Source organism: Durio zibethinus, chromosome 16 (assembly GCF_047325235.1).
Source record: "Durio zibethinus cultivar Kanyao isolate XHJ-2024 chromosome 16, ASM4732523v1, whole genome shotgun sequence".
Taxonomy (NCBI): domain Eukaryota; kingdom Viridiplantae; phylum Streptophyta; class Magnoliopsida; order Malvales; family Malvaceae; genus Durio; species Durio zibethinus.
This window is the reverse complement of record NC_143177.1, coordinates 25,409,339-25,481,427: the sequence shown is the minus strand read 5'-3', so window position 1 is coordinate 25,481,427 and position 72,089 is coordinate 25,409,339. Positions and strand designations below refer to the sequence as shown.

The 72,089-nt window shown below is 33.1% G+C and overlaps 3 protein-coding genes and 2 pseudogenes across 16 annotated transcripts; 1 reads left to right on the top strand and 4 right to left on the bottom strand.

Moving 5' to 3' along the window:
- Nucleotides 1–2,985: 2,985 nt before the first annotated feature.
- LOC111298444 (protein TOM THREE HOMOLOG 1-like) lies at nucleotides 2,986–5,158 on the bottom strand (annotated as a pseudogene).
- An 8,484-nt stretch (nucleotides 5,159–13,642) lies between these two features.
- LOC149514481 (protein FAR-RED IMPAIRED RESPONSE 1-like) lies at nucleotides 13,643–19,606 on the bottom strand (annotated as a pseudogene). Its single transcript, XR_016328462.1, has 13 exons — nucleotides 19,589–19,606; nucleotides 19,460–19,492; nucleotides 19,328–19,392; nucleotides 19,121–19,274; nucleotides 18,338–18,425; nucleotides 18,186–18,209; nucleotides 17,931–18,026; nucleotides 17,600–17,823; nucleotides 17,449–17,519; nucleotides 15,489–17,365; nucleotides 14,697–14,765; nucleotides 14,303–14,377; nucleotides 13,643–13,971 (listed from the first exon to the last, which is right to left on the bottom strand). The product of XR_016328462.1 is annotated as a protein FAR-RED IMPAIRED RESPONSE 1-like (transcript).
- A 587-nt stretch (nucleotides 19,607–20,193) lies between these two features.
- On the bottom strand, nucleotides 20,194–35,044 carry LOC111298232 (protein CHROMATIN REMODELING 4-like). 8 transcript variants are annotated; one of them, XM_022893025.2, is made up of 12 exons: nucleotides 34,341–35,043; nucleotides 32,880–33,219; nucleotides 32,065–32,166; nucleotides 31,145–31,939; nucleotides 29,886–29,987; nucleotides 29,749–29,779; nucleotides 27,023–29,670; nucleotides 25,697–25,854; nucleotides 24,079–24,193; nucleotides 23,784–23,869; nucleotides 22,772–23,432; nucleotides 20,194–22,652 (listed from the first exon to the last, which is right to left on the bottom strand). In XM_022893025.2, exons 2-12 carry the CDS (start codon nucleotides 33,093–33,095, stop codon nucleotides 20,619–20,621), a joined length of 6,948 nt encoding a protein of 2,315 aa, XP_022748760.2. In that variant the 5' UTR covers nucleotides 33,096–33,219; nucleotides 34,341–35,043; the 3' UTR covers nucleotides 20,194–20,618. The 8 variants fall into 8 exon arrangements, with proteins under 8 accessions (XP_022748760.2, XP_022748759.2, XP_022748756.2 ...); XM_022893024.2 differs by having other exon boundaries at nucleotides 27,023–29,779; nucleotides 29,886–29,984; nucleotides 34,341–35,044; XM_022893021.2 differs by having other exon boundaries at nucleotides 27,023–29,779.
- Nucleotides 35,045–37,539: 2,495 nt separating this feature from the next.
- On the top strand, nucleotides 37,540–45,143 carry LOC111298229 (RAF-like serine/threonine-protein kinase 24). Of its 3 annotated transcripts, XM_022893014.2 has the most exons (10): nucleotides 37,540–37,667; nucleotides 38,850–39,191; nucleotides 39,327–41,989; nucleotides 42,084–42,164; nucleotides 42,686–42,838; nucleotides 43,146–43,309; nucleotides 43,415–43,562; nucleotides 43,709–43,831; nucleotides 44,235–44,322; nucleotides 44,682–45,143. In XM_022893014.2, the coding sequence occupies exons 2-10, from the start codon at nucleotides 38,978–38,980 to the stop codon at nucleotides 44,882–44,884; spliced, it is 3,837 nt and encodes a 1,278-aa protein (XP_022748749.2). In that variant the 5' UTR covers nucleotides 37,540–37,667; nucleotides 38,850–38,977; the 3' UTR covers nucleotides 44,885–45,143. The 3 variants fall into 3 exon arrangements, with proteins under 3 accessions (XP_022748749.2, XP_022748746.2, XP_022748750.2); XM_022893011.2 differs by having other exon boundaries at nucleotides 38,850–41,989; XM_022893015.2 differs by having other exon boundaries at nucleotides 38,850–41,989; nucleotides 44,596–44,733.
- Nucleotides 45,144–45,418: 275 nt separating this feature from the next.
- LOC111298230 (potassium transporter 11-like) lies at nucleotides 45,419–51,187 on the bottom strand. 4 transcript variants are annotated; one of them, XM_022893016.2, is made up of 9 exons: nucleotides 50,907–51,187; nucleotides 50,099–50,562; nucleotides 49,429–49,654; nucleotides 48,929–49,174; nucleotides 47,829–47,879; nucleotides 47,444–47,704; nucleotides 47,159–47,326; nucleotides 46,702–46,956; nucleotides 45,419–46,526 (listed from the first exon to the last, which is right to left on the bottom strand). In XM_022893016.2, exons 2-9 carry the CDS (start codon nucleotides 50,225–50,227, stop codon nucleotides 45,469–45,471), a joined length of 2,394 nt encoding a protein of 797 aa, XP_022748751.1. In that variant the 5' UTR covers nucleotides 50,228–50,562; nucleotides 50,907–51,187; the 3' UTR covers nucleotides 45,419–45,468. The 4 variants fall into 4 exon arrangements, with proteins under 4 accessions (XP_022748751.1, XP_089601803.1, XP_089601804.1 ...); XM_089745677.1 differs by having other exon boundaries at nucleotides 50,099–50,430; nucleotides 50,907–51,021; XM_089745678.1 differs by lacking the exon at nucleotides 50,907–51,187 and having other exon boundaries at nucleotides 48,929–49,202; nucleotides 49,397–49,654; nucleotides 50,099–50,602.
- Nucleotides 51,188–72,089: the final 20,902 nt, after the last annotated feature.

Sequence of the window (72,089 nt, the reverse complement as noted above, 5' to 3'; positions counted from 1 at the left end):
AAATCCAAAAAAATGGCAATGGCGTTCATCAGGGTTTAGAGAAAAAATAGAGAAAAAAAAAGGAGAGAGAAAAGAAAGGAAAAATCTGAGAAAAAAATAAGGTTTTTTGCCTTTTGTACCTTACTGAAAGAACGTCATTTTGCCATTAATCTCAGCCCAGGATCCACGCATTTTACCACCTAGAGGTCCGACCCATAGTGTTGATCGCCGCATTCTAGCCAAATCTTTTAGTCAAGCCGAGCCACACTGAATCACCGAGCCGTGTATTTGGAATCGCCATTTGTGTGTGCAGCCAATCTGTTTCAGCCGCTGAGCTAAGTCGATCTTGTTTGGTATATTTTATTTTATTTTATTAGTTATTTTGATTATTTTCAAAGTATTTTTGCATGATTAAATTTTAAAAAATATATAAAATATAAAATAAAATAAAAATATATATTTTTAGAATAAATACTAATATTCAATGATGAAATTTTTAAAAATTTCAAATGGTAAATTTTTATAAAATTCTTAGGTGAGAATTTTTTTAAAATTTATTCTAAATGGTAGAATAATTTAAAAAAAGTTTTAATAACAATAATTAATATTTTTTTTCAATTTAAAAAGATAAAAAATTTTTGTTGAAAATAGTTGACAATTATTGATGATGAGATTCATAGAAATTTCAAATAGTAAATTTTTTAAGAAATCTTTAGGTGAGAAATTTCTTTAAACTTGTCCCCAAATGGTAGAAGAATTTAAATGAAACTTAAAAAAAAAATTGTCATATTATTTTCTTTTCAAAGATAAAAAACAACAAAAATATTTAAATAGACTCAAATTGTGGAAAATTTAGAAATCAAAACGAAAATTTCTAAATTGGGCTAAATGGTAGAAAATTTAAAATAAAACTTGTAAAATAAAAATAAATTTCGATGATGAAATTTTTAGTAATCACAAATAGTTAATTATCTAAGAAATTTTTAGGTGAAAAGATATTTCTAATTTGGCCCAAATTATGAAATAATTAGATATATTTTTAATAAAAAAACCAAAATAAAAAAGAATGATTAAACTTTTTTCGACAACAGAGCTTCTTCAAGAAATCAAATAAAATTCTTAAATACTCTTGAAGTAAAAAAATATTTTTAATAATTTTATCATATTGATGGAGAAATCTTAAAAGTTATTTTCAATTTTTAAATATTAAAATTTAAAATCATTAGAATCAAGGCCTTAGGATAATTTAAAATAAAATAGTACCATCTTTTGGATGAACATGTGGGGGTGCTATAACATTTTTCATATATAACCAAACTTTTGAACCATGTTCTTATTAGTAGATCAGAACTTATTCTTTTAAAAACTCTTAGTCAAACTTAAGAACTCCTTAAAATGATAGATTCATTAGATGACCAACCACACCTAGTAAAAAAATATTAGTGACGACTACATTTGTTAATGACTAGTAAAAAAAATAGATTTACAAATCCATATTTTATGACATGTACTTTTGCTAACGACTCTTTGCTTATCAGGTGTGCTCACAAATGTTTACTTTGGATTTCCTAAACCAAGTGGCAAATGGCCTTGAGAAAGACAACATGTTAGTAATGTTATTCCCTCCCTTCAAGGTACAATTTTGATCTTTATGTTTTAAACTTAAGCATTGCATCATCAATTACTGCTATTATTGGGATAATCATAATCTATTAGTAAAATGTATATTCATTTATTGCATGATGCATTTCCTCTTTCTTTTTGAACTGAAAACAAACTGATCAAAGAGTGCTTTCTTTTAGCTATATTTCAAGCTGATAGCCATATTTTGATCACAGAAATTTGTTGAAATGATAGGTTTTCTTGACATTCTTGAGAAAGAAAATGAGGCTGACCTCACAAGGTCCATTAGGATGGAGGGTTCATGGGTGCATTAAGTAATAAAATTTAATTGAGCTATCTTTTCTATCTTTGAAGAGTATTTGACATCAGTTGTAATATTCTTCGTGCCTCTATAGATCGGACATGTCATTGCTTGTTATTGCCTTCCTACTTAACCCTTAAAATGATGTTATTACCAACATTTCTCTTGACTTCAATAACCATTTGACGGAGAAAAAAAAATCCCTCTATTCATAGTTAAACAATGGGTTTGAAACTAGAGAAGTTCATATTTGATGCATTTACATATGCTTCTTCAATTGCTCTGTTTGAGGTGATCATTTTCCCTCCCTTCTTTTCCTTGTTTTGATTGATTTTTTTTTTTGTCATAAATAGTATCATAACATATAGATTCATAAATTTATAGCTAGATTTAACAAAATGGATGCCATCAATATTTTTTAACTAAGTGTGATTTGCCACCTAAGGAATCTATTTAGAAATTATCTTTATTTATTATTTTATGTTGGATTTCTAAATTTTTCACCATTTGGATCAATTTAAAAACATATTTTTGGAATTTTTAAATTTTTCACCATTTAGACCTATTTAGAAATTTTTTTTATTTTTTTTTATGAAATGAAAATAATATGACAACTATTTTTTTTTGAAATTTCATTTAAATTATTTCACCATTTATGACAAATTTAAAGAAAATTTTTCATCTAGAGATTTCTTAAAAATTTACCATTTGAAATTTCTAAAAATCTCATCCTTAGATAATTATCAAATATTTTCAACCCAAATTTTTATTTTTTTTATTATTTTATGTTTTTTCTTTGGTTTGAGAATAAATATTAATTATTGTTATTGAAACTTTATCTAAACTATTCCACTATTTGGGATAAATTTAGACAAAATTTCTCACCTAAAAATTTTATAAAAAATTTACCATTTGAAATTTCTATAAATTTTATCATTTGATAATTAATATTTATTTTCAAATTTTATTTTATTTTTTATCTTTTTTTTATTTTATTGTTATTTTTTTTCTAAAATTTAATCATAAAAAAATTTATAAATAAATAAATAAAATAATACCAAACAAGATTGGCTCCGCTTCAGCAACCACAGCGTGGCTTGGCTTCAGAGACGTGGCTCGGAAGCTCGAAAAGATGACCCTCTACATGGTCATTATGGTTCTCAAGAATAACATCATCATTTGCATGCTTCTGAAGCTGTTTTTGAGACTCTTCCCTGGCTCCTTCTACAAGTTCCAAGGAATCCCCTGTTTCTCGTAATCTAAGTTTGCTAAGCTTCAATGAGTGGCTAAAATATGTTGAAGGGCCAACCAAGGAATACGAGCGGCTACAGACGACAACTGGATCATCGAAAAGCAATTCATTTGACTCAATTGCAACAATCAGATTTTAGGATTTTTGGTGCTGATTTCCATCGAGGCTAGAATTAAAAAAAACTTTGACACCATAGATGGATCTCTGAATAATCCAAGATGCGATTAAATGAAGCAAGGCAACGTACAATGGCTCTAAACAGCTGGAAGTTAACGTATGCAGCAGGGGTTCCCAGAAAACTTGTAAGCGAGCAAGCCATAATCCAGAAGAAACAGTCGCTCTTGCTTCCCGATTTGTAGGAAACAGGTAATATATGAAGTTTAAGACTGGATGATTCAAAACATCAAGGTCAGCAGCTTTGTCAACTGCATTAAAGCACATCATAATGCATTGAACTAGGAAACATAAGAAGCACATGGTGGTCACATAACCAACTTCTTGCAGCTTCTTACGCCACCCTTTGGACTCTACAGGGAACGCTGCAACATTAAGAAAAGCCTTCCACCGTATAATAAAAACCCAAGGGCTGCAAACAATGATACACCTGCAAAGAACATCTTTGATAAGATGACTAAAACTGGGATATACTTCCACCATAATACCAGCCACATTGCAATCTGAATGGTATAAACCACCGCATTAATTGTAAAGAAACTTGGCCTCAGTCCATCAGTTGATACAGCCTTGGTAGTAGATCTCAGCCCAAAACAAAACCAAAAGTGCATATGACGTGAAGAAAGCTAGACTTGGCATGTCAAGCAACATATGTTGAACAATCTCCGGACGTAAGTTCAGCACATTCTTGCAGAAAACAAAAACTAGCGCGCGAACCCCTTTCACCAGGAAATTTAGAAAATGGAAGTCCCTTTTGCGTGGTCCAACCATACTCGGAAACTCTGAATTGTATCCGAATCAATTCAACGAGAGCAACGGCAGCGACGATGCCGTAAAGAGCGGCAAGAATATGAAAAATGCCATCCTGCCAGTGCGGTGAATCGTTAATGTCATGCCACCAATTGGATGCATCCTTCAGCTTATACGCGATCACCGCCTCATCCACGCTGTAATTTCCCCTCCCCCTCTCTCTGGTTCAACGCTTATATTTATAGGATTTCAAATCCGAAAACCTTAAACCAGATGAGATTTCAATCCCTTATGAGTCTTAACTCCAAATCTCAATTAAATTTAAACTCTTCACACAATTTCACACAAATTAAGTCACTTTTTTTTTTTTTTTTTTTATTTTATATTAACAAAATTAAAAATAGACATTCGGACAGTTTGGATGTCTACAAGTGGCAAATGGAATGGAACAAGGGATAATTACTCGTCTAATTCTACATGTTTCCAAATATGAAAGTATTACGAGATGAAAAGTTTTGCACTAGTGAAAAATGCCAATGGTTCAAATTATGACACTCCAGATAGCGCGAGGCTGCTTGTTCTGCGACTTCATACTCGATGGGTAGTGGCTAGCTGCAGGTGGCTTCTTAACGCCATTATGTAATTGGTAATTTCATGGTTGATTTTGCAATTTGCATACTCTCTTGTACTAAGCTCTATTAACGTTAATTTCATTGTTGTTTTTGGGATCATTAGCAGTCCATGCTTGTATCATATGCCTTAATGATCATATTTTTCTTAATCCTAGACACGTTTGATGATGAATCCAGGAATGGAGGTATCATATGCCGGAGAAAACCTAGAATCAATATGCAGTGGAAGAACATTTCATGCACCTTGTGAAATCGCCTTTTAGTTTGACTTGCATCCACATATTCTTGATTGTGCGGCATCTGATGATGGATAAGGAATGTAGGAAACTACGAATTAAAAGTTTTTGCAATATTTGTGCCGTTCATTTATCATTGAGTAGTGGGTTTGGTGCACATTACTTGAAGCATTTGTGATTTGCACGTCTGTTTTATCATTTTATTATCCATCTAGATTCCTCCTAAGAACTCAAACAGGGGATTAACCTGTGTGGATTACTTATTTCTCTAAAGATTTAAACTTTTAATTTGATTCGTCTCCGCAGGGAAAATGTAAAAGTAAAAAACAAAGAAAAAAACCCAAAATATCAATCATTTTCTTCAAAATGGTAAATCTATCCCAACCTTCAAACCATGCTGCAGGAACCTATTTGCTGACTCAGCTGTTGTAGAAGCTATCCGAACAACAACACCCATTCCCTGAAAAACATGATGGCACAAACATTTTCCTTTTCTTTACTATCAAGCTAATTTATTTATATTAAGGGGACAGGGTTTCTTAAAATTGGAAGGAACTTAAAAGATGGAACTTCCACGTGCATCAAAAAAAAAATTTTTTTGATTGAGAAGATAAAAAATGAGTAAATAAACATTTCATTGGACTATGCTGACATCAAAGTCAAATCTCTCTTCCTGCTCATAGAGCAAAATTTCTTCTGTTTTCAAGTTTGTGCATAACGGCATTGTTTACAGCTTTGAGGGTTACATAATTTAATAATACTGACACCGGAATAAGAAACAAATGCTTGTGCCCTTTTTTCAACTGAATATGAAAATGCTGTCAAAGCAGACTGCTAACTACGAAAGAAAGAGTAATGCTAACTCAACTAGCTGTTCCCAGTTCCAATAAAAACTCACTGAAAACAATGCATGTAATGTTTGCCAGAGAGAGAGAGAGAGAGAGAGGGTGATATAACGAGTAAGCTTGAATTCAATCAATAACAGAACTGGTATTGTGGCAGCTAGATCTGAATGATGAAAGTACCTTTGGACCAAAGACACTGCAGTATGCAAAAAACACTGGCCCGGTCAAACAATTAACTGAATTTGTTTTAGAATGGCGCCCCAAGCTTGTGGAAGGAATGCGTAATAGCTGGTACATCATCCTCTTCACATTTTCTTGAACTGGGTCCTGTACAAGCTTCAGCTTTGGGCTACAAATAAGTTCCTTATGTCAGCAAAACTCCTTTCAGCATAAATGACTTTAATAAATTTATGGTTATACATGTCACGTCCCGAGATCAAGACGCAACACGACCGTATTACCTTGAAAAAAAATCTCAAAGTAATATGAAGCATTCTTTCTTAATCATTCAAAAATTCTTTAATAAAATAATCTACCAAGTAAAATTCATATTTTTAATCCAACTGATGATACATCTTTATATATCCAAATACAAACCATATAAAATACAAAACTGCCTCTTAAAATCTCATTGACCAACATATTCTCTGACGATTAAGTAATCATACCCATTTCATCTTCTAGCTTCACATAAGACTAACCAAACTTATCACTTAGTCATCTGTAAAGAAAAGTAAAAGGGAATGAGCAAACCACAGCTCAGTAAGTATAGCCTCACACATCTTACCAGATCAAGTATCGTTTTCTTACTCATCATATATATCATTCAAAACATTCATCAAATCATAAAATCAAAACATTTCAAGATCATCGTTTTGTCAAATATTTCATAAATTCATAAATCAATGTCAAAATATGTCATTTCATAAATCATTTCAAAATATGCTATCATTCAAATATCATAATTAAACCAAATCATGGATCAATTATTAAAAATCATCGTAAATCATCATTATCATAAATCATCATTATCATTCAAATCGTTAGCTACGGTCACTGCTATAACCCGTGACATTGGTCGTATCGACAGTTTCATTCTCATGATCATTGCTAACTATTATAACCCGTTAGCCAAGGCTTACGCTAACTACTATTACCCGTTAGCAGGGTCGTATGATCATGTCTTTGCTAACTACTATTACCCGTTAGCCAGGATCGTAGAACTAGTCCTCATGATCATTGCTAACTATTATAACCCGTTAGCCAGGGCTTACGCTAACTACTATTACCCGTTAGCCAGGGTCGTATGATCATGTCTTTGCTAATTACTATTACCCGTTAGCCAGGGTCGTAGAACTAGTTCTGGTGTCGATGATCCCACTTCCCAGGGATGTAAAAACGTAGCTATCACAAAATCATTCTTTAAACATAAATCATTTTCTCATTTCATTCATAAGCATGATCCATCATTTACATAGAGAAACACAAAATAATCATATGCTTGATCCTATTTTCATACACTGAAAATAATGAAATAAAACATTCTTTCATTTAGAAACATATATATATATACATAGATTCGAAAACAAGCAAAGTGTGTGAGATTCTACTTACCTCCATTCGATTCTACCACTTAGTTTTTCTCCCAAAATAATTAATGGCCTATCCAAGATCATTTCAACATATCAGAATTTAATTAACTCTTTTTGAGACCATTTATAAAAAAATCAACTAAGTTACACAAAGGGTTAACTTAACTAATTAATACTGGCAGCCTGGCCTCTTTTCATTAAAATAGTCATATCTCAATATATCCAAATCAGAATTATGATCTCTTTAATGCGTTAGAAACTAGACTTGATAAGCTTTCTAACCATATATAGCACACCTTGTAATTCCTTGTAGATTAATTATAACAATTTTTGAAATCCACGTCATATACTGCTGCCAAACAGACTGTATACCTTCTAATAAAAATTATATATTTATTCACAGGAAACTCCAAATTCAATTCCGCTTGTTTCATTGGAAAGTAGACTCAATAAGCTTTCCAAACATATATGGCTTAATCTGTAAATCCTTGTATACAAATTAAGAAGAATTTCGTAATTCAACCCTGATGTTGTTGTCTTACAGCCTGCATATCTTTAAGTTAAAATTAAACAACTCTTCATAGAAAACTCGGATTTGACTTTCGTTTGTTTCATTAGAAACTAGATTCAACATGCTTTCCAATGATATATAATAATCACAGCAATAATCTATCCATTAATACAAAATTCTATTTTAATTCATTATTACAGATCACAACATCTCATCCAAAAATAGAATTTCTCCTTCTTTCTTTAAAAACTCAAATCTTTACTTTCAGCCTTCAAACTCTATTCAATAATCATCAATAACTCTTAAGAATATGAAATAAACAAAGCCCAGTAATTTACTCATATAGATCATCAAGATTAATGAAGGATTTCATGATTTTTCTTGATTTTTCTCTCAAAACTTCAACTCCAAATAATAGCAATCAACTTGATATTTCTTTTCAAATAAAAAGAGGGCATGTACTCACCATTAAGGGATTAACTTGATTGTAGCCTCTGATTGTAAATCTCCAACTTGATTTTTCATATTCTCTAACCCTAAAGAAGAAGAAGAAGAAGAACTCTATTTCTTTTCTGTTTCACAATAGGTAGGTTTTCTTTCATCTAATACTTCAGCCCTTTTCTTTTACAAAAAAAATATCTTAATAAATTGATGGGCTTTAGCATTAGTCTAGCCCAATTATTATTTAGGCTGGGGTATTACATTCTCCCCTCCCTATAAGAAGTTTCGTCCTCGAAACTTGATTTACATCCACATCTCATTCCTTCAGTTTTGCAATCATATCTCTTACCGTATGATTGTTTCATTGAACTTTGAAAAAAAGTAATCATCTTGCCTCAAAACTTGTTCTTTCTAATCAACCATTCGAAAAAAAAAATATTTCAATATGTTAAAACTCATATCATCTTGAATTTCTAAATACTCATATCCAATCACATAGCTTTTACTAAGATATTCTCCTAACATAGATTCATCATATACATTAAACATCAGAAGTGACAATATTCTTTATTTATTAAAGATTTATCACTTTCTCAACTAATAATAGCACAACAATTTAGAACTTAAAATCAATTCAAGCTTCCACTGCGCACTCTGATATTTCTTTTCAATAAAATTCAAACAAATTAACTTTCATAACATCGTTTTGTAACAAGTAAAGCATGTGTCCACAAAATTCCTTGTAATATGCTTCAAACCATGTGTTCATAACCATAACAACCTTGAATAACAATATCAAAAAATCATTTTGTCACCAAAAAGATATCACATAATACTTTAATTTTCTTTTCTTTTCCACCGAAAACATAAAATTTTCTATCAATTAACCACTAGAATACATATGACATCAATGCAATAGATCAGATTCATAAATTTACACCGTGTAAATTCAAACATAAATCTCTAATTATCAAAGTTGTCTTCAATTACGAATATTATTCTTTCTTATATACCAATTATCATATAACAATTGATTCTTCATAATCCCCACAAACATAATAATGTCTCAAATTCTCTTTTTACCAAATATATTGCTATCATCTTCATGTCAAAGTTAAAAACTATGCATCATAATCCATAAAAAAATTCTTTTATAAAGTTTGAACCAATAAGAACTCCAAACACTTGAATTCACACTAAAAGTATAATTATGAACAATAGCCAAATGCATCACATTATTTCAGAAGTTCTATCAAACTTCTCTAAAATTGAATAGATGTTCAGCATCACCAAGTACACAGAATCATTACTTGTAAGATTTCAACCAATCTTTTGCCTTTATAAAATTCAAACAATCATTTGCACTTGTAAGATTTCAAACAATCATTCTTAACCAAACCATGCATATTTTTCTATAAATCGATTACTCTTTAAAACCAACTTCCTTACTAAATCATCTAGATAACCACAATTTTAATTCCTTGCTAAGTATACAACCCTATACCACAATAGGCCATGTTCTCCATAAATATAAAATTCGAAGGAATCCAATAGTATACTTCAATTAAAAACTATAACCACAAATTAATCACTTTAGCCATTAAAAAATATCAGTACACCTCAAATAGGAATTTAATGATCAAACCTTAAATTAACTATACAAACATCCAACTCGCATAATCAAACCTTAAATACTTTCTCAATAAAAATGTAGAACCAAATCAAGTGAACATCTTTCTTTACATATATAAAGCTATTTACCACAATTATAACATTTTGGACTAAATCCATCAAAATAAATTCTCCAACATTATAATCTATAAATAATTGCATCCAAAATTTCAACATATCATTTCATTCCAACTCCAATATTCTATACTTTTAATTCCAACAATGTACACTTTTATTCTAATCTTCATCCTTGATCAAGGATTCACTTACCACTTTTCAAATAGTTTCAAAATCTCTTCAAGTCAAAAGTCTTTTCTCAAACCCATAAGATATCCAACGACCAAATTGTTCTCTTAAATAATCCTTTAACTTATAAAATATATCTCATTACAAGTGGCATCAAAAAATCTCTTCAACTTATAAAATCACACTAGATCAAAGTAATTATACTTTCTCTTAACTACAAGATCTAAAAGCAATATATAAATATCAACAAAATAACTACACCAAGAATCCATTGAATCATTGATTCCTCAAAATTCATTGAAACTTTAACTACTCCAAAATTCATCGAATCATTTACTTTTACTCACCTCTATAGTCTACGGATCAAAATTATGTCCTTGAAAAATTATCACATTATCCAGATGTCATCATCTAATTCTTAAAAATCTTCACATAATATATAGATTGTAACCATACTCATAGAATATCTCTTTCAATCCAAGGATCATAAACTATATTCTTTAAAAAAATCATTGATAATCTACTTATCATAAATTAACTCCTTAAAAATCTTCAAAGATCATGATCGTAGTTCTTAGAAAATCCTCAAAATCATATTATAAACTCCTTAACATCTCACATAGTTTAAGGATCATAACCTGAACTCTTAGAAAATCTCCAAGAAACATAACTTAAACTTTTAAAGAAAATCTTAACACGATCTATAAATCATAATCTACCTTTTAAAATTCTCCAAAGATCGTAACCTAAGCTCTGATACCAATTTTGTCACGCCCCGAGATCAAGACGCAATACGACCGTATTACCTTGAAAAAAAATCTCAAAGTAATACGAAGCCTTCTTTCTTTTACAAAAAAAATATCTTAATAAACTGATGGGCTTTAGCATTAGTCTAGCCCAATTATTATTTGGGCTGGGGTATTACAATACATCATTCTGCATTTGCATCTTAGGTAAGCAAAAAGGAAGTATGGTTCCTCCAGGACTTGTACAAAACACCTTAGAACCCAAAGATTTGTAGACCTGTAACAGAACAAAAATGATGCCATTTTACGAAATCAATTGTCATGACCTAATTTGTAGTGCAATTAACAACCATCTAAAGACTAAGAGATAAACATCAAACCTTTTGTAGGGGCTTGAGTAGTGAGGACAGCAGCGCAACTGTAACGCTCCAATTCTATATCAGAATAATTTGAAGTTTCGTTATAATATATAAGTTAAAATTTAATCTCAAATTTATGAAATATTTTTTGTGAAAAAAAATTATAAAATTTTTAGGTTAAAACAAATAATATCTCATAAGTTAGGTGCAAATTTTTATAAATGGTATCAAAGCGAGTTACCAGTCGAACGGAAGTTAAGTGTTATACCGTGAAAGCTGTACTTTGTGTTGGGTTTGCTCAACATTTAGTGTAATTCGGTGAATTTATATGCTTTGTATTGTATTTGACGAGAACATCAAGTTTTAATGGAAGAAATTTGCAATGCCTTAATCCCACATCAAAATAATCTAAAGTTTTACTATGATATATAAGTGATCTATGCGTTCTTTTATGTTAGACTTGTCCAACGTTTGATGTAATTCGATAAATTTATATATTTTATATTGGACTTAATAAAGATGTGAAGTTTTAAAGGAGAAAGTTTGAATCCCACAATCTCACATTGAGATAACCTGAAATTTTGCTATAATATGAAGTTTTGATATACAAGTTAAGGAATCATTCCTCCATTACATGCCTGCCTCCACATCTGTCCATTTACCTGCTAACATTCTCTGATATTGACACTTAGCCATGCAAGCATTGCTCTTGACATGTTTAACACTTAGCCATGCAAATTCTGCATCACGAAGCTTACTATCTATCTTGTTGCTTCTTCTCAGATACTACATGGAACCGGGTATCTTTGGGGGGGGGGGGGGGGGGGGGGGTAAAGTCATTTGAATCCAGAGCTAACTAACCACCACCGACTTGTCGAAGTGAGAGCTTTCCTTTCTCATTCTTCTTTGCCTCACGGATCCTCAATTTCTTTGATTTTCCACAGAGGATCTCAAGCCCCTTCTGTGTATACTTGGGAGCCACAACAATCTCATAAAACATCCAAGAGTTTCACCATCTGCTGGGCTTCGGAACTCTCGAATTTCCTTAGCAAGAGCCTAAAAGCCAAACAAAGTAAGCAATAAAAACGTCTAAAAGGGTCTATCATTCTATCTTGATGTTGAAGGCAGTCCACCCTCAATTTCTTGTGAGCAGCGACACAATGGCAGCACAACTCCATATGAGGATTCTAAGAAGCTTATTAACTCCCTATAGTTTCCAAGAAGTAAGTTCAAACCAAATAGTCTTCGAAACTGCTTCTTCCAAATAAAAAAGTTCTCTTGAACAGAATTGAATATGTAAATGATGCCATCGTCATGCCAGTTTCTCCACGTATCATGTTGATTGTATCATGGGGTTACTTTCTCATTTCTTCTAGCGTTCTTCAATAGTCAATATGCATAGATACGTACATATATACATGTGTGTGTGTGAAAGATGAACAAAGAGCAAGCAACCCATGGTAAAAGATGCATAAAATGATGAAAATATCCAAAAGGGTGTCACTTATTTAAGCTAATTCTTGAAGGCCATTGCCAAGAAAGGCCAGATCCTTTTTGTCTGACAAAGATATCGGGGCTTGCTTATTGCCTGACAGGGAGCAGAAAAGCTTCAAAAGCCATCTCTTTATTTTTTCAAAAGAGAGAGAGAGAGACTACATTGTAGAAAACTATTAGAATAGGGAAAAGGGAAGGCAAGAAGAGTACCGTGTGCAGACCATTGAGGGTCGTGTTTGAGAGTCAGACATGGCTTTGGTTGAAAGAGCATTGCAGGAGCTAGCGTAGCTCGAGAAAACGAAAGCGACCGCAGACAATCTAGTACTAGGAAGGAGAAGTGAAAGTGTTCCTTTGAAAGGATCGGGGTATGGTGTTGAGGTTCTTCGCCGCGTGGCCAGTGTTAGCAGTGGTGGCAGCATAGTAGAAGAAGAAGCAGCAGTCCGCAATATATCTATGTTTCGTCCCACACACATTTTCATTCTCCAGTCTCCACTTAGCAGTTGCTAAGTGTTTAGGTTCAAAGATTCAACTCGTCTCAGTTTTATCGCATCCGTACTCCCCTTTTATGTTCACTCCTTGTCAAATTTTTTTATTTTTTAATTTTTGATTTCTCACATTGCCTTTACAAATCTTTATTTTTCATCTCTGCAGCTGAGCATATGTATATATACACTCTTACTCCTATTCCTATTTATTACATAGAAAAATCAAATTAAGCACTTTGTTTTTTTTCTTGTTTTTTTTTTCTCCCAAAGGCCTTTGTTTGACTGATAAAATAAACAAGTAAAACTAACAAAAAAATCATAAATTACAGTACGATTTTAACTGTCATCCTCAGAGACATTAAATGGGTATGGCAAAAGAATACACTAGTGTATAGTATAATTTGCAAATGGCTAAGCTCCTACAAGAGAAAACCAGCATGGCTAGAAAACATCCCCACAAGCTTAACCCTTAAACAACATTTACAAAGTTGCTGTTGCTGAAACACCACAACAAAGAAATATGTATTTATAGTAAAAGAAATAAAAAAATAAAAAAAGAATTTGTTAGCACCTTCAAGCCGGTATGTCACGCAGCAGATGTGCAGTGAATGAATTCTTTAATGCCCGTCACTTCCTGCAAATACATAAACCTCAACACTCAACCCTACATCCAAAATAACAAATAATTCAATAAAACTTTCCGGTTAAAACTTTGTTTCCTTTGGATTTGAAAATTTAGGACTCTAAATTGCTTTCCGGACCTCGTTCAGCTGGTTTTAACTTTGAACCAAAATTTTTACATACAAATGTCTTGCAGCCTTAATTAATTTAAATGCTTGAAAAAAAAAAATCACTAACAAATATCAAATAACTGTGGTTGCTTATTGACCCTAAGTTTATTGATGACAACAATCAATTACTAAGTCAAATACTTCAAACCTTTGTTTGACAAGTTCTGTAATCACCTAAGGACAGAAGTGTTTGAAATGCTCTTTTGATGCCATGCTATGCAACTGCAAGGATTCTACATTGGTTTGGTCCTGAAATGAGCAAAATCCTGATGTAAGAAACCACAGAAACAAAATACCACAAAATTCCGAACAGCATCTTGAATATCATGTCTTGCAAAACCATCCTGAATATCATATCAACTGGGAATAGTTTGTGGTTGGAACTGTAACTGTTCCTGTAAAGGAACAATAGGCACTATCATTTAACTAGCTCAATTAGCTTATACAAACACAACAGATAATTTGAGGAGAGCTCAATACAAGGGAACCATACTTCTTGTGGTATGGCCCAGGAGCATGAAAAATCATTACCCTATAAAAGGAGCAATCACATAATAGAAAGCCATACCATCCCTTGCATTCTTTGTTGAGTGATGTAATGAGCATCATGTGGTGGGGCAATAGGGTTCAATCGTCCCTGCAACAAGATGAAATCACACTGATAAGGAGTTGTGCCAAAGATAGAACATAAACCAACAAGCTTGTTAAACGATGTGATTTATTTTCTATGTTGATTATTAGAAGTATATAAGAACCAAATAAGATTCAGATTTAATGGGTTGAACTATTTGTGAATAAGCTTATAGGTGAAATCCTTAAATAATCATATAAGGACATTCTTCTAGGGGCAGGGGAAAATCTCATACCATTCCCTGCACAAGTTATTGAGTGCCAAAATAGATATTAAGAGCAGGAGTTCTTGAATTCAATTGTTCCTGTAAAAACAATCCAAGAATTTTAGAAAAATTACTCATGGTAAAAAGGTACAAGTTTTCTTTTCCATATTATGGTCACTGCAAGACTATACCATACCATCCTACAAATGCTCTCTTGTGACTCATAAGAACATTCAAGACTCAGCACTTGTATATTTGATTGTCCCTTCAGCAATTATGGAATTCACATCAAGATATTGCTTTATAATAAAATTGACAAGCAAAATTTCTTTGAGGAATAGAAGTATGTTAAAACAAGGATACAACCACCAATAACCATTTATTGCCAGCTGTCAGGCATCCCAGAGTTTGAGATCTCTGTTTCTCGATATCCCTAAATGATACAGAACAGATATCATGAAAATCAAAGAACTTGGTAAAAAATTACAATTTAATAATAATTTAAAAAAAAAAAACTCCTTGACCTGTCCTTTATGGGATGTATTAATCTTTTTTACTGCCTTAGTAGTGCTGTTACTTTGGTTCACTTCTTCAAAGTGATGAGGGCCTTGAGTTTGTGGTAACATTGGTCCTGTTACACTCTGAATTGAGTAATTGACACTCTCACATTTCCTCAATGCTTCATCCAGAGCATCGAGTACAATATTTAACGCTCTTGAGAAAGAGACCCTTCATCACCCAATATAAAGGCTCGTTGGCAAAGATCATTATAATGTTGCAGTCTACTCTCAAGGACATCTGACCGTTTTCCTGTTGTTTGTCTCTTATTTGCATCCTTTGTCCAATATTTCAATATATGTTGTGAAGGGATACTTTGCACCCCAGACAACTGTAGAATAATCAGTATATGTCGAACAAGGAAAACCATTAAATTCAACATAAACAAGATATATTTGATGTTGTATCATTCCACACCAAAATGAAATGTTGATCTTTTTCTACGTCTTGAACCTTGAAAGTTTGAGTGCCTCCCTCTTCACTTTCTTTTCTTGGATGACAAGCAATCCCTCCCAAAACCTCAACCTGGAATTTTTTAAATATTGCATGTGTTTACAAAGGTGCCGTTTGTTTTTCAAAAAGGGATAGAGATTTCAATCCAAGTGGTTTATGTCAAGTTTGCAAATCAGCTTTAGCTTCCTCTTCAGACTTCTCTTGCAAAATTGTTTTATACTGATCTAAGAACTCTTTTAACATAGTTTTCCTTTGCAGATATTTTTCAAAGAGAGAGCTAACACTGTCAGACTGTTGCACTGTAGATATCCCTGCAAGAAAAATGACTCATGTAGGTTGGTACCAATTGTTGACGATCTTCATATAATGATTGAAACCAGATGTCATTTCTTAAATTCAATCCATCAACCAATTGCCACCATTTCTTTTCAAACTGTTCATCTGTATAAGATTTAAAGACGCATTCATCAAATTGGGTCATGAAACTTTCCTGTTGGCCCGTCATATAAATAAGCCTCTCAGGTATCTTCGCTCACAATATGCACAAGCAAAAACAATGTCGGGAATCAGGAAGGACCTCTACTACAGCTTCTTTCAACGCTTTGTCATGATCAGTTGGTATTACTTTTGGAGCATGTCCACCCATTGCTCTAAGCCATGCCCGCATGAGCCAGACATATGTTAATTTAGTATCATCAGCAACTAATGCACACCCAAGTAACAAAAACTGAAAGAGATGATCGACACCAATAAAGGTAACAAATGATAATTTATATTAATTCTTGATATATGCAGTGTCAAAAAAAAAAACCACATCATCAAAATAGCCATAATCAAGCCTTCCCTTGGCATCAACCCAAAACCTGTTTCTCTGGTGCTCCTCGTCATTGAGATCTATAGCATAAAAGAAGTTGGGATTTCATATTGCATATAGAGAAAATGATCAAGCAAAATTTTAACATCCCCCTCCTCTAAACCCAAGATCTGACAGCCACGTAATTGATTTGTGTCACCACCCTTATGATTCTCAAGTTTCTTGTGCCCACCTGATTGTCCTTGTCTAGACATGGAAACATACATTTTTTTGGTTCTTCCAGGGAGAGCATGTAATGTATAAACATTAATGTCACCTAGACCTAAATTTCTATGACTTCTGGAATAATATGCCTGGTCTGCGAATATATCATGGTTATGCTCCTTTATGAAACCATGAACAATCCACCTTCCATCTTGCCTTCTCTTAACATGCATGCCAACTTTGCAGTCCGTTTTTGACCATGATCGACTAACTCAGCCTCTTTTCTTCTTGACAGGAATGGTTGTTGCAATAGCAGCACTTGGAACAGGTGCTGGAGTCTCCACTCCCCCAGACTCTTGGTCATTTCCATATCTGGAACATACAAATTTTGCATCAATAAACTTTCCAGATATTCCTGATCAATGGCTAACTTTTATTATAATGGTGAAGCCTACAGATTTGGCATATTCTTTGCAGAATGAAAATGCTTCCTCCTTTTATTCAAATTCCATTCCATCACAAGGCTCTAAACTTTTTACAGAATTCAAGTTTATTTCTTCTCCAGCACCTAATACTGCTGCACCAACATGCGGTCCCGCATTTTACCTTATCAGTCCCGGCAGTTTTAATAGAATTCATACAGAGACTGGTTCTGTCTCTGTCGTGTCTTCCATCACCACTATCCATCATGTTAATGTTAGCATTAGGAGTGTTGTGTTCCTTATGATAGTCTTTGGAAGGGCGTTCAAGATCAATCCCCGTGGGAAGCATTAATGAACCTTTTCTTAAAGCAAAGTACAAAAGAGAGACAACCCACACGTTAGAATCCGCTTCAAGAGGGAGACATACATACAATCAAGTACTGAAAGTAAACTTCACAAATCAATATAAAATACTTCAAATTCAACTCAAGTGAGGAAGATAATGCAAATCCAACATATCTTAGCACAGTTAAATTCAATAAATACATGAAAGGTTGAAACTTTGACAACCATATCAGTAATTGGGTCGTTAGCAGACATTATTAGTAATTCTTTAAAAAAAAAGACAAATTGAGAGAAAATTTCAATCAAGAAGAAATAAAGTAACGCAAGAAGGAAAATAAAACAAAATTATTGAATACTGTACAAATTGAAAGTTAAGTAAGTAACTAAAAAAAAAATTAAAGAAAGGGCGAGAGTGAGAAGTTTACCTGAGTTGAATAAGGAGGATTTACCTATAATTTTAAACAGAGAAATTGTTGATGAATTGAGTAAGAGACAATTTTTTTTTTTTTTTTTTTTGGGTACTAGGTTGTGATTTTGGGTAGGGCACTGGCAGCATAAGATAAGAGGACCGGAGAACGCCGTACTCGTAATGTTCGGCTTTTTCCATACTCGCTGGTGTAGGCAGCCCGGCCCACATTAATCCAAGTAGTTGAGGTTGGAGTGGGCTGTCCCAAATTTATCAGCCCAAATGTAAGGAAAACGGGACAAATATAATAATATCCAAAATTTGAAGGCTGACTTTAATATATATATACATATATATATATATATATATATATATTCTTCAATCCATGACATTTGAGTTTTATATCAAGAAGTTAAAAAAGGGTTTGTGTGGATGTATCCTATATATAAACACACTAACAACCTAGTCAATAATTGCTATAAAATACTTAAAACTAATTTCTTTTCTTTTTTTTTTTTTCAATTGAGTTGCATGGTGTCTAATCCCCAACTCATTCTGTAAACCTCTCTCTCTCTCATCTTATGCCTTCAAAAAAACTTAATTCTCATTATGATTGCTTTTAATTAAATATATGAAAAATAATCATTAATTTATGAGAGTAGCAACAATTATTGATGATGATTAAATAAGAAAATTAAACTAATTTTTCTGATTATTTTCTTGTTTAACTTATTTATATAAATATTTAAAAAAAAAAAAAAGGGATTCTATCCTTGCTGAATAAGATGAGGCGAGAGAGACAGTGAGAAAGTTGTGTGCGTGTGTCACACCCCGCATGAGCTCCATCAAAGCCAAGGGTTGAGCACCAACACCAGGAAGTCAGACCCTCGTTTAAGCACCAGGCCGAACAAGTTCATGTCAGAGTTTGGCTGATGCTGAGCCTAAAATCCTTACGCAAAAAATTTCTAGAAAGCCCCGGAATGATAATGCTGGCATTTCATAAGTGAAGACTCTAGATAAATTAGGTACAGGGCCAATAGTGCAGGCATAGAACCTCTGCAAATGGGTAGATATACTGTAGCACCCAGACATGAGAGCCTGAAACTTTCTGAACCCAATGCACCACAGAGTGCCTGATACCAGTTCCCTTCTAAAGATTACCCAAACGACTGACTAGGGACCTTGGAACCCTCTAGAATGTAAATAAGAGTCACACACTTAGCTCCCTAACGACCACATAGACCAAGGGAGTTCATGTATAAATAGAGGTGTCCCCTCCCCTTAAGAACATACATGAGAGTTAGTAATTTTGTAAACCACCCAAAGCTACTCAAGCACAATTGTATAAAGCTATATTTTTTCAGCAATAAAGAATCTTGTATTCTTTCACCAAGTGACCTCTTAGTATGCACACCCACTAACTTTGTTAGAGGCTGACATAGATATACTTGAATGACAATTTCCTGCCTAAGGCCGGACGATTGCTAAGCTTAAAACAAAAGCTTGTGACACGTATGTGTATGTAAAACCCTACCCTCAGCTCGCAGGACTTAATCAATCAACCCCCGATCTTTTGTGTCTGTCTTCTTCACACTACAAATCTTACCGTACTGTTAAGTACTAGCATTTGTTCTTCAGAATTCAACAAAAATGGGTGTTTTTTCTTCACAGAAAAAGAAAAAGTGAGTCAGATATATGTCTACTACTACTATTAGTAGTATTTATCATTAATTACCTACACGACTATATTTTTGCTCTATTTGTATAATAACTTCACAAAAGTAATTGTACATAATCCTTCCAAAGTTTTACTAACATATCCCTGAATGGAATGGAGTTCATGCAATTTCTAATCAGCCTTTACCAGCACATAGTAGGAGAAACTATCTTCGCCTCGGAGAAAATTAGTAATATATGGGACATTTTTGCTCAAGTTTCCATTCTTCCGCTGCAGCAAAAAGTAACTAAATCATGTGTTTTATACCCACGATCCATGCCACACCAATCATTACTTTAATGCCACAATGTAAAAACTAGAATGATTTTTCGCATTCAGGAAGATAAATTTTACAATAATGTGAAACAAAAAATGGCACAGCTCAATCAGTTTGGAGAGAATATAGGTGGCAGAAGCTTACCGCAACATGAAAGAAACTTCCCTCCAAATTCTATCTCTTGGTTAGATCAGCCGAATGAAGCTCACTATGCAGATGAAAATTTCATTGTTTGCTCCACAAATCATAGCGAGCTCTCAAACTGGAGGCAAGACGATAAAAGAAACAATTGCAAAGCAGGCAACACTATATATTTCATTTCCTCTTACAGAAACTTTACACTAAAGATATCCTAAATGATCCTATATATGCTAGTTAATCACTCATTGCATCACGCCTACAAAAATTCGAGCAAGTCAAAGAATAATTATTTGTCACTGTTTACTCCTGTATAACAGCTATGTTTCATGGTCACTCACAGGATGATCTGACACAGTGCCTTCTGATGATATTTCCTCTACATCAAACCGTTCAGGATGAGAAGGATCAGACTGAGTCTTGCTAGCATCCCCACTATCAGGCTTATCTTGACTCTCTGAAGGCTGATCCTGTGCGTCAACGGACTGGCTCTGTTTAGCTTTCCCTTTGTTAGACACACCTTGTGAATCTGGATATCCAACTTCATTAACAGATTGTGGCAATGGAAGCTTGCTATCGAGTAAGCTAGAATTTGCCATGCCAGAAGTTGATAACAAGTGCGGGCCTGGGGCAACACAAGATGCTACCAGTTGAAGCACTTCAGGGGAGGGGGATAATCCCATGTTTGATTTTTTGGGTGGAATTAGATAAGCTGATGAAGACGAGGGATTCACCACACTTAAGTTAAGAGGAGGCATGTTGAGATCAGATTCAATATTAGGAAGCCCCACAGGTCCAGTTATTGATTGTGGAAGCAGTTGAAATGATTGGGCCAATGGAATTGAGCACGTTGGAGGGAGGCTACTACTTCCAGCTGCATCCGGTAGGGCCTGCCTCAACACATGGGACTTCCGTTTCTTTTTCTTCTTTAGACCACATCTCGGATCCTTGGGTTGAGAAGGAGGGGGCCCTGGTACCACAAATGGGGGAATGGTTGACTTATCTTCTCCATACAGTATGCGAACTGACTGAGCAATTGCTGACACAGTGGGCGGCAAATCAGGATCTGGTGTTTTGGCAGGAGCACTAACAGCTTCCAGAAGCCAGTGAGGTAACTTGTTCTTAGAAGAATTATCTCCAACTACTTCTTTTCCTTTCGAATGGGAAAGATTCAGCCCTTTAGTTGGATCAGGGAGAAACCCGGAGCTGGCAGATTCACCAGTTCCCCCATTATTGTGGGAATCAGGCAAAATATGTAGTGATCTATCGAGAAGACTAGGCAACTTTCCATACTTCATTGAACCATAATCATCCTCCTTCCTGTGTAAATCAAAGCTACTGGAGCAATACAAACTTGAACCCAAGTTGCTGGCTCCAAAAGAGTTGAGAAGAAAAGGTTTCTCACTAGGTACATTGGATGATGAGCCTGGCCTATCAGAGGGTCCAGCAATCGAATCTCCAGAAAAGTTTGCATGAAATTTGCCAGGATTCCAAGATGGAATATGAGGAAAATGATCATTTTGTAAACCAAGTTGCTCTGATGGCTCAAAATGAGGCAGGCAGGGAGCTAGATCACTGAAACCCAATTTCATATCAGTCAGGTGAGTTTGAAATTTTGATGGTGCAACAAATCTACTACCTTGCAATGCCCGCGTCATCATTCCATCAGGAATGCTCGGAAACAAGGAAGAAGGTTTTGTAGTTTTTGCTGGCTTGGTGAATTTTGGTACTGAAAAAGATGATCCATCCAAAATTTTCAGTTGTTCCTCCTCCCACCTAGTTGCTAAATCTTCTGAAGTTTTATACTTCGAAAATTTTAGCCTGGGGTCTCTAAGCATGGCATCCCAATTCCCTCGTCCATGTCTACGAACACCAATCCAGAGAAAATCAAGTTCATCCTCTGACCAGCCCTCTACCTTTGATTTCCTTTTATACAAGTTCCCAGATCCAGATCCAGTTCTCATCATAATATTTTCAAGCACCCTCCTATGCTTTTCAGGAAAAGCAGAAATGGATGGCAACTGACCCAAACCCAATGTAGGAGGCATTTCCCTCTCTTGATGATTATACCTAGGCACATCATGTGGAGGGAATTTCAAATTGGGCAGCAATGGCATTGTTGGAAAGTCTTGCATGGACTCATTTACAGCATCAAGCCTACTCCCTAAGGATAAGCTAGGCAATAGGTCATGATGTGATGTGGTCATGCTTTTGGTAGGAAAGGGAAAGCGGAGCAGCAATTTCTCATCAAATGGTAAATTAGGCAGTGACATTTTTTCCTTAAAATCAGAAAAACTACCACCAGAACTTTCTAATCGATCAAAAACTTTTCCTTGTGGAACAGCAGGAGCATACTGCAAAGAAACAAGTCTTGTCATCATACGTTTACATGGACCACAAGGTTTTGCATTTGAAAACTTAAAAAAAAAATAAAAAGAAAACACAAACAAATTGGAGAGGAAGAGAGAGTTACCAGGCTAAATGGGAGCCAACTATCTTGGTTTCCATTTTTAAGACGCATAACTTCTGATGATGCATCTTGCAATTTAAAATTGTCCAGGGTAGTCTCTTGACCTTTTGCTTCTTTCTCAGTTAAGGGTCCGGTAGTTGGAGCCAAACTGAATGGAAACTCTGGTCCAGTTTCTGGCCTGCTTTGCTTGCCATTTGATCTCAAGATGTTTCTATGATACGAGTCTGACTGATTAGCACTGGGGGCAAAAAGCCCAAGAACTGGCAACAAGTTGTTGCTTGGTAATGAATTTGTATAGCTTCTGCACTGATGATTGTTACTTGTAAGGATTATCTCAGGAGAAGACTGATGAAGAGAATTAACAGAAAGATCCAATTGACCGCCTATTTTATGTTTTGACAGCCTCTCAAACCTTAAAATTGAATCGGCCTTGCTTTTTGGTTCATCTGATGACTGAGCAAGTTTGTCATCCTCCAAGTCAATTACCAAACACTTTTCTCTATGAGGCTGTCGAACTGATTGATTAACATGATCCCCTTCTCTGTCATTCATGGATGGACACCGAGCTACTGACTGAAGTCCAGGAAATTCCTCACTTGGAGGAAATTCTTCAATTGCATTCCTCCTAGCAAGCCGTTGTTTTTGTCGAGCACGGAGTTTAGTACTGTCCAAAAAGGATTATAAAGTAAATTAATGCATCCACGATGTCAAATATTGAAAATCTATCCTATTAATTTACTTGAGAAAGTTAACCCAAATTGTATCTCTGAAAGTAAAAGATTGAGCATATAAATGACTGCCAACTAATTCAACGAGTTCCCATTAGGAGATCGTGTACATTCTTCTGCTGACGTACAACTGTTTAACCACAATAAATTCATTACCTGATTTAACAATCTATCAGAAAACAATGCATTCAAATTATTGCCAGCAAAGTAATTTTGACAATAGTATTTTGCAGGCATCTCAACAGAAAATTAAACAAGTGAAATTCTCGGAAAGAATGTGAACTTACTACTTTGCTTTAAGAGCTCGTCCCGCTGGTGTATATTCCCGCTCTGGCTCTGCTTCTGGCTCCTTTCCTTCTTCACCACCACTCTGCTTTTTAACAGAATAACAAGTTGCAAACGCCATGAATCAGCAGTACAAAAACTAATGTAGCATACTTACAGATTACAGGCTACTGAGCAAGCATGCATGTAGAATAATATAAGTATGTCCATATATTTGAAAATGTTTACATATTATTAAGGATCAATGAGAAAAGCAAGTTTTACATATAATCCATTGCAGAAAGCAAAGTGATGTACCTCACTCATTGTTTCATTGTGATGGGAAGCATATGCTTCTCTATAAGAGACGGCTTTCCTTTGTCGCTTCCCTCTACCAAGGGCGGCTTCCTCCTCACTTTGATACTTCTCCCACCTGTTACCCAGTAAATCAAGCAAGAAAGTTCAACACAAGGAGTCCAAAACATAAACTCAACTGCCAAGAGGGAACTGAAGTTTTTGACATTCATTATGATGACTAGTTTTGTTATTACTTCCTCTAACAAAAGGTCAATCTCATTTAATGTTTAAATCATTTCAAGTGGATTTAGTTTATTCTTATTTCCTATGAGAAAAGTTCATTTGAATTTAGTGTTCGAATTATGCATGACTTACTATAATTTATTCAAAAGTAGATACATCATAAGCTAATTAGATGGCTAAATTGCGGGAATGCTTCAAATTTAGCACACAAGATTTTTATAGATTAAATATTAAATGCATTGATTGTTTCCCAAAGAAACGAATTGCATTTAAAATAATGAGGTGTAAGAGTTGCTATTCTCACACCAAACATAAGTTAATATCTACTCGTTATTCTATTTTGACCACTCATTCTGTGGAATAGCATTTATTATTTCTGAACAGCCCCCCACAATAATTCATTTATCATGCAAGTTTTGTTTCATTCAAAAACAATGGCCAGTTGTGAATTGTGAATCATGCTATATCAAGCAGGGAAGTAAAAATTTTGGACTATATACAGCTATAAATTTCATCTCCTGTTGAAGCTCCATTGGACCTGTAGAATTACTACTATGTACAAAACCAAAAACCAAGATAGTGGAACAAAGAGCAGGAAATATGAAAGATCATAATTTCACATTAAAAAATCAGATTTGGAGGCAAAATTTACTTATCTCCAGGTACAATGCTGTAAAGATTTAGTAGCACCAAATAATGCCAAAGAAACTACCAAGACATTCTAAAAACTCAATATACAATCGGAAATTTCAATCACCCAAAACCTGAAATCTCAATAGTAAAAAAGCTCAATATCCAAATCTACTAGAAACTGGAATAACATAGCTATTTATAGCCTACATAAATAAAAAATGCCAAATTTAACCCCAAACTCCCTAATAATTCATTAGATACTAAAAATTATGTTTGAACACAAAATATATATATATATATCAATAAAACAGTCTCTTTATAGTTTAATCCATCTATAAGCATGTTCTTGTACTGCATCAGGCAGTCTAAACCTGCTACTGGCTCAGCTCCAGAACAGTGCAAGCAAAGAGAGCCATCCCTATCTAACTTAACATTTTCAGACAAAAGTTAAGGGTTGCATCTTACATAGCTTAGTGAGTTAACAACAATGTCTTTCCTAACATAAAATGAACAAAAGAAGGAAATTTTCCCTGGTGGAATGCTGGGAGATCCTCATAACTTCAACAAACTCAAATTCCTCACTGTTGACCTCATTCCATCACGCTAGTCAGTGCATAAATTTAATCATATTCTTAACTATTCTAATGGGTTTTTCTGTGCATCAAAAACTTAGATCTTCCTGTGCATTTTAAAGTAAGGAACCTTTAGTTCAACAGTTTTTTTCACAAAGAAGACATGGAGCGGAAAGAAAAAAGATCTTCACCTCACACGCAAAAGTCTGTCCCATTCATTTTGTTCAGTACCATTTAATACATTATCTTCTTTCTTCTCAGAATTCTGCACAGAAATATCATCAGCAAAAGCTGGAGGTGATTCAGCTCCGCCTGGTTCATCTGCTGTTTCATCATTCCATTCCACCAACTGCACATGAAGAAAATGACAAAATGTTCGATAAAACAAATAACAAAATTCTACTGCTTTCTTTGAAGTTAAAGTAAGTGCAAATGATAAAAACAGGAAAGATCTTATGCAACCAGAAATAAAGATAAATGACAAAATGTTCGATAAAACAAATAACAAAATTCTACTGCTTTCTTTGAAGTTAGAGTGACTGCAAATGATAAAAACAGGAAAGATCTTATGCAACCAGAAATAAAGATCAAAGACTAAGGACATTATTAACAACCACAAGAATTTTTGCAGAACAATAAGGTCTCATCAGAAGCCAGCTTTAAGATCCTACAAAATGGGGGAGGGGGGGGGATATAGATGGATTATGAAATAGAAATACATAGAATAAGCTATCAATTTCAACAATAAAAAATTCTCTCATATAAGCATGAATTCTAATGTAGGCCTATCTGTGCACCAATTAGGAGAAATGAGCTTTTGGATTTGGGAGAGACCAAAACTTCTAGAGGTAGACCAAGAAAGACGTTGATGCAAGTAATAAGAAATTATATAAAGATTAAGGAAGTAGATGAAAAAGTTGTTTTTGACAGAAATGAGTAGTGCAAGAAGATTCAAAACTACAAGCTAACATTATTCTTTTTTTTAACAATTCATACAACCAACCCTAGAGTTATGGGATACAAGGCTTAGTTTTTGTTGTTGTTGTATAAGCATGAATTCTCCAGGCAACCAAGTTTAAAAGTTAAACAGATGCAGTAACCTCAACAACAGACTCTAATAGTTGGCACTAACATGCAAGCTTTTATGCAAAAAAAAAAAAAAAATGCTTATAAAATGTAGACAATCAGTTTTACAACCTAAAGCTACAAAAAGGCTTTAGCCTTGCCAATGCAGTTCTAAACATTTGTAAGCAGGTACAGTTCGCAACAACTAAGGGGTAGACCCAGCAGCTTCTAGATTGACCAACCAAACCTAGTATTTTAAGCTCAACTTTAAAAAAAAATTAAAAAAAAAGCTTCAATTAAGTAGGACACTTCTATTGCAAACAGAAAACGTAGAAGCAATAAAACAGTAGCTTCAAGGGTTTTATGAAACAAATGCATCAGTTTGTATCAACTGATGAATGTATTAACATTAAAACCACACATCTCAACATGATATGAGTATAATACTTCACCTTTACTGCACCAAGCATATCATTCTCCAAATCACCCTCAAGAACATCAGTTGATACACACTGAAGGTTTGAACGATCAAGCAATTTTGAAATTGCATTTTCATCCCACACAATCTTGTTGTTGCCATCCATACATTTGTCCTGGTACACATCTCCCAAACCACCACCCCTCTTCCGGTGCTTATGTTCTTTTTCCATTAACACATCTTCTTTGCTGCCATTACCTTCACCTGAATCTTTCCCGCTAGAAGAATCATTGAATAGTTCTTCAGTTCCCCACCGCAGAATGTCTTCCACTTCCTTTTGAGATCCAGACTTGTTGACAAACAGCTGATCAAGCATTAGCTTCTTTTTAGCAAGCTGCAAGATGCGCTCTTCTACACTGGCACGAACTACAAGCCTGTACACTAAAAGTCTGTTTGATTGTCCAATTCGATGTGCCCGATTCATAGCTTGGATGTCAGCATGTGGGTTGAAATCAGAATCATAAATTATAACAGTGTCAGCTGTGGCCAAATTGATCCCAAGGCCACAAGAACGTGTTGATAACAAGAAGACAAATCGGCTTTTATCTTGGTTGAACCTTGTTATGGCTGTTTGGCGATCAGCAACTGAAACAGAACCATCCACTCTCTCATATGTTTTAGGGCCAAATTCTATGGTCAAATAATCCTCAAGTATATCAAGAAGCTTAGTCATTTGTGAAAAAATAAGAACTCTATGGCCATCTCTATATAAGACTTTAAGCATGGAATGCAACAAAGTCAACTTGGCTGAAGCTTTTATACGCATTTCATGAAGAAACTCCACTGATCCAGACTCAGGCTCAGTACCTGGAATGAGATATGGATGATTACAAACCTTTCTCAGTTGCATCACAATGTTTAACATCGACTGCTGTGCAACCCCTTTTCCAATATTTCGTAATATCTGGTAGTTCTTAGTTAGCATTGCACGGTAGTATTCAGCTTGAATGGATGACAGCTCAACAGGCACCATTCGTTCAGTTTTAGGGGGAATATTTTGCATGGCATCCCTTTTAAGCCTTCTAAGCATATGTGGAGCGACAAGTTTCTTCAACTCCTCCACCTTTTCCGCAGTTGTAAGATCATTGAACTTCTCCTCAAATGAAGATAAAGAAGGGAAGGAAGCTGGCTGCAAGAAATTAAGCAAGTTATACATCTCACCAATGTTATTCTGGAGTGGGGTTCCAGTCAAAAGAACACGATGTTGGAAAGAGAATGTGTTGAGCAAGCTAAACAGCTTACTTCCCGAATTTTTCAAACGATGACCCTCATCAACTACAAGAACTTCCCAAGGAAAACCACGCAAATGAGAGGAGTCGGCAAGAATCATTTCATAAGTAGTTAAAAGAACATTAAATTTGTAAGAAGCTGTTCTCTTATTCAGTTCATTTGAATCACTGGCATGCCATTCATGCTGGCGAATGACAGCTCTTGCTTTTGCACAACCATGATACTCCACAACATTTAAATCAGGAGCCCATAGTGAAAACTCAGCAAGCCAGTTAGGCATGGTAGAAAGCGGAACCAGCACTAAACAAGGTAGAGTAGCTTTAAACTCGAAATAAAGTGACAAAATAAAGGCAACAGCTGATACAGTTTTTCCAAGCCCCATCTCATCAGCAAGTATAACATTTTTGGACTTATGCCAGCATTTACGCAACCAATTGAGTGCTTCAAGCTGATGGGGAAATAGTGAGCCTCCCTTCAGTTCTTTAGGTTGCTCTGTCAAAGTAACAATATCATGCTGCTGATCCCACTTTCCCCCAGATTCATCCTTTGCAGCATCTTTTTCCAATGTTTGGCGTTCAAACTGATCAAACAGATCAATCAGATGAGAAGATTGTTGAACAACAGGTTCATCTAATCTTTCCCAAGTGCATTCATCGTATGGAAGACCAGTCCACTTCACAAAAGCTTCCCTCATACCATCGTTTGAAATGCGTAGAGAAATAAACCGCTGAGGCTTCCTCCACTTTTCCTCACAGAAATTTATCACGGCTGTACCATACTTGGCCTTGTAACATTCTAGTTTTCTCTTTGCCAGAACTTTCAACTGGGATTCAGAAACCCAACTATTATGAATATGGGACTTCCCCACCCATTTAACAAAAAATTCATATGATATTGTCTCCCCATTAGAACATGCAGATTCAGTCGCAACTGCCTCCTGAACTTTATTTTCGGCACTGCTACTTATTTTCATTTCTACATCCATCTCTTTTGTTGTTGAAGGCATTTCACAATCTTTTGGAACTTCAGCAGTACCATGAGCTTTCACACTAACATCAGCATCCACCTCTTCTACAGCCATTTTTTCATTTCTTTTTCTTGAATTAGCTACAGTTACAACAGATTCATCTTGATCCTTACCATTTGTGATTGCACAATCTGAATCCTTGGCATCTTTGCTCAATAAGTCCATGGAATTCCCTCCCTTGCATTTTTTAGTTACAGACCTTCTATATACATATGTTTTATCCACTCTGACATCATTCTTAGTGCTTTCTTCTTTATCAGAACTTTTCAAAGAATTAGGACAAACCTCAGCAAGATTTTCAGCAGCTGCTATATCTGAATCAATATCACAAACAGAATTATCTTCTGAAAGTCTGTTTTGATTTTCTGCAATTAGCAAATCATCAGAATGCACATCTTCTGCAAGTGCTACAGACGCATGATGCAAAACACTAGCATTGTCACCTTGAACCCGACAGCCTAGAACTCGATCAACCTGTGAAGCAGATAAGTATGGATTGTGGGGACCACAAAGTAAAGAGTCTATATTCAAGACAGAAACAATGATCTTTGATACAGCCATATAAAAGAAGTCAACTTACCTGCTGAAGTTCAGCACGAACACTGTCTTCACATATCAGTGAGGCATCCATAACCGCTTTATCTGACTCATCTGACTGATGTGTTGCTTCCTCAGAAAGCTTCTGATCAAGAAAATAGCAAGTATTAAACAATCAACAAAAAGAATTCCAAGAGTAGTCAGAATGAAGCGATGCATCAACAATGAAAAAGATTGACATACGAAAATAACAATGATATTTATGTACAAAATCATATATTGGTGCATTTGTGTGTATGTTTGTGTGCATGTATCTACAAGGCATTAACTTCAGGAAGCCACACTTAAATGTCCAACATAAACAGGGACTTGGTAATAAATCGTTTTGGCAAAAAAAAAATTTTAGATGCAACTGAACAATAAGAAAGAAGATACATCCTAAGGTCAAGGTCTAAATTTATGCATAAAAAGGGAAATTATAATATCAGACAGCAGGATTTAAGGACATTTATCGCACTGATATAGACAAAAAAATTGAACACAAATATAAAATCATCAGAAACTTCTTCCACACATTCTAGTCGGAATATGCAGAACATCTGAAGTTTAGAAAACAAGAAAAAAAAAATTAAGAAAGACAACATGTACAAAAAAAAAAAAGGCTTACATTTAACTCTAAACTATTGCAAATAATGCAGGAAGCAAACCCTCTAACTCTATGGCATAAAATCTTGAAATTGACATCTAATAGTTCAAGAAATAAGCTACCCATCTTAAATTTGAATTTGTATGCAACATAGCAAAACAAGTAGACAACTGAAAACAAGTAGCATATTAAAGAATGTAGTGAAATTTGGAGGGGGGAGAATCTCAGCAAAGTAGACGTAATTGATAGATATGAAAAAGTAAAAAACAAGTGAATGTGCCAAGCACCTTTCTGGAATAAAAAATTACAGACCCTAGATGTGAGCTCTGCTCTTACATCTGGGTACATATGCGAATTGGTAAAACATATAAGACAAAGCAACTAATTATCTTGCTATTATCTCCCAAAAGAATACTTCTGACAACTATATGGTCACATATGCAATAGTTCAGTTCAGAAGAGAAGGGGAAAATGGAGCAAATTCATTGAAGCAAAAGAACTTCTAAAGGGTTAAAATATCTACAAAGCATCTTTTAAAGATAATCATTATCATTCTCTATGTCATTCACTCCAAAAACCACCTGAGCATATACAATAAAATAAAAACCCTCCAACCACCCAGTATAACAAAAATAATCTAGAAGGTAATAACATACCTCATCTTTTTTCTGAGTATCAAAACTCTTGTTTCCATCATCAACCTTGGACAAAGATGCAGAAACCCCATGATTAACAGGTTTCTGTTTGTGATGAGATTTACTAGATCCAGGACCAATATTATTTGCTTTGGACCCTTTTTTTTTCGAAGTACTAACAGTATGCTTTCCCTTATCTCTCTTACACTTCTTCTGACTTGCCTCATTACTGACTTTCTGCTTTCTTTTTCTATCTTTCCTCGTGGCTACACCAATTGCAAGAACAATTTTATTTCTGGAAGACTCATTATTGCATGGCAATTCATGCTTCGCTTCAGATGCTTCATCATTTTGCTGTGACTTTGTGCTTTTAGAATGCGACAAAACCACTTTAGCAGGAGGAGTTAACTTCCTTTCTGTAGATGAATCTGTTAGAGATGCATCAGGCTTCTTCCCATCATCAACATTCACACACAATGAACCACCTTTCTCAGCACCACCAAGGGATGTGAGAATTGGCTTGGGGATACAAAGTGAATCTATATGCGAGGTTTCTGCTTCCTTTTTCAAAGTATCAACTCCCCGAGCTAAATCAGATTTTCCTTTGCTAGAGGAGGATCTTTTCTTTGCAATAATGGACGTTCCAAAAATTCGGGACACTTTTTCAGTAGCAGGTGACTTTATTCCAGTTTGAGCTTTTGTCTTGATAATTTTTGATCTTGCTCGCTTTGAAATTGAATCCAGATGGGCAATGGGCTTGAGTGGATTGGTCTTCTTACAGCATTTTGGGCATTGCCACTTTCCCATTGGAATGCGCTTCAATGATGAATAACACAAGAATAAAGAAAAGAAAAGAGATATAAAGGAGTCAAAAAATAAAATAGCTAATACAGCCACAAAATAAAGAAGGGGATAATCTCAAGTTAGCTATCATATTATACCTTAAGAGGTGGATCAAGGCATTGAAGATGATAGGTCCTAGGACAACTATCACAACACAACAAGTTGCCACCAACATCACAAATCACACATTCATAGTAATACTGGAGACCAAAAAAAATAGCAAGGAAAATATGTCAGAAGCAGTTTACAAATGCCTATAAAACACAGTCAAGACACAAGAACGCAAGCAGATGTATATTCCATTGGATTTTTTTTTTGAGCTCCATCAATTATTTTTCTCTTCACATTAGCATGCAGTATGATACTATAATGATGTTCTTTGTGTTTCCAACAGCAGACTTGTGCATGTTTCTCAAGCAGAACATGGCAAGAGGGAGACAAGTAAAACAATGAAATTCTTTTGAAAACACAATCTCTAATTATGGTCAAAGGTTCTAGAGGTCACATGAATTTGATGCATACAAGAAAAGAACCAAGCATATCACTGTAAAAAAAAAAAAAAAAAACTGATGAAAACCCAATTCCACTAATAGCTATTATTCTGAGCAAATTACTCTTAACTTGGGTGAAAAGTGATATTCAATTGCAGCATGCATGATTCAAAATTTAACTTCTGGCATGTGGATTATGATAATTGAGAAACACCTAGCTAAATTCACAACACAATCAAATTATAAGCAAAATTTAAACATATTGACAAGAACATTTCCCAAAAAAAGGGGAAATGAGGAGATTCTGTAGCTACATCGACCACGCACAAACATAATTAAAAGCCATATCAAATAAGAAAAAGAAACTAAATTGCAATGAGGGAAAAAAAAATATGATAGAACAAGAATAAAAGACAACATACCCCATCATTTCCTTTCTTTTTAGATGACAACTGATCAGAGCTCGTTTCAACTTTTAGCCTACATTTAGCTGAAGTACTTCTTGAAGATTCTGACGCTACTAAGTTCTCTTCTTTACCATTGGCAAGGGATGGTCCACACAGAAGCTTTCTTCGTTTGCGCTTCAAGACCCAGTTTCGGTTAATCATTTTCCTATTTGATGAACTGGTATCCTTCATCCTTTGTTAATCATGGTCTTACATTGTGGTTATGAACAACAGAAAGCATGTCATGAGTCACTTCTGGAGCAATAAAGATACAAACCTGCAATCTTAGCCACTGCAAAGACTAAATGTGCAGTTCCTACATTTTCAGCAATATCACTCATTAGAAACAAAAGCAATTAGAAGGCAACAATAGTTTTATTGCGCTGAAGAAGGGTGAAGCACGCGCATAAAGCCACAAACACATTGAAACAAAAGAAAGCTTTATTTATAAAAGAAAAAAGGGGGGAGAGAGATTGGAATCATACTGAGTTCATTAAAACATGAACTCATAAAATTGAATTTGTCATTGATTCCATTTTAAAACAGGGTCTCAAACTCAAATTTGGATTGCAATTCTGATTGGCAACCAACTTCAAGTTGCTGCTAATCAACTATTCAACATCTAAGTTCACATTATTCTCGGTGTTTATATTTGGTTTCTAAAATGTCAAAGTTGATGTACCAAGATCAACAAGTTAATTAAACTAGAGTCCACAGAATTAATCCATGTCCATGCCACAGCAAACCAACAAGGTTTTGCTCAAAAGTGAACACAACAGTCAAACCAAAGTCGAACTCCATATTCTACATAAAGCAGAAGCAGAAATGGAATTTCATAGTAAAATAGATAGGACTAGCATCGTTAATCGAGACACTATCAATGTGATGAAAAATTAAGAAACGAAAGTAAGAAACAACATTGACAGTGGCTTAACACTTTCTAAACACTCAATTCAATCAGCAACAATGACTGAATGCAAGCGTAAATCCCAGTGGTAAATTGAAACAGCTTTGGAAATGCAACAACTAAGACCTCTTATCTAATCTAGTCTAGTCTAGTCCAGGAATGAAATGAAGCATCTAAACTAAACAATTGATCATCAAATGCAATGCAAATTAACACAAAAATGACCAAAATTGAACAATCACAAAAACTCAATCCATGCATAACACATTCAGCTTACATTGAACACAAAATCCCATTTCAACAAAACTCAACTTCATGTACAAAGTCACTCAAGAAACCCAATTCCCAAATCACTTCAAAAAACACCAAATTTCAATCAAATTATGAACGCAACCTCACAACAAGAAACAACGCAGCACATTCAACAAAACATCAGAATAGACAAAATAAACAGCTTAAAGTACCTTTATTAGAAAACCCCAACCCAAAAATTAGAAATAAACAATACCCAGATAGAAAAAGAAGCTTACCAATCTTCTTTATGGAACAACAATCAAGCCCAAGCGGAATAGCATCAAGACTACAGATTAAGAGATGCAAAAGATAGGGACGAAGAGAGAGGGGAATTTGGGTATAGCAAGCATAGAAAAGGGAGAAAAGAGAGAGAAACAGAGAAGACACAAGAAAAATGAATAAATATAGAGAGAGAATTGAAAAAAATAAAATAAAATAGAATAAGAGATATAGATGCAAGTGTTTTTGTAGGGAGAGAGAAAGAGAGCATATGGAACGGATTCGCCGGGGTCATAGGAGACGGGTTACCACTCTGACATGGCAGCGCATGAGAGAAAGAAAGGGCAAGGGTAAGCTAGCTCCCCTTCCTCTCTTTCTCTTCATCTCTCCTACCTAACCACTGATGCCACGCCACGTGGATTTATGAGACGCCGCCTTCCGGTTTATTTCTTTTTTTTTTCTTTCTTTCGCTCTATTTTAATTTCCTTTCTCTTCTCCCCGACCAAGCTAAGCCAAGGAGAGAAACTTGCTTTCCTTTCTCTCTTGAATCCTCATAATCGCCGCCATCCATTGCTTGCTTGGATGGATGGAGTCCTCTTGTTATTTCTTCTATCTTTAATCTTTTCACTTTGCAGCCTTTTTCCCTTCACTCTTTTCCTTTTTTTTTTTTTTTGAGTTCTTGCATGTTTGTTGTTTTTTTTTTTTTTTCTTTTAAGTTTTTCAATCAACTTTTGATTTCATTATAAAGGTTTGCATTTGTTTTTGAATAGTTTTAAATTTCTCAGAATGATTTTAATTACTTTTATTAGTTCAACTTCCCGCGCAATTAATCAACGCTTTTTATCCATAATCATAATTTTTTAATCAATTTTCCGTTAACTGTAGAAAGATATTCATTAACTATGATTTTTTATCAAACAGTTAAAAAGTGTGACGTGTAACATGTTTTCTTATGACGGTTAACTTATTGAAAGATTGACAATATATAAATTAAGTATATGTGTTTTTAAAAATTTTTTTATTAAAATTGATTATTTTTTAAATTTATTAATAAGTCATTGAAATTGATATTTAAATATTATAAGTTAACAAAATTTATAATTCTAATAAATATATAATAGAGGTTTAAAAGTAAGTTAAAAATAAAAAATAAAAAATTCAGCTCGGGGTTTAAGGGTTAAAAAAATTGAATGAAAAATTTTGCTGGCATTAGGCATCTTTCTCAATGAACTTAACTACGGAAGCCTAATGTTAAAAATTAATTTTAAAATATTAAAATTATATGAATAAGTAAAGAGCTAATTAAAAAGAAATTATATTAAGTTATAAAATAATTTTAAGATATGATTTAAAAATCAATCAAATGATTTTAGAATTTTAAAAAATCTAATTAAGAAGATTTTTCATGTAAATAATTAAGAAGATATAATAAATAATCGATTGTTTTAACAAATAAAAGTGAGATATAATTTTTGTATAAAATAATAACTGATTGTTAACTTATAATTAAAAATTAATCCAATCAATTACTGATTCTAATATAATCTATTGTTATTGATAAAATGCTATTTTGAGAACTGATTTAGGCCATAATAGTTGATTGCTATTGAAAATAAGCTAACTACCCTAATGGTGGCCATTAGTAGAACCATTTTAAAATTTGATAAAAATCAAATGCTATATAAAACAATCAATTACTCATGTAAAGGTTGCGTTTTATAAATTAAAAGGAGCCGATTACTCCAAAGAATAGTTTATTGTTATGTTTTAGATAGTATTTTAAAATTTGAAATTACAAAAAGGATAATCAACTATCTACTGTCTATTGTTATATATAAAAAGTTAAAATTGTTAGAAATGTGAACATGATTTTTTTTTATATTAAAAATTTGACAATTTAATGAATTAATTCATTCTTAATTACTTTGAATAATATATTTCTAATAAAAAAATCAATTGCTATGTTTCAGATATCATTTTAAAAATTGAAATTACAAAAAAAATAACCGACTACTCACAATCTATTACTATATATGAAAAGTTAAAATTGTTAGAAATGTGAAAATGATTGATTTTAGAAATAAAAATTTGAGAATTTAATGAATCAATTCATCCATAATTATTGAAAATAACATATTTAAAATAAAAAATAATATTTAATTCAAACATTACGATAAAAAAGTCACAACTTTTGTTAAAGATAAAATATTTTTACCTCTCGTCGAGATGCTTTTAGTAATTTGCTTTTTATAGTGTAGGGTGATTCAAATATTCGTTTCATTGTATTTTTTAGACTATTTAATTCAACATATTTTACATACTATTACTAATAAGAATAAAATAAAATCTTGAGGATAGTAACGTAAATAATATAACTTGAAACTATTTCCATTATACATTTAATGTTTCAATTATTCAAAGTGCAAAGAAACAAGTTACCAAAATCACAAGTTTAACATAGAAATTTACATTGTTTCTAATCTTTAAGCTTTGTAATTTTCTAACACACAATTTTATGGATTTGTGAATTAATTAGTTGTTACTTTTGTAACTCAAACTTGAATGTAGAATTCCCAGACTTAGAGGCAAAAAGGCAATTATTTTTTTGTCCAAGTTTGGATAAAGAATTTAACCTTGCCACAGCAAAATGATATGAGAGGGAATGGGACGATGTATGAGATGACTACATCATTCTAACTTTAAAAAAAAAAAAAATGTTAAGATCCAAGGCTCGCATAAAAATGTTATTGATATTTTCAAAATAAATTTACGTTTCATGCATTTTGCTTCCCAAAATCTTAAAACAATTATAGGCTCTTTTTTTCTCTTACACGATTAATTGACTATGCAATTTGTTGACGTTGTCGCTATGCTATGCATGCAAAATGGTTGCGAAGAAGGGCGAATGCATTAGACCAATGACTCTAGCCTCTTTCCCACCGACCCACAAACGTCGTCTCAAGCGCCGGACCCACACCGCCTGGGAGAACACGCACAATGACTGCTCCGTGCTCTATACGCGCTCACAGCTTGCTAAATTTCAAGCATACCAAAACAAGAAGCAAGGAAAATATTGCGATTACGTAACCCTTACCATCTCCAAAACAGGCCAAAATTTCAGTTCTAGAAAGAGAAATTGAAATTACTTACATTAGTTTTTAATAAAATCTAAACCTAAAATATATATATATATATTAAAAAAAAATTCCAGAGAGTGCAAGAGAGACTGCAACTCGCTATTTTTGTCTGAAAATGAGCGGATTTGTAGAGAGAGGAAGTCAATAATCTTCTGCTTTGCTGCTCAGCAAAACCTCACTGCTCTTTGCGTTCTTTTCTCTTTTCAGGTAATACTATCCTTCTTTCTTTTTTTTTTAATTAATCATTGTTTGGTTAAAGTTGTGATTACTACCTTTAATCTGTTTATGGGTATCGTTCCGATTCTAATTTTAATTTTGATTTTTTTTATATTTCCTTTGAATTTGGGGGTTTATTAATACCGACGTTTAGTGTCTCACTCTCTCTTTTTCAGTGTGTTTGATCAGTGGTTTTGGAGTGATTGGAGATAGATTTTGAGCTCCATTTTTTGTAATATTAAATGGGTTTTTCCTTGTGGGTTTGACGAAGCTGCGTACTCTCACGGCACTGAGATTGTTGCTATTGAATTTCCATATTACCAGTTAATCTTATAAGTTATAACTAATTTTTTTTATCATGCATTTAAGTAAAAGGGTATTCGAATTGGATTTGTCTTGCTTTGGGATTGTGCTTTGTGGGATTGATTTTAGCACTTTTCGGGGTTTTTTTTTTGGTGTACACCATTACCTTTTGACCTTTTCATGTTTGTTTTGGAATTTCGAGTGTCATTTTGGTTCATATTTAGGCTTCTAGATTTGCATTATATATACTGCTTTGGATATTCATTTCTTTGTGTATCTTTGGCCTAGAAAGCCCAAAATGTATCCATTCAATGAAATATATATTACAGCTTCAATTCCGTATTCTAGTTGCATTAAAGCTTTACTGAAATGGGTTAAAGTACTAAAAAAAAAAACTTTACAAAATTCTCTTATGTGGTTGTAGCTTTAATTTATGGTGTTTATGCGGAATATACGGGATGATTCGGGTACCAGAATTACTCTCTCACAAAAAATGAGTCCAATAATTCTTTTATCATCGCAAATCTTGGTGCTGTTTCTAGGCAGAGGATTTGCACTTAACTTCATTTATGTACATGAATAAAAATGCTTTGGTTGATTGACCATTCCTTGTGAGGTTATCGTGCTTTAAACAAATTGATTCCACAGTTTCTTTAACTAGCTGGTATTTTTTACCATAGATAGCATCATCATCATCAATAATATTATATCCTGTGATGGAAATGGGAGAGCTATTTCTTCTGTATGAAATGGAGGAAGTTTTTTTTTCCCTGCATGATGTTGTTAAATTTCTAAAGATTGCATTGAGTTGTGTACTTTTCTCATGATAGCTTAGTTTAACTAATGGTGAATGCCCATACAATCTTTCAGGTTCAGATTAAGGTCTTTGGAAAGCGAACTTTGCTGTTGGCTGTGGCAGAATGCATGTGCTGATATTGCACTGGTGTGATAATCAGGGCATGTTGCCTTGGTTTATTTTCCTGGAAAAATTTATCTAAATGGAGAGAAATCTAGGAGAAGGCATAATGGATCAACAGAAGAACTATGAACAAGTTCAATACAATAATATGGAAGCAAGAAATGAGACTCTTGTATCAGCAAATCAAAGATTTTTCCAAGATCCATCTAGTAATATTAATACTAACATCCGACCTCCTGATTATAATACGTCTGTGGGAGCTAGGCCAGTGCTGAATTACTCCATTCAGACAGGTGAGGAATTTTCTCTGGAATTTATGCGGGAAAGGGTAAATCACAGGCAGCTTTTTTTTCAGAATGCTTATGGTGATCCTAACAGTGGACCTGTCTATATGGATCTAAAGGGCATTCTGGGAATTTCTCATACAGGTTCTGAAAGTGGCTCTGATATCTCTATGCTTAACACGGTAGAAAAGTCCTGTCCCCAGGAGTTTGAGAGAAAGACCCCTTCTGTACATGAAGACAAAAGCTATTATGATTCCATGCGATCTGTAGCTAAATCCTCTTCAAGAAATGACAGTAGTCGGGGGCATAAAGGTTATGAGTCTTCAAGTGCTTCTCTCAGCTCATCAACTAAGGTAAAGTTCCTCTGCAGCTATGGTGGTACAGTTTTACCACGTCCCAGTGATGGGAAACTTAGATATGTTGGGGGAGAAACACGTATCATCCGATTAAGCTGGGATATTTCCTGGCAAGAGCTTGTTGAGCTAACCTTAGCAATTTACAACCAAGCCCATACAATAAAGTATCAGTTGCCTGGAGAGGATCTAGATGCTTTGGTTTCTGTATCTTGTGATGAGGATCTGCAAAACATGATGGAGGAATGTAATGTGCTAGAAGATGGAGGATCCCAGAAACCCAGGATATTCCTTTTCTCTAGCAGTGATCTAGAGGATTCTCAGTATGGTTTGGGAAGCGTAGAGGATGGTTCTGAGATACAATATGTTGTAGCCTTGAATGGCATGGACTTAGGATCAAGAAAAAACTCAATTGCGGCAAGTGTGCCAGAGAACAATTCAGATGACTTACTTGGTTTGAATGTTGTAAGGGAGGCTGATCGGACTGTGACTGAAGCAGCTGCTACTAGTGCCGCTTCTTTGACAGATAATGCACCGTCACCAATGGTCCAATCTTTTCATGCACCTTCACCAATGGTCCAATCTTCTCATGCACCTTCACCAACCCTTCAATCTTCTCAACCAGTATTGGCAAGTCCATCTAGCACTTATGAATCTAGTTCACAGCCATACTTGGAACAAAAAGTGCGTCATGGAGAAGCTAGCCAGCAGCTGTCCTCTGCTCCCCAGGTAAATAGGAAGAGTAATGTTCCTTTGACTGGGCCATTGCAATATGGTTATGGTTCCCAACCCTCTACCCATGTAATGCCCGGAGAAAATTTAGTATCAACGCCATTCCAAGGGCATGTTACACCCCAGGCAGGTGTAGCCGAAGAGAAGATGTATATGGGCTTTCAAGTGCAAGGTTCAGAAGTATCTATAAAAGAGGTGAAACTAAAAAGAGATAGCTCAGCCCCAAAAATAACTGAACCTGAAAAAATTCGATCCCTAGACAAAGCTCTGCCAACAAAGGAGCCAAAAATGAAAAGAGATACATCTCTCCCAAAGATCAATGAAACTGAAAAAACTCGGATGTCAGAGAGAGAGTACAGTGTCCCTTCAAATGCATATGACAGTTCTGTTCCAAATCATATTTCTAAAAAGGAAGTATCTGTTACCATTTCAGTGCCAGACATTGGCTCACCTTTTTTGCCTGCAAAAAATTTCAAAAAGACTCAGGAAGCTGTGCAGCATTTGGTGGCCTCTGAAGTCGTAAATGAAGGGAGAAAGAACGTTGAAGATGGGCAGTTTTACACAGCTGGTGGGCCCTTTACATCTGGAGGTGATGGTTCTGAGGCTGATCCAAATGACTTCGGCCACCTTGAGCCATCTGTAATTCCTCAACGAGTTTTTCATTCAGAGAGAATCCCTAGGGAGCAGGCAGAAATGAACCGTTTATCAAAGTCCGATGATTCTTTTGGGTCTCAGTTTCTAATGACTCAAGCAAGTTCTGATTCTTCCCAACCAATTTCAGAATCAGTTGACAAAATTCATGATGGGAATTTGCCCCCCCAAGCTGATCAGTCTGTCACTTCTGCAAATCCACTGTCTAAAAATCCTCAGACTGTTATGGATGGGCTTGCACAATTTGAAAAGTACAAAGACTTTGCCAATAAAATCACCTCCAATATTCCTGAGAAGGGGCTTGAGTCAACTAAGCAGAAATCTGAATTTAAACAAGTCACAGTTGAGAGCGGTGTTGGTGAAGAAGCACCTGGGTTAAATCATCCCTCAGTAAGTCAAACAACTTCTGTTAAGCACCTTGAAGTTCCTTCTTTGAAGCCATCTGATTTTGAACGAATTGAGAAGGATGAAGGAAATCATGTTAAGGGGCGTGAACAACATTTGGTATGGGCAGAGAACCCAATTAAAGCTACTTCCAATGTAGAGCCCGCAGCTTCCATTGGCGCCTCACGGCATGGAGACATACTTATTGATATTAACGATCGGTTTCCTCGTGATCTTTTGTCTGATATATTCTCAAAAGTAAGAATATCCCAGAACCTCTATGGTATCAGTCCATTCCCTGGTGATGGAGCTGGATTGAGCTTAAACATGGAGAATCATGAGCCTAAGCGTTGGTCATACTTTCGTAATTTGGCTCAAGACGAGTTTGTTAGAAAGGATGTTTCCCTCATGGATCAGGACCATCTGGGTTTCTCATCTCCGCTTACAAATATTGGAGGTGGGGCTCCAATCGATTACAGCTATCCACCTTTGAAATCTGCTGGTGCAATTACCTTAGGTCATATTAAGCCAGAGGTCTATTTTGGTGAGGAGATCAGGCAGGAGTCAATTACTGTTACTGCTGCTAGCAACTTGGGTTTAGGTTCAGATTACAAGAAGTCTCCACACAAGGGTGATGAAAGTGGACGAGATGGGGCAAACCACAAAGTACCTGAATCAGAGTATGAGGTACTAGTGCCAGTTGATTTTGATTAAAATTCCTCGGCTTGTGAAGATAATGCTTGCATTTTACCTTGTTTTCTAATTTTTCTATATTTTCAAGGATGGGAAATTGGATATTTTGAATACTTGTCTACCTCTTTTGGATCTTTCCCTTGGAGATTTTGATATCAGTACATTGCAGGTATTTCTTGCATCCTCTGTTATCTACAGATATCTCCATACACAAAGAGTTGATGAATGTGCATTTGCCTTTTTTTTTCCTAAAATTTCCTACTGTAATGAAGATTAGCCAGATTTTATTCATATATGCTTATGCTTATGTCTTCAATAGAAGCTTTTGTTTGGTCAGTAGCATACATTCCAACTACAGTCAGCTATCACCACCATTTTCTGGAACCTCATTTCCAGTGGCACCAATGCAGCCAGTCATGATTGCTCCCTACTTCCTAGTTGAAACACTGATTATAGGCATGTCATTTAGGATAAAAAACATTGTACATCACCTCAGACAGTACTCACCTCTTTGATATCTGCTTCTATCACCTCCTCATCTCAATTTATGCTGGTCAATTTAATAGAGGTCCAGTGAAAAATGTTGTTCACCATGCTGTCGTTTTTTGCCTCTTGTCCCAAGATTGTTCAACTAATGTAGTCACTATTTTAAACTCCCATGTTGGTTGATTTCATCAAATGCCATGGCAGATCATTAAAAATGAAGATCTGGAAGAGCTTGGGGAGCTGGGTTCTGGTACATTTGGGACTGTCTACAATGGAAAATGGAGGGGAACAGATGTTGCCATCAAGCGGATAAAAAAGAGCTGTTTCACTGGTCGTTCATCCGAGCAAGAAAGATTGGTGAGTTCTCCATCCAAGATATTTGATGAGGAAGCATATAGAGAGTCAGATGGACTTGCAATCTTGCAATCCCAAACCTGGGGTTTTTAGCTGACGTGATTTTCCTGAAGATTAATGACCATCAAGGCTTGCATTTTCTCAATTCCTGATTGCAGGGATGTGTCTATTGCTAGGCTGGATGGTTTCCTTCCTTGGTGCATTGCTTTGCCTGTTGTTTCTTGGCATTTTGTGCATTATCAATGGAGATTGATATTTTCTATACTTCATCTCATGCCATCAATAACAACCAGCACTAAATATTTTTCAGACTGTGGAGTTCTGGCGTGAAGCTGACATTCTTTCAAAGCTTCACCATCCCAATGTTGTGGCATTTTATGGCGTGGTGCATGATGGACCTGGAGGAACACTAGCCACTGTCACAGAATACATGGTGAATGGCTCTCTTAGACATGTTTTGCTTAACAAAGATGGGTAATATTTTTATTTACCATTATTCGTAGAATGTACTTCTTTCATCACCCATAGAATTTCCTCTTTTATTCATTTCTTGACCTTATAAGTTTTTTAACTGCCCAGGCTACTTGATTGTCATAAGCGGCTTATTATTGCCATGGATGCAGCATTTGGGATGGAATATTTACATTCAAAGAACATTGTGCATTTTGATTTAAAATGTGACAACTTGCTTGTCAACTTGAAAGACTCCGTACGACCAATTTGCAAGGTAATTTGCTTGAATTTTTTTTTTATATATATAAATTTGTAAGTTTATGGTTTCTGTGGCTTTTCCAATTACCCATCCCTTTGTTCTTGTTTGGTAGTTAGATGTTGATTTCCAAAGTTTAAATAAAGATGATCTTGTCTGTGAAGGTTGGGGACTTTGGGTTGTCAAAGATAAAAAGGAATACCTTGGTTACTGGTGGTGTGAGGGGAACTCTTCCATGGATGGCCCCAGAGCTGTTGAATGGTAGCAGTAGTAGGGTTTCTGAAAAGGTAAGACGATTATGTTTTTAACTTGGATGAAGTTTGTTTAGATCTTAGTTCATATCTAGCTTTACGGCAATCCAGCACATGCTGGAAACATATTAATATGCTTAAGAGTAGGGATCACCTCTCAGTAATTCTGTTTCTCACATTTTTTTGGAGGTTTTTATGCATAAGTTTGTTTTAAGCAAGTTATCTACTCTTCATTGTCTATATAGTGAAGTGGGAATTTACTGGCTCAAGTTACGTGTTTGTAGCGAAATGGGATGTTATGACTTGTTGGTTTTTTCAAACTTATAGAAGTACAAGATAGCTCTGTGGCTCAATCTAGGTTTCTTCCCCATGACCACCTAAGCAAAGCACAAATGGCCTTTATGAAAGTATTGGTTACCTGGGATTTTGTCATTTGCAGGTTGATGTGTTCTCATTTGGCATTGTCCTATGGGAGATTCTAACTGGTGAGGAACCCTATGCTAATATGCATTACGGAGGAATAATAGGTATGAAATCTCTCACTTGCTCTTTCTTTTATGTTAAATGTGCTTGTACTTTGTGAGATGGGCAGTGTGCCAGACTGCTTGTCCCATTAGTTTTCCATATTAAGTTCTGCTGAAGGGTCTCTTACCTTACCATTGTTTTCCGGATATAGTTGCTTGTTTGAATTTTTATATTTTTTTTCATGAAATTCTTGCCTGTTAAAATTCAAATATTTCTCATACTGATAGAGTTCCTACTTTGTTCACTTCACATCCATTTACTATGTCTGTTTTCAGTTTTATGTAAACTATAGCATTAGCAGTTTATCTGAATGCATGTTCCTGCCCATCCATGGTGAATTGAATACCTCATCACCATGCAGGGGGCATTGTTAGCAATACATTGAGGCCACCTGTTCCAAGCTACTGTGACCCTGAATGGAAGTTACTAATGGAGCAGTGCTGGGCTCCTGATCCTGTGCTTCGACCATCATTCACAGAGATTGCTAGACGCTTACGTATCATGTCCTCAGCATGCCAGACAAAACCACATGGTCATCAGCCGCAGAACCAAGTACCCAAGTGATGGCTCTCAATGAGTCCCTTATTTTGATGCCCTCGTCAATGATATATGGTAGTTTATTTTCTTTTACTCCATAAACGATGTGTGTGTTATATGGGCAAGGGAGGAGGAGCTCCGATTGAGAGGGTGAGATAATGATTGTTTTTTGTAAGACTCAAAAAATCTGTTTTATATGTAAAGCTATTATATGTGTCAATAGTGGATACAAACTCTGTTTTGGTGCTTGTGACCCAAGTTAATACAGAGTGTTTTTGGTTTGTCAGTGGTGCTTGCTTGCTTGCTTGCACACAGTAGATAGATATTCTGGTAAGTTTAAGGCACCTCCAAATACAATTAGCTGAAAAAAGGTTTCTACAAGTTTTATTTTATGCAATATTATTATAAAAACCTGCTTCCCCAAATTAAGTTAATAATGTCGTGTGATTTGGTGTAAGAATTTGGTTTGGTGCCACTGCCGGCCCTGCTGTTGAGGATTTCCACCATACATAACATTACAATTACCCCTGCGCTGCTAAAAAGTGGCAACAATAATAATAATAAAACAAAAAGTAATTTACTCTTTTTATTTTATAATATGAGCAATATCCTTACACATAAAAAATCTGTCCTACGTTCAAAAGACTCTCATGAGGAACATTAAAAATCACACTATTTTCCCTACATATCTTCCTAAGAAATGCGTATACATAATCAATAGCTATTTTCTTGTAAAATCTAGCATCCCTTCTTGCCCTCACCACAGTGTTTCCCAGAATGTGCACCACCCCAGCATCCCTAGAGCTATTCAAAAATTCCAACTCATGAGTCTCCGTCTGGCTGCTTACTTGCCCAGATGATCTGACTGTAAAATTTGCATGCATCGGAGACCTCACAGGCACAATTGAATCCACAGTTGAAAAATTTGTGCTATCAATGTTTGACGAAGTCGTGTTGCCAGTACTATTATTACTATTCAACAGACATTCTCTTGACCGCTCACTTTGCTGGCCAAACAAGCAGCTATATTCATCTGAATCTGAACACCCTTCCATCATTGACTCAAGCCGGACAAACAAGAACAAGCTGTCAAACAGCTTTTTCTCAAAATCATCATCTTTCTTATGAAGGTCTTTGTACCCATACCTAGCAACGCAACGAAACATGTGAAAACTCTTTGGTCCAATCCGCTTTACAAGGAACCTTTCTTCTTCTGGAACAGTGTAAACGGGAAGGTACTTCACACACACAAAAACAACAACAGAATGGATGGCAGGTAGGTTAGTGATGAAGTGGGAAAATATGTGGGGCACGCCACTTGCTAGCTCAGTGTACACTAGTCCAATTCCAGGAACCCGGACTAGTCCTAAACTAGGGCCAAGCCCAAGAATCCATGCCATTGAAACCTTACTATGCATCTCAAACTCATATCGCTTCACTGTACCATAATGCCAAACATACATGATGAGCAGAAAGGCTGCTGCAATAACAAGGGGAACCCACCCACCTTGATCAACCTTGAAGAGTACAGCAGAAAAGTATGTGCACTCTACAACCAAGGACAAGCCAGTGAAGAGGAGGACAAGAATCCAATGACAGCGCCAGACCAAAATCATGATTAAAGTCATAAGTAACGTGGTTACCAACATGACGATCACCACAGCCGTCCCTGCAGCAACATAACTTTTTACTCAGCTACAATGAACAGACACACGCACGTGAAGAAAATTTTCTACTCCAAATCTTGTTGAATTATACATATTTTGGAATGCAGTGTTTCTCAGTGGACAATAGAAGAAGATGCATTAAGAAACTTTGATAAAATTATGAATGTACATACTTACCATAAGCATTTCCAATTTGGTTTTGGTTCTTGAATCCAGCAGTAACAGCAATGCAAAGGACCATAAGGATCCAATTAATATCTGGAACATATATCTGGCCGAGGAACTTCTTTGATGTATGCACAACCTTCACTCGGGGAAAACAACCAAGTGCAAGGGCTTGCTTGATAATTGAAAAGGTTGCTGATATGGTGGCCTGACTTGCAACTATAGCAGCAGCAGTAGCAATAACAAAAACAGGCCAATATATGCTATCTGCATGATAACAAATAATTAGAATCTGGAACTATACACTTGCCACATTAAATGGGACAATCAAGTACCAACAGCATTTGAGAGAAAAAGACAGAGAAGATATACAAGGAGAAGCTTGCACTTGAACAGGAGTAAGGCTACAATGACATCATTGCATAACAGACAGGATTATAATGACCATAAAATAGATATAAGAACAAACCCGGGATAGAGCGATAAAATGCATCAACCACATGGTCCCTGTTATTCATGAGGTAGGCAGCTTGTCCAGAATAAGCTAGGAGAAGGCAAGGAAATACAACTACAGTAAAAGCAATCTGCACGGATGAAACTGGAAAATGGCCTAGATCTGCAAAAAGTGCCTCAGTACCTGTGAAGATTCATCAGTCACCAAAATCATGACAACAGTTTCAGTGCAAGTTTAGTAAACCTTAAATTTGGTAACTTAAAGAAAATAGTTGGGATATCAAATTGATATTAAGTTTACCTGTGATACTAAGCATAATACCCCCAAGGGAGGTCCATCCATCTCTCCCTCCCCTCTTAAAATATCGGTATATGTGGACAGGTGAAAATGCTCTCAAGACACTGCGATCATATTTCCAAATATTAAATATGCCAATGCCTCCAATTACAAGAAACCAAAGGAGCACAATCGGTGCAAAGAGCCAGCTAACTCGATCTGTACCATAGTGTTGCATGCTAAACAAACCGACTAAAATTACAACAGCGACAACCACAACAACATCTGCATAATGGAAAAAGAAAATAAGAAGCACAGATCTTATAGAAAGGTGGCCAAACATTATAGAAAGAGCTTAAACTTGAGGCGGAAAAGAATGAATAATGGCTAAGGAACAGTATGGAGATACCATTGCTCATGCGTGGATGGTCTACTTTGATGCCTCCAGCTGCTGAAAGAACTGCCAAAGATATCAGACATCACTCAGGAAGTCGTAAAAGAAGTGTACTGATATTAGCAAATCAATGATATATTACACAATTTCCATGTGATAAGTAAAATTGGTAAAGGCTTAATACTGATAAAAAAGCACTGGCAATAAATGGCAAAGGCTCTGTCATTTCAATCAGACAGTTAATGAAGCTGGAATATATACTTTTTCGCAGGTTTAATAGGTGTGGTAGCTTCACTAAGCAAGTCTTCAAAGTGTTTGGATTTAGCCATAGGTATAGATGCAATTTTTCCAAATTTGGTGGAAAAATGGCAATTTGAAAGAATTATGATAGCAAAAGTGAGGATGAGTTTGTAGGTGCCTGCCCAAACTCATGATTCTCTATGAACAACTTGCTCATGTCAAATGTATAATGTGATACTTATCAGTATAAAAATAGGACTCCTTCATTGGCTTTTTGCAATCTGCATTTAAAAATAAGATTTTATTAGAATATGAGCTAGCCCTGGATTTTAAATACAATCCTTTGTTAGGAGCATAGCAGATAAGAGACTCCAAGTCATTTTCACTCCAGCAGATGGTCATATGTACATACAAAAGGACGCCTATCCTGTGTACAAAGTTTTAGATATCAACAATGATGGAGACATTGGTAGACTAAAATTTTGAAATATATTTCTTCCTTCTAATCTCTAATTGGTTCCTTTAATCAGTAATAAATCAAGTGGATAAGTAAATTTTTCAGCTAAAGGGTTTTGATCATTGGACAAGCCTAATTCAGATTTCAGAGTATGGGAAGGTCTTCATGCTAACAATGAAGAAAATTGAACAGCTAAAATAATTCGGTAACTAAAATTCCTTGACTTTCTGATAATATCAGGGTCACAGAAGAAGCACACATTTATCAAGTACCTGCATGTATGTACGTGTGAATTTTTTTTTTTCTAATTACACTTAAGCATAAAACAAATGGGAAGAAGCTAATGAAGATTGGTCAAGCAGCGTGATCCTTTTATCTAATCCTTGGAGTTCAAGCACAAGATATATAAGCAAAATACCTGATATTGCTGGAGTGAGTATTCCATCACCGATAACCATGCATGTACCTACCAGGACAAGAATAAGAAGTGCATTCTTCCTGGATACATGTCTCTCCAACCATCTCTTTGTTTTAGCAGCAAATGATTTTTCATGAAATGTAGAACAGCTGTAAGTTGTTAGCTCCTCATCAGTCCTGTGTTGATTTGGAATGGTTTTTATTTTTGCATGTCTACAAAGCAACGAATATAGAGCAAATGTTCCACCTGCATGACAAATAGGGTGAATGTCATTCTAACGGTGCCTCATGAACATCAGAAAAAAAAATGCATTATCTATATTTAAAGATAAGACATATACTAGTGTTAGTATCATTGGAGTGCACTTTGATAAAAAAGAAAATAAGTATTCAAGCCTATGATTCTGCATCCAGTGATGCATTAAGAAGCATTTCCTTATCAAAATCATGTCCCAGATTAAATTATAACATAAGTATCCTCATTCACTGATATTAGCTCACCTTGACCATTGTCATTAGCTTTACATACAATAAACACATACTTGAGGAGTGGTATAAGAGTAAGGGAGTATACAATCAACGAAAGAGCTCCAACAACATCCTCTGGATCTTCAATTTTACCAGGAAATGTATTGTAGAAAACATATAAGGGAGAAGTGCCCAAGTCACCATAAACCACTCCAAGACTTTGGAAAGCAAGCCGCAGAAGCAATATCGCGGAGGATTTCTATAGGAATTGAAACTGTATCAGAAACTACAACTGATCCAAATAACAAAAGAACTATAATATCGTCAAAATCCATTTATTTAATGAAAATTGGGTTTCATACACACTATATTGCATTTATCTCATCTCAGACCACTTGAAACGTATAGCAGACTGATAGAGTGATAGTACTACCAACAGAATGCGAGCCTGAAGCCAAATTACCCTGATATCTAAACGGTGAAAATGAGGCAGAGATATATTTAAAGAACTCCATGCCCTTTGGAAGTTTCAATATGATGCAAAGGAAGGGCTTTTAAATCAGTTCCCCTAATAAGGTAATGTTTCATTAACATGAATCAAGAGCTACTTTATTTCAATTAACTGCAAAAGAAATCTTGTATCTAGAAAAGAAAGACATGAAGAGAGAGGAGCTCAAAATAGGAAATAACAATTGAAGCATACCTTCTCCCTGTACATGTTTCTAAGCCTCCCAGCCTCCTCATCCATTGGCTGATCAAGCTTCTGATCCAAATCCCACATGCTTCCCTTGTTGTTGTCACTATCTTCATCAATCTCCAATGCCATTTCCATGCTGAATCAATATAATTCTCTAGCTAACACTAATTACTTAAAACTTTCTCAGCATCCGCTGGATTGATGCCCACAGAACTCAACTTCAAAATCCTAAACCGTACCAATATTATTTTACAGGTCCTAACCCAATTGTTCAAATCTAATCTTCAATTGAAATCCATAAACAAACCGACTGAGAATTGGAAACTACCAACAAAATCCTGAAAATGAACTAAAACCAGAATCTATTGGTCCCGATGTAAAACAAAGAAAGACACGGCAAAATTCAATATCTAACGGAAATTCAGCAACTTGGAATTGAGAGGATCTCAAACGTTGAAAAGGAGCCAAAACTACAATAAATTAAAAGCTCATATTAAGTAGTTGAACTCTAAACCCAATTTGGTGCAAACATGCTCAATATATACCAAAAATGAACAAACACTTGGCAAACACCCCGCAATTAAATGAAGGGTAGACCATCTCCAGAGATAGGTCATACACGTAATCCAAAAAAAAAAAAAAGGCATAAATGAATGATGTAAAAACAGACAAAGAAATTTTAAATTAATCACTGCAAAAAAAAAAAAAATCCCAAAGGTGGGGTCAAGTTAAACATCGATCACAGGATCATCTACCACCAAGAACAAACTAAACCCAAAGTAAAAATCTTTATCATACATACATATATACATACCCCGTTGAACCAAACCAAAGCACAAGTGAGAGAGATAAACAAAAACCCAAGTCGGTTTTGCCTTGAACAACTCTAATACAGATACAAGAGATTTTGTTTCTTGCAGGTTGTCAGTTAAGTTTCTTTCTTACTGAAAGAAAAATGTAATTAACAGCCAAAACTCTCCGTCAGCTTTTTGAGAGAGAGAGAGCCAGAGAGGACATGAGGAGTGGAAGTGGTTGGTTTTGCTTTTTGTTCTTTTGTTTTTTGTTTTTACTATTACTATTATGCCGAACACGTTTGTTATGCTAATTAATACTAAAATTTTATATGCTGATTATCTTTTTCTTTTTTTATATAGTGTTGATTGGAGGTGAAAAAATATCATCTGGGGAAGGTATTGTAGTGCTGATACTATTAAATGAAAATAACTTTTTTAGTTTCCATGTGAGCTATGCTACTGATATAATTCTTTCTACATTCATGGGGTTTTCCCCCTCTCTATTTGCAAATTGTACTTACTATTTAATTAGATGCTAATCTCTCTATGTGTTGTATCTTTATTAATCTATATATATATATATATATATATTATGTGCTAAGGCCTAATCATCTACTAACTATGTGTTTAATATTTTCTGTTCTTGGGTTTGGAATTTGACATGCATTTTGCAAAGTTTGAAATGTTGGTTTTGAAGGCATTTGTATTGGTGCAGCAGCCTCCGAGTGCAAAAAAATCTTGGGTAAAATAATAGAATAGTTAATGAACTAGGTCGCAAATTAAGTTTAACAGGATGCTGGAACTTCTTTCTTCTGATCCTGCTACTTGAAAAAAAAAAAAAAAAAGTAATGCATCATGTCAACTCAATGGGGTCTTCAGGAAATTAATTTCCTGATTAACATCCGATTCTTATTCATGGAAAAATAATAACTTATTAGGAGTGAGTGAGGCACCCACTTAATATATTTGTTTCCAAGGAATATGCTTCTAAAAAGATAAATATTCTGAAAGGGTTGCCGTCATAAATAGTGGAAACCAACCCCCAACTATATATCGAGGACACAACACAATCATATCTTTTCTGGTTTCAAAATGTAAAAATTTACCGACAAAGATTGGTTCAATTGCCATCCTTCTCTCAAATATAAATATTTTGGTGCAAGTTCGATCGATGATGTTTTATGAGATTATTTTAAATGTAGGATTTACAATTATTATTTTTAAATTATAAAATATAATATATTTTATTTTGATTTAAAAAATTAAATAATTTATTTATTCTGAATTTTTTAAAAAAATTATAAAAATTTAACTCTTCCATTCAAAGAAGGAATTGGGATTTTGCGAAGTACATATGTATTATTTGGACGCTTGGGACTGGGGCTTTAATTTGTCAGTACTGTAATGTAATATGCTGATGATCATCTAGTTTTTTTTTTTTTTTTTTTGGGTTAACAAGAATATATATGAATTTAGACTTTGATTCTTAATATGTATGCGAGCATGCTTAATTACACATGTCTTCATTTGTTAAAAAAGAAAGCATATATAGAATATCTTAGAATCATAGTTAAAAGTATAAACCATGAAATGGCGCCTGGCTCTGCCTGAAGAATGAAAGAAGAAATTAATACTAGTCCTACTATATATATATATATATATATATATTTGCAATATGTCTGTATATCATTTTTTTACACGAGAGAGAATTTGGCTCAATCATCTTCTTCTTCTTGGGTCAGCTGGATATATATCTATATATGTCATCATTCGATTGATTTAGATTATTAACACTATAATAATCATTACTACATGAGTTTAGGTCTTTAATGATTTTTTTTAAAGATTTAGCGATGTTTATAAATGTCATTAAAATATTCATGATATTTATCAAAAACGTCACTAAAAATATTGATTATACCCACGTTGAAAAAAAATAGTAGTGTTTTATAAGAAACGTCGTTAATTTAATGGCATTTGCAAGCACAATTATTGTTAATTTAGTGACATTTGTATTAAAAAAATGTTACTAATTTATAGGCGTTTGTATAATTAAACGTCGCTCTATTGAGCGACATTTATAAGGACAATAGCCGCTAAATTAATGATATTTGTATAAGAAAAATACCTCTTAATAAAGTAGCGTTTAATGATACAAACGCCTCTAAATTAGCGGCATTTGTATAAAAAAACGTCACTAATATAGCAATGTTTTTTTTTATACAAATACCATAAAAATTTGAATTTAGTGACGTTTTTTAAAATAAACGCCCCGAAATTAAGAAATTTAGTTTTTTTAAAAATTTTATTCTTATATTTATTATTATCACTAAATAAAAATGTTAAAAGAAATAAAAACGAACTTCAATTCATAAACTGAATATTATAAATACATAATTTATTCAAATATTCATGTAACATAAAGTTTAATAATACATGCTATAACATTCAAATTACTTTAGTACCTTAACCAAAAAATTTAAAATATATAAAATTGATGACTACATAGATTTGGAATACTACCATTTGATGAAGAATTTTTTCTACCTTGGTCACTAGCATATTCAAAACCTTCTGAATAATATCATACAAGTTTTAAAACTTAATAATAACCTATTATTTATAAATAATTACTAAATATAATACATGAGTTGGTAAATTACTTAGATTAGTTCTTGAAAATTGTTGTTGCACAAAATTCATAAGAGTATCAAATCGATCATACAATTGCAGAAATTTTACACACTCTTGGTCCATTCTAGCACGTTCTTCTTCAATTTTAGTACGCTTATGTTCTCTTTCTACTTTCATTTATTGAAAACGTTGTTGCATAATTTGTAACTCCTCTCTTAATATGTATCTCGTGAAAACTGACTTATCGAGAATGTAAATTGCTAAAAACTACATCTATAGTAGTTAGATGGTGTTGGACCCAATCCAAGGCCTTAGACCAGTCCATGTTTTTCTTTTCTAGCAACTTATGTGAAAATCTAATTTTTTTTAATTCTTGTATGTTGACAAAACTATTAGATGCAACTTCAATCTCAATGGTTATTTTCTCTTTCACTTTCTCCTGTAAATTAATCAGATAAAACTATCAAGTTTAATAATTAATTTATAATATGTTTAAAATAGTCAATATTTACTTTTTGTATACAACATACATAACAAATTACCACAATTTCTTGTGTTTCGACATTCAGGTAAGATCCGTATTTTTTTGTATGGGTTAATTGAAAAAGTTACGTTTAATTTTTTCACCTATCTCAATCTCCTATATAAAAACATATGTAATTGTTAAATACATATCAACCGCAACTTATTCATTCATATCAAGCCTGTTAATCAAAAATTCGAATAAGTTCAATATCATGTATTTAATCTATATAGATTATTAAAATAGAGATATAATTGTAAAATTATATTTTTACCTTTAAATAGCACAAAAGTCTTAAAGAAATGTAAACAATAAAAGCATTTAACCTTTCACACATATCATTCATAGAAACCAAATTCAATCATTTGGATAAGTTTAATATCATGTATTGAAACTATCCAAACTATTAAAACATAGTAAATAACAACAACTTTGTATTTTTGTCTTTGAAAGGCAAAAAAAGTCCTAAACAAAGATAAACAGTAACTTTATCATATATATCAATTGTGAAAACCAAGTTCAATCATTTAAAAAAGTTTAATAGCATGTATTGAAGCTATCTAAACTACTAAAACAAAATAATAACAGCCAATTTGTATTTTTACCTTTTAACGGCCCGAAAAATCCTAATCAGAAGTAAACAGTAACTTTTTTACATATATCAACTGCGAAAACCAAGTTCAATCATTTGAAAAAGTTTAATATCATGTATTGAAGCCATCCAAACTATTAAAATAGAATAATAATAGCAAATTTGTATTTTTACGTTTTAAAGGCAAAAATAGTCCTAAATAGACGTAAACAATAATTTTTTCACACATATCAACTGTGAAAACTAAGTTCAATCATTTGAACAAGTTTAATATCATGTATTCAAGCTATCCAAACTATTAAAATAGAACAATAACAGTAATTTTGTATTATTACTTATTAATGGCATAAAAAATCCTAAATAGACGTAAACAATAACTTTTTCATGCATATCAACTGTGAAAACAAAATTCAATAATTTGGATAAGTTTAATATTAGGTATTGAAACTATCAAAACTATTAAAATCGAACAATAACTAAAAATTTGCATTTTTACCTTGTAATAGCACAAAAAGTTGTAAACAAACATAAATTGCAAATTATGACACATATATCAACAATATAAACCAAGTTCAATCATTTGAAAAAATTTAATATCATAAACTTACTATTTTTTTTTTGCTTTCTTACAAAACTTTTTAATCTACTTGTGTGGCTATATTTCTGTTGCTTTCTATTGTCAATCCCAATTTGTTCTATTTTTTGTCATAAAAAATAATTGCGTATATAGTAAAAATACAAATATTATCAACTTAAATCATAAAACACTTTTATTATTAAAACTAGTACCAAAGTTATAAATTAGTACCTCTCATTTTCTTGAAAATCAAAATCTAACTAATTGTTCATATTGCCACCTAATCACATTACGTGGTATATTTTTAATTGTGGCCTCTACAGTACTATTTCGATCAAAATATTTTTTCTTCAAATTATGCTTATAGTATTTCCATTTCTTTCCCAATAACTTAAGCATAAATGAAGTTGGTATTTCAAGTACAAATCTTGACTGTAATAATACAAAAAAAAGTTTTAATCAATAAGCTAAATTTAAAATAATTAATTTTTTTATATGTAATTAATTATACTAATACCTCAATAAAGTTTAAAGCATCAGCCTTAACTTCGGTTGAAACTTTATTCCATGTTTCATAATGAATAGGCAATTTCATGCCATTACAAGCAATCATGCCTAGAAATTCAGCCAACAGTTGAGACTCTTCACTAATTGGTTGCCTATCAGAGTTTACAGACATTACAATGCACTTATTCGTAGGTAATGCAAACAATTCCTTCAAAGTTGTATGGTTTTGGTCCTCCATTGACCATTGTTATTAACTGCAAAAAATAAAAAATTAATTTGTAAATTACGTATACTTTAATCATTATAATCGAAATCTAAATATGGGGTTTATGATACCTACATTCAAATTAAGAGAAGAATCAATTGACGGGATATATCTAAACCTATACCTCCTATATTACCATATCCAATATTAGTTGAAAGGTTAGAAGTGACTAAGTTAGAACCAATAATACGTATATTCCCCTTCAAATGATTTAGTCCATAGCTAAGATCAACTAGTGTCGCAGACTGTTCTGAACTAATATCTATAATATTTATTCATTTCAATCTGCTCTTCTGCATTATAGCTTAGTTGCATCGTAAAAGCGAATATATTAAAAACATATGTAAAGAACATATATAAAGATATTGAGAAGTTAAGAAATCATAACCAACAATATATAAAGAACATATCAATTTAATTAAATTAAAAGATAATATATGACTTACAATACAATAATTAAAATAAAAGTGAATGCAACATAAATTACATACAAACATTTATTACATTATGTTTTAAATACTTGAATTACAAAATATGAATGATCCATCATGGTTCATAAATGCCTTAATTAACATCTTCACGAACCCACTGAGCAGAGGTACTGAAGATATTTTTATCTAAGTTTTATTTAACAAAAGGAAAACATTCAGTTCCATGTTTAACATCATCTTTGATATCTGACGCCATATCAAATAAGTCTCTAGGTATGTTTTAAAGAATAACAAACCAGCCCAATTCTTTGGAGTCTTGAGAATAAAAAACTTATTTGACTTGAAAGGAAAAAAATAAGGTTCATCGATGAGATGTTGTCCGATGTGAATTAATCGAGAAAAATTCATAATTGCAAATCCAAACTGATCTTTCTTAATATCCCTTGAACTATTCACATTAGCCCAATCATACCAAAATAAGATAACTTTCCACCTACCATAATAATCTAACTCAATGAAGTCATTAATCATGCCACAATAGTCAATATTTTCCTCTAAAAAGTTTGTATCCCTAGTACTAGCATAGCTAGTAGTTGATAAAGTAACAACAACTCTTAAATTTTATATACTTCTAAATCTCTCATGAGATTTTGTGTGAAATCTAAATCCATTGATGATGAAACTTTTGTATCATTTCACAATCTTATTCGACCTTTGTGAAAGACACTTTACCTCTTCATTAACAAGCTGTCCACTACAAACCTATAAAGGTAGAATAAATATATATATATATGTTATTAATTTATTTATACCCTAAGCATTCTATGTACATTTCTCGTAATAAAAAGTATGGCATTACTTACAGTTACTCCTAACCATTCATAAAAGTTTTCAGTGAACAACTTATCAAGCTCTCGAGGGTGGATTTGATCGTCGATAATGTGGATGAGCTCTCAAATTATTTTTATACTCACTACAAAGCATCATGATAAAGTATTAACAATAAGAAAAATACAATAATCTATGCTTAATGGAATGAATAATTTCTTTGCAAGAAAACTTATATGCAAAACGATTCAATAGAGTCATGATGAAAAAGAACATACAGATGTGTTTGTGTCCAAGATTTATCATCTAACTCTACCATTTCAGCTTTGCCTATTGGTTATCCCAAACTTTCAAAAAGATAATTGTAGGCAAAGTCAGTATGCTGCATACCTAAATTTCTCGATGGTTTATTAAATCTCATTTCAACATCTTCTAAATAATGAGAACAAAATGTCATATGTTCTTCTGCTAAATAATCTTTAGTAATAGAACCTTTTGGATAGCGTTTGTTGCTACAATAAGACTTTAACATCCCCAAAAACCTAAGCTATAAAACATTTATCATATACATTTTTAACTAGAGTGATATTATCAACACTAACAACCTTATCAAGCTATTAACAAATAATACCTTTCGATAAGATACATCTATCGATAATAAATTAGTTTATCAACTTTTGCTTCATATGAAATGTGGATAGCTAACTGCATTATAATAATGAAAAAGTTTGGAGGAAAAATCTTTTCTAAATGGCATAAAGTAATCGTGACTCGATCTTGAAGTTTGTCAAACTCTTCCACATTCATAACTTTCCCATAGAGAGCTTTGACATTGATGAACGTAAAGTAAGGGGAAATAGGTCTTGCATCATGATATGATAATTATGTGACTTCAATGAAAAAAGTTTTTGTTATTTCAGATTCACACATCTCGATATATTTGACGTATAGTCATCCGAAACTTTCACATTTTTTAAAACCTTGCAAAACACATCTTTTTTAGCTTTAGAAATCCTAAAACAGGTAGGAGATAATCGATATTTGCTATTAGAAAGTAATTTCGGATAAAGGTTAGGCTAAATCCCCATATCAACTAGGTCAAGCTTTAAGTCATCATTTTATCTTTTATTCACATTAAGAATTATCCCGATAAAATTTTTGTAAACATTATTCTCTATGTACATCACATCAAAGTTATGACATAATAAATTATATTCATAATAAGACAACTTAAAAATATTTTTTTTCTATATCTCTGACTCATTGGGGTCATCTTCTTTATCTTTCTCCTTATCACTTTGAACATCAAGATTACCAACTTGAGTAACAAGAGGCCAGACATTTTCAAAGATCTCTCTCACTCTTTTTTTTAATTGAGTCATTTTTTCATATGTAAAATTGATATCTTTTAACTTTGACAAGATATTAGATCCATTAATTGGTAAAGGTGATCTCTTTAACTCTTCCGTTTCATCAAAGAGATGTTTTTAAAATCTAAATCGATGATTATTATTTAACCATCGATGATGTCCTATAGAATTGAATTTTCTACCATTATGTAACCACTTCGAATATGTCTATACAGCATAACATGGACAAGCATAATGACATTTTGTGCACCAAATAGATAAATTTGCATAAGCAAAAAAATCATTGATAATCCATAATAAAACAACACGTATATTGAAGTTTTTTTTTTTAATACATTACAGGTTTCAACTCCTTTCTATAATTGCTTTAACTCTTTAATAAAAGGTTGTAAGTAGATGTCTATATCATTACCTAAACTTTTTTCTTCAAAAATTATCATAGACAAGATAAATGATTGTTGCTTCATGGCAATCCATGATGGTAAATTGTACGAAATCAATATAATTGGCTAAGTTTATAAAAATTACTTATCATTTTGAACGGATTGAATACATCAGATACTAATCCAAACATAACATTTCAAGGATCAAAAACAAAGTTTAAAAACCTATAATAAAATGAAAGCATCTGCAGGATGCCTTAATGATTCATCATCCATTCGCTTGTCATGATTTCATCTCATAGAATCTGCAGTTTTGAAAGACATGAAGAGTCATTGAAATCTTGATATTAATGAAAAATATCGTAAAACTTTTACAGGTTTCTTTTTTACATTGACCTTATCATTATCCTCATTTAACCTTTCATCGAGATTTTTTTTCATCCAACGAGAATTACCACATAAATGATAAGATTCTTGATTTTTTCTATCACCCCAATACAACATGCAATTATTGGGATAATTATGAATTTTCTTATATCCAAGATCCAAATCTTTGATCATCTTCTTTGAATCCTTACAAGATTTAAAGATTTTTGTAAAAAAAAAATATTTCTCTTATAAACTCCAATAATAAAGCCAAAGAGTTTTTCGTCCATCCATACAAGCATTTCAAGTGAAAAGGATGCATATAGAAAGATTAACCTTGAATGCTTAAATCCCTTATAGAGTTTTTCATTCATATCTTCAAGCAACTTATAAAACTTTGATGCTTCTTTACTAGGTTATTGGTCACCTACACCTATCCCATGTTCACCAAATTCATTCATTTCAATATTTGACTTATTAAATCCATCATTTTAGGGAGACGAATGATGAAAATCTTGGTTATGAATGTTAAAAGTATCTCGTAACATGTTTTCAATGTCATATTATCTAATATAATCATGTTGGTGTTGGGGAGCTCTTGATGTTAAAGAAATTATAGGCGAAGACCTTGATGGTAGAGACTATCCATGAAAATAACAATTAACATATCCCAAGATAATTTTAATACAAATTAAATGTTCAAAAATTATTTCACGCATTTATCATTTGATATTAGCACACTTTTAACATGGGCATAATATCATATTATCTTACTTGTATTCTCAAATGCAAAATTAAGAAAATTTTTCACTCCATCTCGGTACTCTTGACTTAATCTTGACTTTTACATCCAACTCTTATCCATTTAGTACTTATTACATCATCATACCAAAATTGTATAAATAATTATATGAAAACGAACATGTTAAATACTTAATTATACTTTGTATTAAACCAAAAAGAATAACAAGACTAGAACAACAAGCTAGTTTTGCACACTATGACAATATCAATTGAATGATTTCTCAATTTCTTCAACCACAAGTATAAAGCACCATAAGAAGTTACCTTGACAACTTTATTTAGCTTATCCTTGACAATTTGTAATAGATAGGAAAGGTCACCATCCCATTTATAAAATTTCAATTCCTTATTGTCAAATATTTTCTCAACTACCTAATGTAATGGGTTCCAAATGGGTATTTGAAGAAAATGGGTTATGGAGAAAAATTTTATACTAAAAATTAGAATAAAAATTACAAAAGCTGAAGGAATAGTAAAATAAAGTAAACGCTAGAGTAAATAAAAAAAGAATAGTAGAAATAGGGTTCCTATAAACACCATATTATTATTATTATTTATTTTTCTTTATTTGCTCCTTTTCTTTTTTTCTTTCTTTTTCTGGTAGCGATTCTGATAGCCGCCTGCAGCTGTGTTGTTAGTAGTCCTGACAGCCACTGATAGTCGTTTTGACAATCAGTAGCTGCCCTAATTCTAGGCCACTAAAATCCTAGATTTAGTCTTCTTTTTGCTCTTTAAATAGAGCAATGAAGCCAGTAAAAAAATAGAGGTGAAGGAAAGGACCCTGCAAAAAAAAAGATTTCTAAAATAAAAAAAAATTTCTTTATGCCAAAAAAAAACCATGTAAACAAAAATCACAATCCTCGCCTAATAGGCGAGGAACCCAGTGGGAAAGCTTTCCTGTAAAAAAAATCAGCTTAGCTAAAAAAAAGAGAATAAAAGTTTGATCGAAACTTTGAAGGTCGATCTAGGCCATTTGGGACACTTTCAAGTAAAACTAGGCCCAGATCTATGTTTAGGGGGGACAATGAAGATCTTTTGAAGATTTTTGAGAGTTTTTGACTACTGGCCGGCAACCATCGACGACGATCGACGTAACTGTTGATGATCAGCCAATTGATCTAAAGAGAGAAGCTCTTAGAGAAAGAGAAAAATTGAGAGAGAGAGAGAGAGAGAAAAAAAAGAAGAAAAATGGAAAAAAAAATTTTTTGGGCTTTTATAGAAGTCTAAAAGCCAAAATGACGTCGTTTCATTAAAGGACCAAACGATGTCATTTTGACTTAAACAGGATCCGCCCACCTAACTCGTGACCCACTCTTGTCCCAGACCTAGATTGGTTCAACTGAGCCTTCATTGGATCGTTGATTCATTTGAACCATCGAACCAGACCGCTGCTAACCAACTGGCCTAGATCGACATTGATCGGACCGTTGACTTGTCCGATTCAGGTATTTTTTTTGAAATTTTTTTTAAGAATTTTTTTTCATATATTATTTTTATTATTAAATTTTTATTATTAATATTTATGCATGTTGAAATATTTAAATTTGCTAAAATAAATTTTTGTTGTTTTATAATAATAATTAATATAAATAAATAATGAAATATATAGTAAAAATTTGTGATAATTTTGTTATTTTTAAAATAAGTCTTATAAAATAATATAAAAATTAATAAAAATGAGTAAAAAAATTTTTTTTTCAACGACGGGATTCTAAAAGTATTCTAAATAGAGATGTTTTAAGAAATCTCTAGGTGAGAGGATTTTTTAAAAATATTATCAGTGTATTGAAATATTTATAAAAAATCTTCAACATAATAAAAATTTCTCTTTTCTTCAATAAAACATTAATAATAATAAAAACAATAATTTAAGTAACTAAAATCAATAAATTTTCTAAAAGAACTAATAAAATATGTGCACAACATGGTAGTATTTTGCATTGCATGTACGAGATAGTTTTTTACGAAAAGTAAATTTGATCCTCTAAGGATTAAATTCTACGGTATTTTGAGAAGTGATACTTAAGAATCTCTATATGAGAAAAAGTTCTTCTAATGTTGCAATGTACTGAAATATTTTAAGAATTATTTCAATAAAAAAGTTTTGATTTATTTTTCTTGAATAAAAAATGAAACAATAAATAATAATAATATATATATAAAAGCTAATAAATGAAAAATCAAGGAGATTATTTTTCAAACACCGAAAATAAGACTGTTTTTATTAAAATCAATGAATAACACATAATTAATTAGTACCGTTTTAAATGGGCATTGTGGGGGTGCGAATCATTCCCTACACGCAACCGACTCCTGGACCCAGACTGTTGTGCAGATCCAAAAATTATCCTTTTAATAAATTTTAATTAATTTTAAGATTTCATTAAAAGGATATGTTTTAATAGGTGACCAATTGCACATAGCCAAAAAAGATTGGTGACGACTCTTTTTTTTTTAATTTTTAAATTTATCAGGTGGACATAAAACCATTATGACAGCTTGGCGACTCTGCTAGGGAGACCATTTATTTTCGAGAATCAGGTCAAAATTAACTATGTGTTATCTTTAAATTTTGATTTAAACAGTTCTAATCGGTTTCTTAGATTTTTATTTTTCACTTTTAATAAAAAAAGTAAAAAAAATTAAAAACAAAAAGAAAAAATTCATACACGTTTCTTTTACTATGCCTCTTATACTTTATTTTTTCGTATATATTACTCTTGATAAATTAAGAAACATATACACACACAATGACATAATGCATCTCATGCATGAGCTCTATACCCAAGCTCCATCCTTATAGCAGGAAGTAAAGTACCTATATCCTCGTGAGGTGATAACCTCTGTAACGGCAAGCAAAATACTTTCACTCAAATTGAATCCTTTTCGTTCGTAGTCTGTAATGGGTGAGGATTGAGGTGCCTTACTAGTTTAGCGTAGATGATAGTAAGAAACAATTTGAGTACTTTTAGATGCATGTAAACCCAAATCAAGTATGTAATAAGCCTAAGAAACTAACCTTAGGTAAAGCTTTGTCCACCCTCTAGTAGAAAATATCTAAGTCCAAAGCGTATAAGAATAAAAGTTATGTGTAATACAAAATAAAATAAAATAAAAAATCTTAAAATAAAAAAATATTTTTTTTAATCTCAAACCACATCCTCACACTAACTCTATTTTATTTTATTTTATTTTTTTTACATTAATCATATCATATAGTTTTGCATCAAGGTATTTGCTCTAGGACACTTTTTCTTAAAAAGTCTTTATGGATCTCATAAAACTGTAGATTTGCTCATCCTCTTCTAGGATGATAAATCTAATGTAACAAAAGTTGTATGGAATTAATGAAAATTTTTAGTGTTGGAATTTATCCAAGAACAAATATCTCTCACTTGCATTCATGCATCACGTGCACCATTTAAAAAAAATCAAAAATAAAAAAAATAAAATTTTTAATGTATGGTATTCTAATTTTAAAAATTTATGGTAATAAAGGTTCAATAACAGCTTGCCCATCAAAAATTTTGACTCAACTTACCTGCTATTCATACAACACTAGAGCTCAAATAAGAATCATGAAAGAAGAACATGCTAGTAGATTTGAAAGGATGGAGAAGGGTCACGAAGAACTAAAATGGGATATTGATAAGATAATGGACATGCTTAAGAAACTTGATAAAAAAAAGCGGTGGAAGGAAATCCTAGCTTTTAAGAGCAATCACCAAACATGGTGGATCTTGTTTATCCTTCAGGGTTTGAACCACGACCAACCCAACCTTCTCAAGGAATCAGAGTGTAAATTTTTACTCCCGGAGGATATTTCAATTTTTATCCAAGAATGACATCTATACCTGCTCTAAGATAATTCTAAACTTTTGCCAATCCTATTATGATAGAAAAATCACTTGAGCCAATCTTGGTTCCTAACTTGGATGATCCTAAAGAGAGAGACAGGCTAGGAATAAAGATACTTTACAAAGTGAAAGATATCGTACCCAATAGAAGATGAAATTATTAGAAGAAAAACTTAGGGTCGTAGAGGGAATGAATTTTTATGGCTCCATAAATGTAACTGAGCTTTGTTTGGTCCCAAATGTGGTCATTTCACCTAAATTCAAGGTCTCAAAATTTAAAAAGTATGATGGCACAAAATGTTCAATGACTCGTGTCACCATGTATTATCATAAGATGATGGCACATATTCATGATGAAAAGCTATTGATGCATGTATTTTAGGATAGCCTTACGGGATCTGTAACTAAATGGTATGTTCAACTAGACATGACTCATATTGGTTCCTTGTAAGAGCTCACAAGGGCATTTCTTACACAATATTAACATGTCATAGATTTAGTTTCAGATTGCCTATCTCTACAAAACATGAAAAAAAAGGCAACCGAAAGCTTCAAAGAGTATGTACAAAAATGAAAAGATATCATTGCATAAGTACAACCTTCTTTAACTAAGAAAAAAATAATTGTGTTGTTTTTGAACACCCTAAAAGCATCATACTATTAGAGACTGATAGGTAATGTAACCAAAAACTTTATAGATATAGTGATATCAGATGAGATTATTGAAAATGCTTTAAAAAATGACAAGCTTGATACAAGAGAGACAAGCGAAGTAAAAAAAGGTGAAGCTACAAAAAAAAGAAAATAAACCCAAACAGTGAATTATGTGGGGTAATAGTTCAAATGTTTCACCCCATACCCCGTACTAGTGTACCATACCTATTACCTTTTCATAAACAATGTTATAACCATCCCTCACCCATATTGGACATATCAGCCACTACAACAATCAGCTTATCTACCTCATTTTCAACCATCTTTTCGAACACTCACCTATCTCGCTGCACTTACCAGACTAGAATGGAGATCTAGTCTACGTAGTGGTCCAAAAGCCCTAAAAAATGCTAAAAAAAAAAATTACTTTTGACCCTACTCTCATATCTTACACTGAATTATTACCCAAACTTATTTAGAATCAACTTTTAGAGCCTGTGCATCTAGAACCACTTCAACCCCCTTACCTGAAATGGTATGATTTTAATGCAAAGTGTGATTACCATAATAAAAATTAGGGTCACTCGACTAAAAATTATCCTGTATTGAAAAATAAAGTTAGAGATCTCATTAAAGCTGAAAAAATAAAATTTGAAACTAACAGTGATTATCGTGTTGCTAAAGACTTTCTATTTTGATATATTGGAAAAAAGGTGAACTAAGGTTGTTAAAGCATTGATATGAATATTTTGGATGCAATGGATAGCTGAAGAATTGAAAAATGGTTCTGTGGCTTTTTTGGGAAAATGATGGTTCATTTGGTGTTACAAAGAAGAGGATTGATTCAAAAAAAGTGCCCATTTTATTTTTTTTTCACTTTTGTATTAGACATGCATACGAACTTTATGACTTATATGAAAGTTGAATTTAAATGCTAATTGAGAAAGTTTTTTTTTTCTTTTTTGGTCTCAAGTTTTTTTAATAATAAATAGTCTCAAAAAATTTATGATCGTTATTGTGTATCTATCCGAATAAAATATTCTCATGTCCTTGTCATGTCCTAAAATCACTTGAAAAACCTTAATGCTTCAAAAGATATAATTTTAAACTTTGTGATACCTCTTGTCAAGGCGACAAACACTGAAATGATCGATTTGGAAAAACCTACTGAATTCTTCGAAAATCATACAAATATGATACTTTTTTTTTATCTAGATGTTGGTGAGTTGATATGTGTCAAGACTATGCTTTAAACAAAAAGTCATTTCGATAGCCACGAATACACAATGCATTTTTTTCTTTAAGGGCATATTGACAAAAAAGAATGATTTTCAATTACCCAAAAATTACCTAGTTCATGCCACTATCCAATTTAGTGATGATGTGCACAATTATGATCTAAATAAGCCCTTTCAACATGATTCTCATTGTCACATAAACCTTGTTAACTTACCGAGATAGGATAAATATTGGTTGTTATATGAGTTGTGAAAACAAGAAGAAAAGAAAAAAAAAAGCAAAAAAAAAATATTGATGGGAACATCGTGCACTCTAGATATTCAAACGATCCCAAAAAGAGAAAATGAAAAAAAGCAAAAAAAGATAAAAAATGAGAGATGAGAAAAATAAATTTTGATTTTTCAAGGAATCACTCTTTAGCACAAGTGACCAGGCTTGAGATGACAGATGGTCATCTTTTTTCATCATTTCACAAACAAGAAATTATTCATTTGCTGCCCTTTGAGCTTAGTGAATTTTTTCTAAATAAACATTGATCAAAGATCACCTTCTACAAAAAAAAGATTTATTCGATGAAGTTATAAGTTGTAGGGGCAAATGTCAAACAAATTGAGTTTTAAAAATTTTGAACATATTTCAGCAAATGCTGAAACATGCAAGAAAGAGCAAAAATTGAAGCAATAAAAAAAAGAAAAAATGAGATGGTTGAATATTACGACTGAAAAAATAAAAGAAATGAATGCCTAAAAGAAAGTCTCTCACATGATATGAAATGATCCTTGGTTTGATCACCTTTAAACATATATTTTGGGCTTATTTATTCATTTTTTCAAAATCTTGAACTTTGGCTTATGTTACATACCTTGAAAAGTTTATTTTGATCAAACATGGATACTTGAACTGAAGAGTTTGTTCCTTGTAGAATCCTTATGACCAATTTCGCTTTTGTCTATTTCTTTGCAAAATTTTCTCTTTCATACAAATACTTGAGTGCACGATGAAATCATTAAAAAAAATAAAAAGAAAAATAAAGCTCTAGGATGAAAACTAAAAAAAAATGGGCAATCTAGAGCAAAAATAATATTGTAACATAAAAACTCATTACAACCAATGATTGAGATAGAAAGTCTTAGCATTCCCTAATATAATATTGAATTTACCACAGCTGATATTAACATTTATTAAAATATCATATTGTGATACTAAAAAGGATGTCAAATCTGATTTAACCATAAAAGAACCTTAAAAAAGAATTTGTTGTTGAGCCTGGATAAAAATTTAATTTTTCATATCAAGTTGCAAACATTAATTTGTCAATTAATCATCCAAGCCATTTGAAAAGATGAAATTGCCATTATGTTCAAACATGTGTATAGTAATGATCACCATTTTTTAAAGACTTAAGAGTCACATTATTTCATAAAGGTTGACTAAGGCAATTTTTTTGAGGAAAAAAAAAACTTTGACAAAATTAAATGGCATTATGGGAAACACTTTTTAATACAAAAAAAATTTAATCAGTTGAGTTTCACCACAGTTTGATGGCTTATTTTCTTCAATTCACTTTCACCAAGTTCGAGTTGATCATATGCATGTTTGATTTGAAGATGAAAAATAGAAAGAAAAGTTGAGAAATCCAAATTGTGAAGAAAGAAAGTAGAAATTGATGAAAAATGAGCACCAAAGAAAAGGATTTTGAATTGAAATGAGATGAATGATTCGAGTTTGAAAGAAAAAAAACTTTAAAAATTTTAAGAAAAGAAGATTTTGGGTAGTTGCATATCTTGACTTAGCTATTTTTAAAAAGAAAATTTTGAGTATTTGAATCTTTTGACTTTGTATTTGCATCATTAGCTTGTCTAACATTGATAGGAAAATGTGCATTAGTATTTTTGGAAAAGACATTTGCATTTCATATACATCTTTTAAGAAAAGACATTTTCATCTCATGAGCATCATTTAAAAAAAGACATTTTCATTTCATTTGCATCATAATGGTGTTCACCAATTTTGGAAATGTTAAAAAAGAAAAAAAAAAGAGAAGGCAAAAACATATTCAAAAGATAAAAAATTTTCAAGAATTTCAATGAGATGGCATAAGATGAGAGCTTTAAGACCAATCTAGTTGGCAAAAAAGTTGTTAACTTAGTGAAATTGGCAACATTCAAGAAAAATATTGTGATAAATTGTTCTTGATGGTGATATTCGAGTATTAAAGTATGAATTTTATTTTTTTAGTGGTGATATCCAAGACATTTTCAAAATTACTCAGCGGTGATATCTAAGTTTAAAGTTTGAATTTGCACTTGCATATTTTCGGTGGTGATATCTGTACATTAAAAAAAATCATTTACATTTTCTCGGTGGTGATATCCAAGTGTCGAGGTTTGAATTGTATTTTCTCGATGGTGATATCCAAATGTCAATGTTTGAATTCATTTTCTCGGTGATGATATCTGAGTATTAAAAGGTGATTTGCATTTTCTTGATGGTGATATTTGAATTTCCTTCGGTGGTGATATCCGAAGTCATTCACATATTCTCAGTGGTGATATCTGAGTGTTAAGGCTTAAATTGCATTTTCTCAATGATGATATTCGAGTTTCCTTCGATGGTGACATCCAAAGTCATTTACATATTCTCGATGGTAATATTCGAGTGTTAAGGCTTGATTTGCATTTTCTCAATGGTGTTATTTGAGTTTTCTTTGGTGGTGATATTTGAAGTCATTTACATATTCTCGGTGGTGATATCTGAGTGTTAAGGCTTAAATTACATTTTTTTTATGGTGATATTCAAGTTTCCTTCAGTGGTAATATCCGAAGTAATTTGCATATTCTTAGTAGTGATATTTGAGTTTCTTTCGATGATGATATCTGAAGTTATTTGCATATTCTCGGTGGTGATATCTAAGTGTTAAGGCTTAAATTACATTTTTTCGATAGTGATATTCGAGTTTCTTTCAGTGACGATATTCGAAGTAATTTGCATATTCTCGATGGTGATATCCGAGTGTTAAAGCTTAAATTACATCTTTTTTATGGTGATATTCGAGTTTCTTTCGGTGGCGATATCCGAAGTAATTTACATATTTTCGATGGTGATATCCGAGTGTTAAAGCTTGAATTATATTTTTTTAATGATGATATTCGAGTTTCCTTCGATGACAATATCCAAAGTCAATCATATTTTTTTGGTGGTGATATTCGAGTGTTAAAAATCATTTGCATTTTCTTTGGTGGTGATATCCGAAGTCATTAACATCTTTTTGGTAGTGATATCTGAGATTAAGTTCCCTTATGTGGTAATATTCGAAGTTATTTTTCAATGGTTCAATTTAAAAGTTATTGAACCTCTACTTAGAGGAGCTTTTTCAAGATAAATATTTAAAATTGTTGAGCTTTCGCTTAGGAAAACATTTTTTCAAGATGAATTTTTTAAGTTATTAAGCCTTTGCTTAGAGGAGCATTTTTTAAGAAAAATTTTTAAAGTTGTTAAGCCTATGCTTAGAGGAGACTTTTTCAAGAAGAATTTTAAAGTTGTTAAGCCTCTGCTTAGAGTAACTTTTTTCAAAATAAATTTTTAAAGTTGTTGAGCCTCTGATTAGAAGAGCTTTTTAAATTAAAAAAAAAGGGTTTTATGCTCAATGTTTCTTTTTTTCGAATTAAATGGTTGTTTGTTTGTTTTGCTTTATTCCTTATTCTAAAAAATAAGCAAAAAAAGGTAGCTATAGACACCATTATTATTATTATTATTATTATTATTATTATTATTATTATTATTATTATTATTGTTATTCTTTATTTTTCTTTCTTTTTTTGACAACGACTCTGACAGTCGCTTGTAACTGTGCTATCAACAACCCTGACAGCCACCGATAGCTGTTCTGACAGTCGATGGCCGTCTTAATCCTAGGCCACCAAAATCTTAGATTCGATCTTCTTTTTGCTCTATAAATAGAGCAATGAAACCAATAAAAAAAAGGAAGGAGAATGGGGGGACCTTGTAAAAAAAAAGTTTTTAGAATAAAAAATATTCTTTTTGCAAAAAAAAACTATGCAAACAAAATATCATCAGGCGAGGAACCCAGCGCCAAAGGTTTCCTACAAAAAAAATTAACTTAGCTAAAAAAAAAAGAATAAGTGGCAGAAACTTTGAAGGTTGATCTAGGCCGTTTGAGACACTTTCGAGTGAAACTAAGCCCAGATCTGTGTTTAGGGGGATGACGAGGATCTTTTAGGGGTTTTTAGGATTTTTTTACCACCGATTGACGACCACCGACGATAGCCTGCATGATAGTCAGCGATCGATCAATCGGTCTAGAAAGAGAAACTTTTAAAGATGGAGAAAGGTAGAGAGAGAAAAAAAAAATAAAAAGAAAAAAAATGTTGGCTTTTATAGAAGTCTGAAAGCCAAAACAATGTTATTTCATTAAAGGACCAAACGATGTCATTTTGACCCAGCCAAGATTCGCATGCAACCCCTGACCCGACCTAGGATCCGTGCACCTGACTCATGACCCGCTCTTGCCCCAAATCCAAATCAGTTCAACTGAGCCGCCATTGGAACTTCGGTTCGTTCGGATCGTCAAACCAGACCACTACTAACCGATCGACATTGACCGGACCGTTAACCGATTCGATTCAGGTATTTTTTAAAAAAAAATTTTAAAATTTTTTTTCATATATTGTTTTTATTATTTTAAATTTTTATTATTAATATTTATGTATGTTGAAATATTTAAATTTGCTAGAATAAATTTTTGTTGTTTTATAATAATAATTAATAAAAATAAATAATGAAATATATATTAAAAATTTGTGATAATTTTGCTATTTTTAAAATAAGTCTTATAAAATAATATAAAAATTAATAAAAATGAGAAAAAAAAAGAAATTTTATTCGATGACATGATTCTAAAAGTATTATGAGTATAGATGCTTTAAGAAATTTCTAGATAAGAGGATTTTTTAAAAATATTATCAGTGTATTGAAATATTTATAAAAAATCTTCAACATAATAAAATTCTTTTTTTCTTCAATAAAACATTAATAATAAAAAAATAATAATTCAATTAATAAAAATAAAAAATTTTTTAAAAGAACTAATAAAATGTGTGCATCAACATGATAGCATTTTACATTGCATGCACGACATAGTTTTTTACGAAAAGTAAATTTGATCCTCTAAGGATGAGATTCTACGGTATTACAATAAGTGATGCCTAAGAAATCTCTATGTGAGAAAAAATTCTTCTAATATTACTAATGTATTGAAACATTTTAAGAATTATTTCAATAAAAAAGTTTTGATTTATTTTTCTTGAATAAAAAATGAAACAATAAATAATAATATATATAAAAAAGCTAATAAATGAAAAATCAAGGAGATTATTTTTCAAACACTAAAAAAAAAACTATTTTTATTAAAATCAATGGATAACATGTAATTAATTGATACCGTTTTAAATGGGCAATGTGGGGGGGCTAATCCTTTCTCACACATAACTGACTCTCAAACCTAGACTGTTGTGTAGATCCTAAAATTATCCTTTAAATAAATTTTAATTAATTTTAAGATTTCATTAAAAAGGATATATTTGAATATGTGGTCAATCGTACCTAGCTAAAAAAGATTGGTGGCGACTCCATTTTTTTTTAATTTTCAAATTTGTCTGGCGAACATAAAATCGTTACGATAGTTCTAAAAGACAGTAAAAGCTGAAGGAAAGGAAAAGTAAATTGTAGTTGGTATGTACAGAGAAATAATAAATTAATGAAGCTGAAGCTTAAAGATAGGGATTCGATACGCTAAGTGTAAGGACAATTTTAATGGAGTTTGTAAGATAAACGCCCATCAATCTAATAAATAGAGGCATTTTCAACAAATAAACGCCATTAACTTTTAATGTTTTGAGTTAGAGGGAGTTTTAAAAAATTACATTGAATATTATTGAAGGGATTTTTAACTATAAACACTTTCAATAATCTCTTAAAAAATTTTAAAAAAAATTATTGAAGGTATTTTTTTTATAAAAAATGCCTTTAATAATCTTTTACAATTTTGTATCAGAGGATTATTGAAAGAGTTTTGAGTCACTAACGCCCTCAATAATCCCTTGAAAATTTTTTAAGGAAATTATTAAAAGCATTTTTTTGTAGAAAACACCTTC

Excerpts from the sequence above, each read along its gene's own strand:
- LOC111298232 (XM_022893021.2), bottom strand. The coding sequence starts at position 33,095 with ATGAAGGATACCAGTTCATCAAATAGGAAAATGATTAACCGAAACTGG. Across the intron at positions 29,988-31,144 it reads ATACTCAGAAAAAAGATGAG|AAGCTTTCTGAGGAAGCAAC; the intron begins GTATGTTATTAC and ends TTTCTTGATCAG. Across the intron at positions 25,855-27,022 it reads ATATGCTTGGTGCAGTAAAG|TTGGTGGAATGGAATGATGA; the intron begins GTGAAGTATTAT and ends CTTCATGTGCAG.
- LOC111298229 (XM_022893011.2), top strand. The coding sequence starts at position 38,978 with ATGGAGAGAAATCTAGGAGAAGGCATAATGGATCAACAGAAGAACTAT. Across the intron at positions 42,839-43,145 it reads CATCCGAGCAAGAAAGATTG|ACTGTGGAGTTCTGGCGTGA; the intron begins GTGAGTTCTCCA and ends AATATTTTTCAG. Across the intron at positions 44,323-44,681 it reads GCATTACGGAGGAATAATAG|GGGGCATTGTTAGCAATACA; the intron begins GTATGAAATCTC and ends ATCACCATGCAG.
- LOC111298230 (XM_089745678.1), bottom strand. The coding sequence starts at position 50,227 with ATGGAAATGGCATTGGAGATTGATGAAGATAGTGACAACAACAAGGGA. Across the intron at positions 47,705-47,828 it reads CCATCCACGCATGAGCAATG|ATGTTGTTGTGGTTGTCGCT; the intron begins GTATCTCCATAC and ends TCCATTATGCAG. Across the intron at positions 47,327-47,443 it reads TATTATGCTTAGTATCACAG|GTACTGAGGCACTTTTTGCA; the intron begins GTAAACTTAATA and ends GAATCTTCACAG.